This window comes from Rosa chinensis, chromosome 1 (assembly GCF_002994745.2).
Source record: "Rosa chinensis cultivar Old Blush chromosome 1, RchiOBHm-V2, whole genome shotgun sequence".
Taxonomy (NCBI): Eukaryota; Viridiplantae; Streptophyta; class Magnoliopsida; order Rosales; family Rosaceae; genus Rosa; species Rosa chinensis.
This window is the reverse complement of record NC_037088.1, coordinates 12431887-12503975: the sequence shown is the minus strand read 5'-3', so window position 1 is coordinate 12503975 and position 72089 is coordinate 12431887. Positions and strand designations below refer to the sequence as shown.

General features: G+C 40.7%; 3 protein-coding genes and 1 long non-coding RNA gene across 4 annotated transcripts in view; 3 read left to right on the top strand and 1 right to left on the bottom strand.

The window, feature by feature from the left end:
- Window positions 1-412, bottom strand: part of LOC121051386 — a 2966-nt gene extending 2554 nt beyond the window's left edge. Inside the window, exon 1 of the long non-coding RNA XR_005805559.1 lies at window positions 1-412. This exon is cut by the window's left edge and continues 219 nt beyond it. This is a non-coding gene — a long non-coding RNA (uncharacterized LOC121051386).
- Window positions 413-25618: 25206 nt separating this feature from the next.
- On the top strand, window positions 25619-27049 carry LOC112179936 ((R,S)-reticuline 7-O-methyltransferase). Its single transcript, XM_024318428.2, has 2 exons — window positions 25619-26404; window positions 26528-27049. Exons 1-2 carry the CDS (start codon window positions 25625-25627, stop codon window positions 26825-26827), a joined length of 1080 nt encoding a protein of 359 aa, XP_024174196.1. The 5' UTR covers window positions 25619-25624; the 3' UTR covers window positions 26828-27049.
- Window positions 27050-40976: 13927 nt separating this feature from the next.
- On the top strand, window positions 40977-41558 carry LOC112181941 (40S ribosomal protein S15a-1-like; the record flags this gene model as incomplete). Its single annotated transcript, XM_024320346.2, has 2 exons — window positions 40977-41109; window positions 41392-41558. Coding segments are annotated over exons 1-2 (300 nt in total), but the record flags the coding sequence as incomplete, so codon positions are not given.
- A 2-nt stretch (window positions 41559-41560) lies between these two features.
- LOC112201345 (calcium-dependent protein kinase 1-like) lies at window positions 41561-44002 on the top strand (the record flags this gene model as incomplete). Its single annotated transcript, XM_024342235.2, has 4 exons — window positions 41561-41594; window positions 43227-43370; window positions 43507-43659; window positions 43974-44002. Coding segments are annotated over 4 exons (360 nt in total), but the record flags the coding sequence as incomplete, so codon positions are not given.
- Between the last annotated feature and the right edge of the window lie 28087 nt (window positions 44003-72089).

Below are 72089 nucleotides of genomic sequence, written 5' to 3'. Positions count from 1 at the left end.
TCCATTTTGTTCTGACCAGTCGTCAAAAGGAGTACATATATATTACTTAAATCCACTAATAGATAAAATAGGGTCAGGACCCCAAACATCAGAATGGATGACCTGCAAAGGTGTAGTTGTAGTACAAGATGATTCACAAAGGGAAGTTTGGTACGCTTGCCTAATTGACAATCTAAACACAAAGGTGGAGGACTACTAGAACCTAAAACATTTAACAGATGATGAGAGACGAGACACGAGAGCTTGAGGCGAGGGATGACCGAGACGCTTGTGCCAAGTGGTGATATCCTTCCAAAGAAGATAATTGTCTTTGGTGAGTTTGAGAGGGATGAGGCTAGCAACATGATTGGGAACAATTTCTGGAGAATGAAGAGAAGGCCCAGTGGAAGAAGCACTACTAGCAAAATCTCTAGTGGCCACCCATTTTGGATACACTTTTCTAAGTGTATCATTTGAGTAAAGCAAATGACACCCTTTTATATTTTTAGTATTCTTTGTTTTATGGGTACTGATAACAGTGACAAAATAAAAAATATAATCAACAAAATAAGTTAATACATTTATTAAAGACAAAAATCCGTATTCATTGCTAAATAAAATACTAAATTAATATATTATATTAAATATTCGGATAAGTATCTGATATAGATACGGTTAAGAGTGTGAAGTAATAATATCTAATTATTTATTGTATTTAATTTATTCAAATTTACAAATTAATCATCTTTCCTTGCAATCCGTATTGCAAAAAGTATCTGTGTCATTATTTTCTTGTGTTTCTATATTTAAAATGTTATTAGAGTTTTTGTATAATTAGTTAATGGGCATAATTGCAAAATAAACTATGCATATCTGTATCCATTAAATTGTCATACGTTTAATAAAAATTGATGGTTGTTTAAATATAATTATTAACCAGATTTACTTTGCCAGCATAATTATGAGTTTTAGTTTGCCGTATATCTATTATTTCTAATATATTAGGTGTAGATTGAGAATAAGTTTTCAAAAAAAAAAAAGAAGTTTTAATTGAAGTGGGTAAAAGTCAAAATACAAATAAGATCCCAAATTCTTCTCTAACATACAGATAATCGTATTTAATTTTTATTAGCCACGTTCCTTGTTTTCGTATCCAATATGGTAACTAATAGCTACAATTTCAGTTTCCATATCCAATGCTAATTATGCACCTTTTCCGTATCCAATGTTAGTTACGCATTGACTTTCCAAATCCAATTCTAATTGTGCATTGGTGCACTTCCATATTCAATCGTATTGCAAAAAATATAAGGCATATGCTATTAGAGTTTTAGTATTATAAGTTAATGGGCATAATTGCAAAATAAATTATGCAATCTGTATCCATTAAATTGTCATACGTTTAGCAAAAATTGGTGGTATTTCAAGTATAATTATTAACCAGGTTTAATTCGCCGACATAATTATCCATTTTAATTTGCCGCATATCTATTATTCCTAATATATTAGGTGCAGATTGAGAATGAGTTTCAAAAAAAAAAAAAGAGTTTTAATTGAATTGACTTACAAATAAGATTCCAAATTTTTCTCTAACATACGGATAATCATATTTAGTTTTTATTAGCCACGTTCCTTGTTTTTGTATCCAATATGGTAACCAATAGCTACAATTTCAGTTTCCATATCCAATGCTAATTGTGCACCCTTTTCCATATCCAATGTAAATTATGCATTCACTTTCCAAATCCAATTCTAATTGTACATTGTGCACTTCCATATTCAACAACTGTGCACGTTGGGCACATCCAATGCAAACCACTCAATGATATTGATGTTGAGGTGCTATAAATTGCGGTTCAGGAAACAAAATTTAATCAAACAAACTTTCAGTTGAAAAAGAGATAGCATCGATCATCAAAAGTATTAATTTTTATTCCAATTATTATTAATATTTGTATATCGATCCTTTTTTAGTATCAGTTATGACTTTAGAAATCAATTTTTATTTTCACCAAAAACTAAATACTTGTTCCTTTTTTTTTTCTCTGCAGCTTGATAACAAATCTTTGATCAACGATATGGACAAGGAATGGATATTTTTAGATAAGCACACTGATGAATATAATGCTGGATTAGATGCATTCCTCAATTATGCCTTAGAGCATGCTTCTTTTGAAGGTACAATCAAGTGTCCGTGTAAAAGGTGTCATAATGGCTACAATAGACTGCCTGCTATTGTTGAGCAGCATCTTAGGGTGGATGGCATGGATCCTAAATATGTTAACATCCCATGGACCGAGCATGGTGAGCATTTACCAGCTGCAGTTGATGATAATATGGCAGGGCCTTCATCATATCAACCAGATTTTAATTTGCCGGGACCGTCGTCACATCAACCAGATTCTGATGTGCAAGATATGTTGCACGATGCATTTGGCATGTATGAAGGTGAAGATGATTTACAAGAACCATCAGATCCTACTGAAGGTCCATCCTTGCCTAACGGCCCTACCCCTGATGCACAAAGATTTTACCAGCTTTTAGAAAAAGCTGACACTGAATTATACCCTGGTGCAGGAAAAAAGATGTTCGATTTTTTGATAAAGCTATATCAAATAAAAGCATTGAACAGTTGGAGTGATGTACCGTCCTACAATGCCATTTGATTGCCCCAATAGGCAAATTGATTAATCAAGTAAGTATATATTTATCTTTGCATTTTGACTATATTTATTGGATCTGGAACTTTTTTACAGTTCATATTATGATTTTGTACATATGCTATTTCTGATCAGTAACTCGTCTTTAACTTGGTCCATATGTTTAGGAATCATGCCTCTATCAGCCATTATGCAACAAGAACGGGAGCTAATCTTGTGGAGATGGTGGTCATTGCTTCAAGACTATTAGGATTTCAATTCAATGTCATGTTAGGATTTCAATTCAGTACTAGATTAGGATTTGAATTCGGCATTTATTTCAAATTATGTAGACCTTATAAATAACAAAACTATTTATGTACTTCTGGTAAAATTTAAATGTTGGTGGATTTGATTTTAAATATGAATATTTCATTGAGGTTCTTCTTTGCAGGGGAGTTATAATGGTTGTAATCATGAAACAATTGATAACGAGATGTTAGATTATTGCAGCAATATGAATTTTCATAATAGCAGATTTAAAAAAAAAAAAAAATTGCTCTGAATATTAATGGTAGGTTTCAATAATTTTTTTTTAATATAAAAATTCAAATGATACCTTTGTCATAGGGTATCCAACGCATAATAGATACTGAAGAAGATTCGTAGCTTTGCTTAATTAACATTATATAAAAATTTATAATATTAAAGAAATCTCTCAAAAAAAAAAAATTAAATGAAATATTAAGGTATTTAGTATCTTATACGTATAAAACAAGTATTTTTATATTTCGATTAATATATAAATAGGAATTAAAAGAAAACGAAGAGAGAGAAAGAAAAACATTAATATAACATTTAAAATAAAATAAAAAATAGAGACACCAAAGTCAAAAGCGTGGCTTTTGGTTACTGGAGCCTGCAATAGAGGATACACTTTTTCATTCCGTGGCTGCACCATACCTAATGACTTTTTGATACGGTTATCCATATTCTCTAGAGCAAAAGATACAGAAAAATTAAAGTGTTCTATAAGGCATATGCTAGTAGTGAAGGAGGAGCAGAAGAGTTGGTTTCAAGAGGATTAACCGTGATGAGGATCTGGGGCTTTTAAGCTTGAAGCTCTAATACCAAGAAAGAAATTGACAAGAGAAAGACTTTAAAAGACCGAGAAGACAAAGGTTATAGCTCTTATATGATTGCTTGATATGTTCATGTACAGTAGGATGCTATTTATACATAAAGACCTAGCTACTACTAAACAATAGATCACATGTGCACGAGTTGTCTCCTTGCTGTCCTTTTGTGCGCGAGTTGTCTCCTATTGATACAGTGCACGAGTTGTCTCATTGCTGTGAGATTATAGTATTATTAGTTATAGACTAACAAATTGACCGGCGCGATGCTGTAAGTTTGTTTTTTTTTTTTTTTTTAAGTTTCATATGTAATAGATGAATAATCGCAATCTAAAAAATATAGGCACTACTTAGAATATAATTTTTTTTGTTAATAATAGATTAGCAACAAATGGGATACAACAACAAATATTTTTTTCATAATTTGTAGAAATTTACAAATACAAAACAAAAATTGTTCTCCCTTAAAAGAAAAAAAAAATTATTTCAAAAAAAAAAAAGAATATGGCAGAAATGAAAAAAGAAAACTGAAAGGTTATGATAGAATTGTAATTTGACTCAGAAGTTGGGGGTAAAACCGTCACTTCATTTTGTAAACAGTAATAAACAGTGCTAGGAGCTTTAGTATATTTAGAATGGGCAAGCATTCAAACCAGTGGCATTACGTACACAACCCTTTGTTATTCCCAAAAGCTCCAACTGGAGCCTCCTGTAATGCTTTATTGTTGGGAAGAAGACTCTCCAATTGATTGTAAGATATGTCAACAACTGTCAAGCTCAACATGTTATCAAAAAAGGATGGGATTGAACCCAAGAGCTCGTTGTGGGAGAGATTCAATGCTTCCAGCTTTTGCAACCCTCAAAGCTGTGCTGGTATTCTAGTCATTAGCAAATTATGACTCAGATCAAGAATTTGTAGAGCTCGTATGCTTCCCATCTCAAGAGGAATAATCTCACTAAATCTATTTCTGCTCAAATTCAAGCTCAACAACTTTCTGCACCCATCTAATTGCTCTGGAATCAATCCGGTCAAATTGTTTGCTCCTAAGTTAAGATATTGCAGATTGGACAACATTCCAATCTCTAATGGGACACTGCCCGAAAGGTTGTTGTCCACAAGGCTGAGGTTGAACAAGGATGACAACTTTCCTAGTTCCTTTAGGATTGACCCAATGAGACTGTTCAAAGAAAGGTCAAGTACATGTAGCTCAGATCCTTCAAGATGAGGAATTCTCCCTGAAATTCCATTGTTGCTGAGTCTTAAGCTTTACAAGTTTTGGCACTTCCCCCAGTTCTCAGAAAGCTCTCCGTACAGTGTTATAACTCAGATCAACGGAATTCAATTTCGGATAATTGCCAAACTCTTCACTTATGTTTCCTGATAGCTGGTTTCTTTCAAGCCTTAACCTAGTTAAGCTGGTGCATTTTCTCAAGCTTTTGGGTAAGGGATCTGTCAACTGATTATTATGTGCTGTAAATATTTCAAGCAATCCACCACTACATATATCTCCGGGAATAGAACCAGGTAGCTGTTGTTCCTCAACCAAAAATTCTTCAAATATACAAGGTTGTTTATCTCTAGAGGAATGGTACCATTTAGTTTTGTTATTTACTAGTCCTTGATCGGTAAGAAACTTGAGCTTTCCTACTTCATTTGGGATTTGATTTTCCATCAAGTACAACACTTTCAACCTAGTCAGGTTTCTAATATTGGAAGGAATCGATCCTGACAAACCGTTTTGATGAAGGTCTAGAACAATTAAGTTGGATAGGTTTCCTATAGATGCTGGGATTGATCCAATGATATTATTGACTGATGTCAATCACACTAAGTGAACTTAGCTTGTACAATTTCTTTAAGAATTTGACCAGAAATTTGATTTTTCTAAAATGAAAGAATGGATAAGTTGCCTAGCATTATAAATTCATCAGGAATGGACCATTAATGTTATTTTGGGAAAGATCAAGGATTTCAAGACTAGGACTTGTCTAAACTTGGGGGAATGGTTCTAAAAAAGGCGTTATGGCTCAAGTTAAGGCTTAGGAGATTTGGGAAAGTCGAAAAACTCAAAATATGAGTGTACCTCTCAAACCAGAAGCAGTGAGGTTTATATGGTTGATGCTTCCAGAGTTGTTGTAGGAAATCCCAACCCAATTGCAAGTGCTCTCCAACCTATGAGGACAAGAGAGACAGGCTTGTATTGTCAAGGCTTGACTTCCAATTCAAAAGAGCTTCTGCTTCTGCTTCTGTTGCTGCTGAAGATGAAGTTGCCAAGGAAAAAGAAACCACCATGAAAACTATAAGTAGGAACTGTAAATCAAGACTACAATTTAGTGGTTTTTGTTTCGGGTTGCCATGAAGTTATATTGAAAGAATGTCTTTGTTTCCAGAAATCCATCTGAAAAAAGGTAGCAGGTGGTTTGAAATATACATAAAACAAATTATACCTATACTAAAACTCATTCTTGTTTAAAAAAAAAAAACTCATTCTGAAAAAGGACAAACGAAATGAACAGTGTACTTTTGGTTTTGGCCCCTGTCTTTTTTGGGCGTTTTACACTCTTGCCCCTACCTGCTTTGCTGTCTGTATCAGACACCTGTTATTTCGTTTGTTTGCCACGGACCCTGCCACCGCTTTGATCAGTGTGTTTTGGTAGCTGACCCATAGGCAGAAGCCAGAAAGGGAGAGGCGTTGATCTGTCTCTCTTGGTAGTTGATCCATAGACTCTGAGAGAGAGAGAGAGAGAGAGGGAGAAGTTTGATCCACAGAGAAACAGAGAGATAAAGAAAGGGCGAAGAGTTTGCATGATCGAGCCCGGAGTTCAGCAGCCAGGAGATTTGACGATTTTTGTCTCACGGATTTAGGTCGTGGTTTGCTGATCAGTTTTGGTTCTGCTTCTTTAACATCCCTGTTTGATTTCTTCAAAATTTATTCACATGTCAAAGATTTACGGTCTGGGCTGTACCAGATTTTCTAGGAATAAGTAATTGATAGCTTCTAGGAAACTAGAGTCCAAGAAGGTACCTTTGATGTGACAAATTCAAAATATGGTGGAAAGCCCTACGTTGATATCAGCAAGCTAGGTATATATATTTGCAGTTATTCTGCAGATTAAAAACTAGATGCATGCCAAATTGAACCACTAATTCTCTGTGGTTGTAGCGAAAGAAGAAGGGAATGACTACAAAGAGAAGATGGTTACTGCACTGCGGCCGTGTTGGATCAATGGCTACTGGATAATATAAAGACACATTATCATGTTTTGCAACTGGTAAGTTATTGCCATTGGACTTAATGAATCGATTGCATTTCGTGCTAGGTGAATGATAAGTGATGTTTTTGGTGTAGGGTGATGATGTGTATGATGCCATGTTGAACTAGACGAATGTTGGCCATACGGCCATACCAATAACAAGTTCTATGTGCTTCAAGTTCGTGGTGAGCTTATTTTACGTTCAGCATTTTGGATTTATATAAACTTGAAATGTTTAGTCATTCATTCCAGGTTATTGAATTATTGTGATTTGAAGTCATGGCAATACAAATGGGGTTGGGGTGGTTGATCGAGCACTTTAGTGGTTCAAGCAATCATGTTCACGAAGTTATACATAAACTGATGATAAATTTATAATTTTTAAGTGCAAGCTGTGTAACAATTCAAATAACATAAATAAACTATCATCTGCTCTAATAAGTCTATGCCCTTATGGCATTGGCATATTACAGAAGTAAATATGTACTTATCTTTCTTTCTGAATGGACATGTAGAATCCAATGGTGGTAATTTTGTGGTTCACTATAGATGGGGGAGAGTAGGTGTCAAGGGTCAAATGGAGGAGATTGTAATAATAAGATGGTCTAAACTAAACCAACTTGGAACTGTCGCACTTTGGGGTATGCCTTTCTCAAGTAAGTTTAAATGTTGAAGAAGCCTAATGGTATGAAATTATATGCAGGCATAGATGGACAAGGAGATATGAAGTTCATTTATGGGACCAAGGGTCTTGGCATCCAACATAAAAGAATAAGGGAAAGTACTTAATTACTAACTAGACTGCTCAAAACCACTTAATTGTCAGATAAACATATCTTGAATCATCAAACACAGAATGTCTATGCAGGGGCTTATGGTGAAGAAGAACCGCAGTAAGAGCATATGATTGGGCAGCACTCAAGTACCGAGAAACAACAACTTTCAAAAAAAATTTGATGTCTTATTATGAGAATGGAATTGATCTAATGAAGACTCTTTAACATTAGAAGAATACTTGGCCTCTCTAAGAAGGTATTTATTCATCTTCAAATTAATAAACATTGAGCAGTCACCTTAACTGTTGTAAAAATTTCAAGTCAGTGATGCTTTTATTTTTGTCTATTTACAGAAGAAGCAGTGGCTTTTCAAGTGGTGTAACCAAGGACAAAGGAGTTGCAAGGTAAGCTTCACAATCAATGCTTTTGTTGGGTCTGTTTGTACTATTCCCTGGTTCCAATTAAACAATGCAAGCTTTCTCTATTCCTTCTTAATCTTAGTATTGCTTTGTTCATTGAGTTTATTTGTCTATTTACTAATTATTTGATAGCTTTTTGTCAAACCAGTTAATATTAAATTCATATTAAACTGTACTCTATAAATGAGTGGATGCAAAAGGACACATCTTTATAGACAATTTTGTCTCTCATTTTTGTTTTTCTGGATTCCAGTCAACTGATTTGGATATCTATTAATTTTCAATGAGGTAAAGTTTAGTGAAACTAACTAATGCTTTTTTTGGGTTTGTATGTTTTATTCCTAGCTCAAGTTCAACAATGCATGCTCTCTATATTCCTACTTCATCTTAGTATTGCCCTGTTCATACTCTCTTTTATTTTCTTTTTTGGGTGAACTAAGGCAAGATCTAGCCCTCTCCAAGCAACTTGGTCAGTACTGATTTGGATTTTAATAGATGATATGGTTTGTCTATCAGCCTATTGTTTTCTTATTATTGGCTTCGTTGTACACCCTTCTTAATTCTATAATGAAACCCCTAGCCTGCATTAGGAATCCACACCATTTTTTGCCACTTTTCTCCTTTTATCAGTGCTCTATATATATAGTTATATATATACAATTCACAATGGCATCTGTACCCATTCAGTCTCCATTCATTGCTTAAAAGGCATGCACAGATGAGTATTTGTCCCTATTTGATCTGGGCCTTTTTTGTAGTAGTGATAGCAAGCAATGTTTGTTCTACCCATTCAGTCTCCATTACCTGGCGGATGAATCCAATGCCCTGGAGTTTGGCGACCTCTTCTCCTATGGCGCGGTATTTCTCCTCGTCGAAGGCCCTTCGCCTCTGCTTGATGGGATGGAAGGATGGCTTGATGGTTAGTTTGTGTGTGATGATTTCGGGAGAGATACCTGGCATGTCCGCATATGACCATGCGAAAACGGCGGCGTTGTCCCGCAGGAATTGAGTGAGTTCTGCGGCCACCTCTGGGTCTAGCTGAGCTCCTATGCGGACTGTCCGCTCTGGGTGCTCGTCAGAGATGCTGATGACCTTCAACGATGTTTCCGGATTGACCGGTTCCTTCCTCACGTATTTCTCCTCCTCATCCCTAGGATCCTCGAAGATATCTGGTGGCGGTGCCTGATTTCCTACCGTTAGGATTTCGTGGCGGCGGGTTGACCGCGCAATGGTGGTAGAGTAGCACTCTCGTGCCAGTTGCTGACTTCCCCTGACACAGCCCGTGCCGTTGGGTGTGGGGAACTTCATGAGAAGCATGTATCCGGCGATGATGCATTTGAGCTTGTTGAGTGCCGGCCGTCCTATGATGGCGTTATACGAACTGAAACAGTCCACAATTATAAATTCGGTATGTACCTCCGCCATACATGGACTGGAGCCGATGGTTAACCGCATGTAGTCAGAACCCAGCGGCTGAGTGATATCGCCGGAGAAGCTAAGCAATGGCTCATGGTCTTGTAGTAGTTTCTTGTTCCGCTTAAGGTTGTTGTAACAACCGCTGAATATGACATTGACAGCAGATCCGCTATCCACCAAGATTCTTCCTACTGACCATCTGTCGAGAATGGCATCGATCAGGAATGGGTCGTCATGGGGTAGATGTACTCCGCGCTCCTCCTCCTCTGAGAAGGTGATGGGCTCCCAACCAGACTTTGGGAGTTTGGTGGATCTCTCGTAGCGGATGTTACAGACTTCCTTTGGGTGATTGGCGCGTGTGTAACGCTTTCTTGCCCTGTGAGACATGTTGGTGATTGGAGCCCCGCCGTCGATGGTGTTGATGCGGCCCAGTGGCTCAATGTTGGCAATCACAGGTGGCGGTTGGCGCACCTTGAACTGATCCATCTTGCCGTCACGGTATAGGGTCTCAATGGTTGTTTTGAGAGCGTTGCAACTGTTGGTATTGTGACCGCTGTCCTCGTGGTATTTGCACCACATGCCGGTGTTTCTTGGCTTACCCCTTTTGGGGAATTTCGGTGAGGGTAGCGGTGGTATCTGATCCTTACACTGATTGTAAATTTCCTCGTACGAGGCTGTGAGGACGGTGAATACTGCATACCGCTGAGAGGACTCCGTCTGCTTGTTGCGATTGTCCCCATGGGATGGGCGGTTGCCCTTGTAGTGGTTGTCTTTCTGCCTCTTGCTTTGATAACTGCCCTGCTGCCACTCCCTCTTCTTGTCGGCTGGCGGTGCAGTGGGGGCTTTGCTGGCGGTCTCCTGATAGCTGGAGGAGGGTTGAGATGACTTTGTTGGTGCTGCTGGTGGCGGTGGGGTTTCTCCATATGTGATAAACTCTGCCTGGGCATGAATGACCGCCTCACTCATAAGGTGATCGTACGCCGCATTTGGATGATTGTAGTTGAGGTGATAGAGGAATGGTCCCTTGAGGAGTCCCTGCTTGAAAGCCGCCGAAGCCATTGTTTTGTCGAGATCGCGGCACTGAGATGCTGCCGCTCGCCATCTTGTGACGAATGCCTTCAATGATTCGTCCCCTCCCTGCCTGACGCCAAACAACTGGCTCGTGTTGTGATGACCGGCGGACAACAAGATGAATCGAGAGAGGAAGGCATGAGATAATGCGTGGAATGAGTCGATGGACCCTGGCGGACACTCGAAAAACCAACTCATTGCCTCACTATCCAGCGTTTCGCTGAACAAGTGGCACAGGGTGGCGTCATCAAATCCCTTGTTGTTGGTGACCTTCTTGAACGTGTCCATGTGGACGAAGGGGTCGGTCTTACCGCTATAATGTGACATTTTTGGGGTCTTTGCAAACGCTGGCCTGACGGCTTGCAAAATTGTAGCGATGAATGGGCCTGGCCTGGATGCGAAGAGTGGGTTTGGGGCTGGCGCCGGGGTGCCTGCCTCCGCCAGGATTAGTCTCCGCTCTAACTGCTGCATCCTCTCCAAAATTTGGGTGGTTGCGTCGCCAGCGGGGCCCGCTTGGGCGTTCCGCGGAGCGAACCCCCGCCCGGGAATGGGTAGATTACCCTCAGTCCTTGTTCTTGTCCTCGAGTGGTGGGTGCGCAGCGATGACTCCGCCTCCTGCTCCAGCAGTTGTGGGATAGGGGGTGGTCCCATTCCTGCCAGCTCAGGTGGGTTTAGTGGTACTTGCATTTGCACGATGGGTCCTATACCAGCGGTAGGTCGGCTGTGCCTGGTGCTGTGTGACTGCTCACTTCGTGCGGGGTTGGCGTTTGCGTCCAGCGTTCGCCTTAGCTCGTCGAAACGTGTCATCAGCATGGCCACTTGGTTTTGGGCCTCCGCCTTCTCCTTGAATTCCTGCTCGCGCTCTCTGTTTGCTTTGTGGAGGTCCGCCAGCGCCAGCTCATACAAGGCGGTGAGGTCCTGACCTGGGGGACGGCTGCTGCTTGGATTTGTTTCGCCGCCTGGGTTGACCGGGGTGTTGAATAGTGCGCGGTTGATGCTTACCGCTGGGCGGGCGGGTTGGGGAACGGCGGACTGGTCTGCCTGTTCCCCGATATTTCCCCCGCTACCGTTAGTCATGGTAATTGTGATGGGATGACCTTCTGTTCAAGGGTTCCCACAGACGGCGCCAATGTTAATGTTTAAAAGTCTAGCGGTAGCTGGACCTTAGTTAACGCTGATCCGGCGGGCGGATCGATACCTTTGTTGTGAGTGGTTCCCGTTACCTGTCAAATAAAATACAATGGGCGTCAGAGGGAGACCGCGCCGGGCGGTCTTCAACTCTCCGATGCCTAAGTTAGTCAATGTATTTATGTTGACAAAGTAACAGTAGGTAAGTATTGAATGTGTAATAAATGAGGAGAGAGGAGAGGACCTTTTATAGGTGAGGAAGAGGATGATCTTCTCCTTGTTTTCGATGTGGGACTGATGTGCTTCAGTTCCCAGTTTCAGTAGCTTCTGATGCTACCTTGACACGGCGCGTGGCGGCGCGTCGGCGGTGCTTTGGGGTTGATCCGGGGCTCAGGCGGTAACCTGGCTAGCTGTCTTTACGCCAGTCACTCATGAGGTGGGCGTTGGTACCCCTGGCGGTACCCTGAGCGTGGCTCATTATAGCTAATTATGCTTGCAAATGCACATGTATGTACAAGTCCCCCAAATCCCCAGTCAAGGAGGGCAATCTTGGTTGGGGAGTTGATCGGCGGTTTGAAGCATTTCTCCCGCTAGACTTTGCAGAAGCATAATTAGCGTCAGTGCGTTGTCAACCATGGATTTACTGAGCAAACGCTTTGTGCCCTTTCGGGTGGGCCCCTGCTAGGCCCCCCAGGGAGTCCCCCACTCCCCGGCTAAGATGGACCTCCGGATGGTCGCTGTTATTGTTTGTTGAGGGGGAGCTGCACGGAGCAGCGCTGCACGGAGCAGAGGGTGTTGGGTTGCGAGCCCAATCTTAGCACCCAGGTGACGGGGGTCAACGTACCTGATCAGGGTTGTCGTAGACTGTTGACTAGTCCCCGTGTCCCGTAGGGACATTCTGACCGTAACTCCGCGTGGCGGCGTTGTCAGAGAGGCGTGGCCTCGGGATCCGCCGCTGGCGGAAGTACCCCCGCTAGATGTAGCAGGAAGCAGCGTCAAGTAGACGTGCTTGGTGGTATTTTATTGAGCGGTGTTGCGCTGAATAAAGTACGCAGCTTGTCAGATGAGAAAGGGGGTCAGCTAGCGGTGCGCTGTGTAGCGGAGGACGCCCCGTTTACCAAATGACGAGAGAAGCTCCGCTGGCGGGGTTTCACTCAGTGGACAGTCACCTGGGAGATGACAAGTGAGGATCCGCTGGCGGGGTTTCGCTCAGCGGAGGCTCCGTCACCTGGAAGATAAGTGAGGATTCGCTGGCGGGGTTTCGCTCAGCGGAGACTCCGTCACTTGGAAGATGACAAGTGAGGATCCGCTGGCGGGGTTTCGCTCAGCGGAGACTCCGTCACTTGGGAGATGCAAGTGAGGATCCGCTGGCGGGGTTTCGCTCAGCGGAGACTCCGTCACTTGGGAGATGCAAGTGAGGATGGATCCGCTGAGCGGGGTTTCGCTCAGCGGAGACTCCGTCACTTGGGAGATGCAAGTGAGGATCCGCTGGCGGGGTTTCGCTCAGCGGAGACTCCGTCACTTGGGAGATGCAAGTGAGGATGGATCCGCTGAGCGGGGTTTCGCTCAGCGGAGACTCCGTCACTTGGGAGATGCAAGTGAGGATCCGCTGGCGGGGTTTCGCTCAGCGGAGACTCCGTCACTTGGGAGATGCAAGTGAGGATCCGCTGGCGGGGTTTCGCTCAGCGGAGACTCCGTCACTTGGGAGATGCAAGTGAGGATCCGCTGGCGGGTTTTCGCTCAGCGGAGACTTGCCATGGTTGGGGGTTTACTTGTCAGGTGGTTACTTCCCTTGGAAGCTAAAGAATGATGACGGTTGACACGTGGCCAACTCCCAGAGGGTTAGCGTCTGGAGGCTTGTCTCCTAAGCCTAGCCGTCTTCTCGTCATTAATGCGAGTAATGATGGATTTCGTAACCGAGGCGACGCCTCGGCTAATCCAGGGAGTTAGTGAAGACGTGGGACACGTGTACGGTTGGTACGTGATGTAGTTTTGTAGCGGACGGCTCAGGATTACTTGATGTTGACATAAAAAGGGGGGAACTGAGCGAGTTTCGACATTTCTGGAAAATCTTCAAATCTGAGTTGCCTCCTTCGAGCCTTGTTCGTCTGCGAATTGCGAAGGAGATCCCCGGGTTTGCGTGGAGTAGTCGGACTGGAGAGGACGAAATCTGTCAGTGAAGACGAGCTGCACTCCAAAGTCTTCGACGTGAGGTTGGTATTTCGGATCCTTTTCCTGTTTCATTGAATCTGCAATGGTGGTTTCTGGGTTTTGGTATTTCTGTTAATGGTATGATATTGCTTCTGTGTTATTCTCGGAGGGTGTAGGGAGAGATTTGAAGGAGGTTATGGTGTTTGACAGAAAGTTGGGGTTTTGGGTTTTGCTAGACGGTCCAATCTGGGTTGAGTGTGCGGTTGTTTTTGTTTTGGTATTTTTGTGGGTAATTGTTCTTGACATCTTTGGCTATATCTGATGTGAGAGTAGGTTAGATCTGTATTTGTGCTAACTGATGTGGGTTTTAGGGTTTGGGATGGCCAACGTCATAGAGATTTCGAGCAGTGAGGATTCCGGGTCTGACGTGTCGTTCAGCGTGGCGGATATGACTTTTATTGACTCGTTGCGTCCGTCTGCCCATGCAGGAACCTCACTGCCAGAACCGCTTGAAGTTGAGCCACTTCAGACCATCCCCTGGGAAGTAGCTATGGGTCGTGGTTCGCGTCCAGAGAGCTCTAGGGCGGGTGAGGTTGCTAGGCGCGACGAGCGCTTGGCGAGCAATAGTGCTGCTAGCGGCTCCGCTGGCGAAGGGGAAGTGCCGGGCCAAAATGTCGAGTCGGCGTGGTACCTCTCAGATGGCACCGCCGTCGACGAGGCAGGTGGGCGGATGGATGCCGCTGCTGTTAACCGGATGAAGCGGACGTTCCGGTTGCCGGGCTCGGTGAAGCTGCGCCCGCCGACAGCGGATGAGAAGGCCTCGATGCTCCCAGCGGGATGTGCTGCCGTGCACGAGGCCATATTCCGCCAAGGAGTGACATTCCCGCTAGTGCCCAATCTCCAAATTCTTGTGTGCGAGTTTGGCCTTGCCTTTGGGCAGATCTGTCCCAACATGTGGCGGTTGATGTTGGCGATGAACTCCTTGTGGCGCTTGTCGGGGTGCGAGGGGCCTACCGTGGCGGAAGTGCTTCATTTCTACGAGCTAGTGTATGTGAAGCGCCGAGGTTGCAGAGGGTGTGTGAACCTGAGCCGCCGCCAGGGAGCGCCCAAGTTGATTGAGAATCTAAGGGACTCAATGTCCTACTGGCGGGGGACCTTCTGCGTCGCCACAGATGGCTGGGAGTACCACACCAGGTCGAATGTGTAGGGGCCGACGTTTAAGACTAAGTCGGAATTCCAGCCCATCCGAGGTTGGCAACTGGTTTCCGCTAAAAATAACTGGCGGGTTCAAACTTTTGCAAACCTGCGGTTTTTGCTAATGATTATTGTGTTTGTGCAGCGGGACTAAGGTACATTTTGACGCGCGAAGAGGAGTGTCGCGTGGCGAGGATCCGTGGCTGCTGGCGGAACCGCAATTTGCTTGACTTCCGTCTTCTGACCGGTTGGGAATTGCTGGTCGACCTGGGGCTAACTCGCTCTATTGGTGAGAACATTTCCGCCACACCTCTTTTTTTTGTAAGTGATCCGGACTGACGGGTGTTTGTGTTTTTCTTTTCAGAAACCCCGCCCGGTAACAAATCTAGTCGCGACGCTTTCGAAAAAGCAATGGATCGCGCCGAGATAGAGAATTTTCTGGAGGCTATGTATGCCGAGGGGCTGGCGGCCCAGCAGACGGTGGTGAACCCGGAGACGCTGGTGCTGAGCCAGTCCGAGGTTGCGGTGGAGCTGCCGATGCCGCACCACTCCCATCTGGGTGAGGATGGCCTGCCGGTAGTGCAGGCGGACACCCAAGCGGGCGGCGGGGAGAGGGGGATTGTTGGTACAAGGCCGCGGGAGCGGATGCCTACCACCCGGCGCGGTCCTCAAAAGAAGACGGTGCAGCCGACGGAGACTGCCACCGAGTCCCGGGGTGAGCCGCCGGTGCGGGTGACGAGGACCGCTGCTGGGACACAACGGGCGCTGGAGAGAAAACGCCGGCAGCCTGACTCCCCCGTCGAGGAAGAGGAAGAAGAGGTGGTGATCGGAGTCCGCCAACAAAAGAAGGCTCGACAAGCTGCGTCGAAGGTTGCAGTGGCGGAGGGAGAGGCGGCAGCCGTCAGTGATCTGGACTCCTTTGCCGAGTATGCGCCATTCATGACAGAAGGGGAGCGGGCATTCCTTTTCCATCTGTGCGAGCGGCTGGGGTTCGGGGGTCTGGCGGGCATATCGCGCCCGACGGCAATTGACCAATCGCCCTTCAGCTCGGCGTTTGGTCAAATATCTGCGGGGTTACATGATATGTTCGAGGCGGCGTCTAAGCAGCCCCGGATTGAGGAAGAGCTCAGGGGAGAGATCGGAGGTCTCCAGAGGGAGTTGGCGGAGGCCAAGGAGAGACTGGCGGAGGCCGAGCGGGGGCTGGTCAAGGCGGAGTGTGACTATGCGGACGCCCGCGGCAAGCTTAATGCGGCCATAAGGCGGGACCTGGAGAGGAATGAACGCGTCTCCCAGTTGGAGCAGGAGATCGCATTGCTGCAGGAGCGGATAGCTGCTAAAGATAAGAAGCTCATTATTGTGCAGCGGGAGTCTGCCGCCAGACTGGATGAGATGCAGCGGCTGGACGGGGAGGTTAACCGCCTGAAAAATGAACAGAGTTCTTCTGCGGCCGCCGCCGTTGAAGCGTTCAAGCTGTCGGCGGAGTATAAAAAGACATTGACTGAAGCGGCGAAGTCTGGGGCCCGGGCCAATATAGACATGTTGAAGCGGAAGGGCGCCATTGACTTTGCAAAGGCGTCACAGCCCGACGTGCCGGTGGTCGAGAGTGTCCCGCCGGAGACAGAAGTCGTGCCTGCCCTGCGGCGGGTACTCATTCGGGCAGCGGGGAAAGTGGCTCCCATCCGCCGGAAAGGTCCCAGCAGACTCCCCAGCAGACCCCGTCGGAGGTGTCACGTGCCGGATTTCTGGAGGCACACACCCGGGCGGATGGTACAATGGAGACTCCCAGTCCGACAGCTCGAGGGTCCGATCAGGCGAGCCGATCGGTCGTGCCGCCGCCAGTTGAAGCCGTAGAAGCCGAAGACAACCGCTGAAGCTAGCTGAGACTTCCATAGGTTTTTTTTTTTTTTTTTGACACTTTGTAATAATGAACTATTTTGGGTGGGGAGTCCCAGCCCTGAAATGAAATTTCAGAGTTTGACGTTTGTCATGATGTGTTTGTACCGCTAGAGTTTTGACGTAGAGATTTTTCTTTTGCCAAGCAATGAAACATTAAAGGAATTAAAATTGGTCCAAGTGCACCACGTAGCGGACGTGGTCCGCTGACGATTCCTGGCGTTGCCAGTTGCCCTCAGTGCTAGACTTGGTAACAATGGTTTGAATAATTCCTCGTTTCATTGATAGCTGACTGATCAGCGTTTACAAAAGAGGGGTAGTACCCGTTGGGTAGCTTCCCTTAGCTAAATATTGAACAAAAATTTAGCTAAGTCAAGATGCTCTTGGGTAGCGGCATGACTATTTGTAATAATACCGAAGGTGTTCGGTATTCCAAGGGTGGGTCGTTGTGACGCCATCCTTGTCCATTAAGTAGAAGGTGCCTGGGCTAACGACTTCCACAATTTTGTATGGACCTTCCCAAGTTGGGCGAAGCTTTGTTGGCGGTGGAATGACTTCCTTCATTACCCAGTCCCCCAGTTGGAGGTTCCGGGCCTTGACTCTGGCGTTGTAGAAACGCGATACCCGCTGCTTGTTTTGCAGGTTGCATAGGTGGGCCTTGTGTCGCTTTTCCTCCAGGAGGTCCTTGTCCAGGTTGATGCCGTCAGTGTTGGTCTCTGGGCGGTAGCCCTCGACTCTGGCGGTAGGTTGAGAGACCTCAATAGGCAGGACAGCCTCCGTTCCGAACATCATGCAAAAAGGAGTTTCACCAGTTGCGGAAGTTGGGGTTGTTCTGATGGCCCATAGAACTTCCGGGAGTTTCTCCGCCCATAGACCCTTTGCTTTGTCGAGTTTTTTCTTCAGCAGCTTTTTGATTATCTTGTTTGCTGCTTCGACCTGACCGTTGGTCTGGGGGTGGGCGACAGATGCAAAACTCATCTTAGTACCCAAGTTGGCGGTGAAAGAGATGAGCTCCTTGTTGTTGAATTGTGTGCCATTGTCGGTGATTATCGTGTGTGGGACACCGTAACGGCAGTAGATGTTCTTCCAGAGGAAGTGAATTACCTTGGCGGTAGTTATTGCTGTTAGTGGTTCCGCCTCTATCCACTTGCTGTCGTAGTCGATAGCCACTATGATGTACTTGAACTGGCCCTTGGCGGTTTGAAATTTTCCCATCAGATCCAGGCCCCAAGTTGAGTGGATCCATGGAGCGACGATGACCGATAGTGGTTCCGCCGGTGCATGCGGGATGTCAGCAAATTGTTGGCACTTGTGGCATGATCTTGATACCTGGCGGGCATCGTCGCCGAGAGTAGGCCAAAAATAGCCTTGTCGCATTGTGCGATTGGCTAAGGATCTGGCGCCTGAATGGTTTCCGCATTCTCCGCTATGAATTGCTGCCAGAACGACCTTTCCCTCCTCTGGGGTTAGGCAGCGGAGGTTGGGATGGGTGAATCCCTGGCGGTACAGCTTGCCGTTCTGGATGTTGTAGCGGGTTGCCCTCCGCTGGAGTTGTCGCGCCTTAACTTTGTCGTCCGGCAATGTGCCGTTGCGCTTGTACTCAATGACTTCGTCCATCCAGCTGGTATTGACCTCAATGTTGAAGATCTCCGCCAGGGTTTTTGTGATACTTGGCTTGTCAAGACACTCCACTCTTGTGTCCGCTGGACTCTGATGTGGCTGGGCGGTTGCCAGTCTTGCCAGTGAATCAGCCTTGGCGTTCTTTTCCCTGGGGATTTGTGTGATGTTATGAAATTTGAATTTCTTGAGGAGTGTCTTAACGTACCCCAAGTATGCCGCTAACTGTTGGTCCTTGGCCTGGAAGCTGTCATTGACCTGGTTAACGACCAACTGGGAATCACTGAAGATGTTGACGCTGTCAGCCCCTGAATCGATGGCGAGGAGTAAGCCGGCAATGAGTGCTTCGTATTCCGCCATATTGTTGGAGGCTTTGAAGTTGAATTTTAGTGCGTATTCCACATTCAGCCCCCCAGGTCCTGTGAGGATGACTCCGGCGCCGCTGGCCTTGGCGCTGGCGGAGCCGTCCACATGCAGGTTCCAATCTGATTGTAGGGGAGCTGGCTCCTTAGCGGTGACCATTTCCGTCCCGGGCTCATTCTCCGTGCTGGGATTGGGCTGACGCTCAGTGAGCTCGGCGATGAAGTCCGCTACCGCCTGGCCCTTCATGGCGGTTCTTGGCTTGTAGTCTATGTCAAATTCACTGAGCTCGATGGCCCACTTGCTGAGGCGCCCTGAATGTTCAGGGTTCTGCATCACCTGTCTCAGTGGTTGATTGGTCAGCACATGGATTGTGTGCGCTTGAAAATACTGGCGGAGGTGTCTGGCGGCAACGATGAGTGCAAGAGCTAGCTGTTCTAAGGGTGGATACCTTGTTTCTGCCCCGTTCATGCCTCTGCCGGCGTAGAAAACTGGGAGCTCGTCCTGTCCCTCCCGCCGGACAATGGCGCAACTCACCGCCGATACCGATACCGCTAGGTATATGAACAGTGTCTCTCCTTGCACAGGGATAGAGAGTAGTGGGACTGCCGCTAGGTAATCCTTCAAGCCCTGAAACGCCGTCTGACACTCTGGGTTCCAGTTGATAACTTTCTTGTGAGTCGTTTTGAGGAGTTTGAAAAATGGGGCACACCTGTCAGAGAGCCTGGAGATGAATCGAGAGAGGGCGGTTAACTTGCCCTGGAGGCACTGGACGTGTATCTTATACTCAGGGTCCGCCAGGTCGAGTATGGCCTGTACCTTGTCCGGGTTAGCCTCGATTCCTCATTCACTGACAATATAACCCAGAAATTTGCTGGCGGTGACGCCAAAGAAGCATTTTTCTGGGTTGAGGCGCATGCCATAGGCCAGGAGGATGGTAACTATGATCTTGAGATTTGCCACATGTCCGCTGGCTTTTATACTTTTGACTAACATGTCGTCCACGTAGACCTCGATTATCTTGCCCAAATGTTCAGCGAACATAGCATTCATCAGCCGCTGATAAGTTGCACCGGCGTTCTTCAGACCGAAAGGCATGACATTGTAGCAGTACAGCCCTTTGTCGGTGGTGAAGGTGGTACACTCCTGATCGCTGGGATGCATCTTGATCTGATTGTAGCCGGAGAAGGCGTCCATCATGCTGAGGAGTTCATGCCCGGCGGTCGCGTCGACCAGCTGGTCAATGCGTGGCAGAGGGAAACTGTCCTTTGGGCATGCCTTGTTGAGATTTTTGAAGTCGACACACATCCGCCACTTGCCGCTAGGCTTCTTGACCATGACCAGGTTGGAGATCCATTGGGGATAGATTACCTGGCGGATGAATCCAATGCCCTGGAGTTTGGCGACCTCTTCTCCTATGGCGCGGTATTTCTCCTCGTCGAAGGCCCTTCGCCTCTGCTTGATGGGATGGAAGGATGGCTTGATGGTTAGTTTGTGTGTGATGATTTCGGGAGAGATACCTGGCATGTCCGCATATGACCATGCGAAAACGGCGGCGTTGTCCCGCAGGAATTGAGTGAGTTCTGCGGCCACCTCTGGGTCTAGCTGAGCTCCTATGCGGACTGTCCGCTCTGGGTGCTCGTCAGAGATGCTGATGACCTTCAACGATGTTTCCGGATTGACCGGTTCCTTCCTCACGTATTTCTCCTCCTCATCCCTAGGATCCTCGAAGATATCTGGTGGCGGTGCCTGATTTCCTACCGTTAGGATTTCGTGGCGGCGGGTTGACCGCGCAATGGTGGTAGAGTAGCACTCTCGTGCCAGTTGCTGACTTCCCCTGACACAGCCCGTGCCGTTGGGTGTGGGGAACTTCATGAGAAGCATGTATCCGGCGATGATGCATTTGAGCTTGTTGAGTGCCGGCCGTCCTATGATGGCGTTATACGAACTGAAACAGTCCACAATTATAAATTCGGTATGTACCTCCGCCATACATGGACTGGAGCCGATGGTTAACCGCATGTAGTCAGAACCCAGCGGCTGAGTGATATCGCCGGAGAAGCTAAGCAATGGCTCATGGTCTTGTAGTAGTTTCTTGTTCCGCTTAAGGTTGTTGTAACAACCGCTGAATATGACATTGACAGCAGATCCGCTATCCACCAAGATTCTTCCTACTGACCATCTGTCGAGAATGGCATCGATCAGGAATGGGTCGTCATGGGGTAGATGTACTCCGCGCTCCTCCTCCTCTGAGAAGGTGATGGGCTCCCAACCAGACTTTGGGAGTTTGGTGGATCTCTCGTAGCGGATGTTACAGACTTCCTTTGGGTGATTGGCGCGTGTGTAACGCTTTCTTGCCCTGTGAGACATGTTGGTGATTGGAGCCCCGCCGTCGATGGTGTTGATGCGGCCCAGTGGCTCAATGTTGGCAATCACAGGTGGCGGTTGGCGCACCTTGAACTGATCCATCTTGCCGTCACGGTATAGGGTCTCAATGGTTGTTTTGAGAGCGTTGCAACTGTTGGTATTGTGACCGCTGTCCTCGTGGTATTTGCACCACATGCCGGTGTTTCTTGGCTTACCCCTTTTGGGGAATTTCGGTGAGGGTAGCGGTGGTATCTGATCCTTACACTGATTGTAAATTTCCTCGTACGAGGCTGTGAGGACGGTGAATACTGCATACCGCTGAGAGGACTCCGTCTGCTTGTTGCGATTGTCCCCATGGGATGGGCGGTTGCCCTTGTAGTGGTTGTCTTTCTGCCTCTTGCTTTGATAACTGCCCTGCTGCCACTCCCTCTTCTTGTCGGCTGGCGGTGCAGTGGGGGCTTTGCTGGCGGTCTCCTGATAGCTGGAGGAGGGTTGAGATGACTTTGTTGGTGCTGCTGGTGGCGGTGGGGTTTCTCCATATGTGATAAACTCTGCCTGGGCATGAATGACCGCCTCACTCATAAGGTGATCGTACGCCGCATTTGGATGATTGTAGTTGAGGTGATAGAGGAATGGTCCCTTGAGGAGTCCCTGCTTGAAAGCCGCCGAAGCCATTGTTTTGTCGAGATCGCGGCACTGAGATGCTGCCGCTCGCCATCTTGTGACGAATGCCTTCAATGATTCGTCCCCTCCCTGCCTGACGCCAAACAACTGGCTCGTGTTGTGATGACCGGCGGACAACAAGATGAATCGAGAGAGGAAGGCATGAGATAATGCGTGGAATGAGTCGATGGACCCTGGCGGACACTCGAAAAACCAACTCATTGCCTCACTATCCAGCGTTTCGCTGAACAAGTGGCACAGGGTGGCGTCATCAAATCCCTTGTTGTTGGTGACCTTCTTGAACGTGTCCATGTGGACGAAGGGGTCGGTCTTACCGCTATAATGTGACATTTTTGGGGTCTTTGCAAACGCTGGCCTGACGGCTTGCAAAATTGTAGCGATGAATGGGCCTGGCCTGGATGCGAAGAGTGGGTTTGGGGCTGGCGCCGGGGTGCCTGCCTCCGCCAGGATTAGTCTCCGCTCTAACTGCTGCATCCTCTCCAAAATTTGGGTGGTTGCGTCGCCAGCGGGGCCCGCTTGGGCGTTCCGCGGAGCGAACCCCCGCCCGGGAATGGGTAGATTACCCTCAGTCCTTGTTCTTGTCCTCGAGTGGTGGGTGCGCAGCGATGACTCCGCCTCCTGCTCCAGCAGTTGTGGGATAGGGGGTGGTCCCATTCCTGCCAGCTCAGGTGGGTTTAGTGGTACTTGCATTTGCACGATGGGTCCTATACCAGCGGTAGGTCGGCTGTGCCTGGTGCTGTGTGACTGCTCACTTCGTGCGGGGTTGGCGTTTGCGTCCAGCGTTCGCCTTAGCTCGTCGAAACGTGTCATCAGCATGGCCACTTGGTTTTGGGCCTCCGCCTTCTCCTTGAATTCCTGCTCGCGCTCTCTGTTTGCTTTGTGGAGGTCCGCCAGCGCCAGCTCATACAAGGCGGTGAGGTCCTGACCTGGGGGACGGCTGCTGCTTGGATTTGTTTCGCCGCCTGGGTTGACCGGGGTGTTGAATAGTGCGCGGTTGATGCTTACCGCTGGGCGGGCGGGTTGGGGAACGGCGGACTGGTCTGCCTGTTCCCCGATATTTCCCCCGCTACCGTTAGTCATGGTAATTGTGATGGGATGACCTTCTGTTCAAGGGTTCCCACAGACGGCGCCAATGTTAATGTTTAAAAGTCTAGCGGTAGCTGGACCTTAGTTAACGCTGATCCGGCGGGCGGATCGATACCTTTGTTGTGAGTGGTTCCCGTTACCTGTCAAATAAAATACAATGGGCGTCAGAGGGAGACCGCGCCGGGCGGTCTTCAACTCTCCGATGCCTAAGTTAGTCAATGTATTTATGTTGACAAAGTAACAGTAGGTAAGTATTGAATGTGTAATAAATGAGGAGAGAGGAGAGGACCTTTTATAGGTGAGGAAGAGGATGATCTTCTCCTTGTTTTCGATGTGGGACTGATGTGCTTCAGTTCCCAGTTTCAGTAGCTTCTGATGCTACCTTGACACGGCGCGTGGCGGCGCGTCGGCGGTGCTTTGGGGTTGATCCGGGGCTCAGGCGGTAACCTGGCTAGCTGTCTTTACGCCAGTCACTCATGAGGTGGGCGTTGGTACCCCTGGCGGTACCCTGAGCGTGGCTCATTATAGCTAATTATGCTTGCAAATGCACATGTATGTACACGTATCCCATTATAAAGTGGGAAATCTAGAATTCCACTCATGAGTTGTTGTACAATAACAGTTCTTATGTCGTAGTAAAAAAGAAATTCTGCCGAAATAAGTTGTATGACTTATCCCATGCATCTTTGCTTTCTTAGCCCACACACTGCAAATATTTCAGAAACTGATCAGACTCCAAGTTCAGCTTGCCTAATATTTTCATTGTGATCTTCTCCTCCCTTTGCTTCAAACTTGATATACTTGTACCACTTGGCACAAACTATATAGACCGTGAGATCAGCTGTAGTCAAAGCTGCTATAAGAGAAAGTAAAACCTATCCAAGCGACTGTTGTTAAGGTTTCCAAGGATCCATCCAAATATATTATCCCTACTAGAAAACTTTATCACTATCGTAACCAGCAAACTACTCACATAGTTTCTAAGTGATATTGAAGTCATGCAAAGTGCACTACTGAAGCTCTTTAACCCATCAGGTGCTTGACTGTTGAAGAATTCTAGCTGACCCACGTACATGAACACTTCAGAAGCTCCGATGAGCACATATTGAGGAACTTGCCAAAATATGCTCAATGAACTTCGACTCTCACAATCAGTAGTGACGCAATTTGTTCTTGCATATTTTAACCTAAAACACTCCACAACTCCTGCTGAGAGCATAGCCATGATGGCAATGACAAGACTAATCCCTTTTCTTTTAAGCTCGGTGAGACTTTTTTTCCTAACCTGATAACAAGCGGGTCCAGAACTCGCCCGTAAATGAAGATAAAAGTTGCCACATTGAGGATGTCGAAACTTGACATACCAGCTGGGGGAATGTGGAACTTGGAGATGGTGGTTTTCATACGGCACCTTGTTCTACAAAGAGGGAGGCCATTTGTGTGAAACTACTGAGTATAGTATTGTACATAGCCAAATTGGAAGTAATCTCAGTACGCATTTAACTTCTTCTACTTGTGTCACTGTGCAAAGCCGCCATGGATTTGGAGCACATTCGCCTATTTAGTTGGACTTCTCTGATGTGACGATTGCTGCCTTATCTAAGAACCTATTGTTCAACATGTATGAATCTTGTTTAAAAATAGATGGAGAATTAATTAATTAAGTCCAATAAGAGTTCGGGGAGATCTAAATGCTGGAGCTTTGGGCCTCATGACGTCGTTTCTGCCATCAAAATTTAATCTTTCAACATGGAACGGGAGACTCTATCTGCCTCAATCTCTCTCCAGAACAGAGCATATTTGGAAAGCTGAATGGGTGGTATTGGGAATTAAAGGACAATAATTGAGGAGCCAAAAAATAACTAATGTAAATATTTAAATAATTCAATAAAATTCAATAAATATAATTTTGTGTCTACACAGATTTTTCGATGTTTGGACATAAATACTATAGTTGAGATTGAAGTGGGACCCACCAGATACATTCACACCGACAAACAATTCCGTGTGTAAAGTAATATTAGCAACGCTAGTAATATGTACACATATATAATCCATCGTTGTTCCATGTGTATTAACATATTCAGAAGGATTTCCGTGTGGAATACTATGATTTCACAGTATTCCACACGGATTCTCATCCGCATGTGATTGATACTTTCTCTTGTAGTGTTAATATTCACTAACAATTTGATTAACACACGTTACCTACATGTCGCAGCCTCAATCAAATCACAAAATTCCCCGTACAATAATTTTACAATAATGCAGTTGATCCAACAACTTTTCCATGTTACACATGTGATAATTAATTTCTTTTAAGTGATTAATATATATATATATATATATATATATATATATATATATTGGCTTCTTAGCTCAGGGCACCATTTCTCTCTCTACAGGAAGTAAATGTTAGAACACTTTGTTCTAACAGAGATTGAAAACTTAAAATGGAAGCAGTTACAGAATTGGATGAAGCATCTCTAAGAGGCCAAGCAAATGTATGGAAGTACATGCTCGGCTTTGCAGATTCCATGGCTTTAAAATCTGCTGTGGAGCTCCGGATACCAGATATCATACACTCTGATGGTCATGCAATGACTTTGTCTGAAATAGCCCGCTCCTTCGACTCTGCATCACCCTGTCCAGACATCACATGCCTCTCTCGCATCATGCGGTTGCTAGTTCGCAGGAACATCTTCACTGCACAACCTGACGGTGGAGATTCAGGAGAAACCCTCTACGGGTTGACTCACTCATCTAGATGGCTTTTACATGACTCGGAGTTCACTCTAGCTCTGATGGTTCTCATGGAGACAAATCCTACTCTAATGGAGCCATGGCACTATTTCAGCCAATGCGTCAAGCAAGGCGCTCCATGCGCCTTTGAGAAAGCGCATGGCCGCGACATTTGGCAATTCTTCACCGAAAAACCCGAGTTCAACCGATTGTTCAACGATAGCATGACATGCACTGCTAAGATTACAATGAAAGCGATACTCACGGGATATAAGGGTGGGTTTGATAACGTGGCAACACTGGTGGATGTTGGTGGTGGGACTGGAAGCGTAGTGGCGGAGATTGTGAAGTTGTATCCCAGCATTAGGGGCATCAACTTTGATCTACCACATGTAGTTGCAACAGCGCCGGTGTACCATGGGGTGTCAAATGTTGGAGGTGACATGTTTGATGACGGCAGTATTCCAAACACTGATGCAATTTTCATGATGGTAATTCAAAAGCCAAAGTATGAATAATGGTTCTTGTAGTTTACATTGCAATAGAACTCATTACATGGAAATAGTATATGTTCATCAAATTAACATCATGTTACTTTTGGATTAAAATTACAGAGGATTATGCACGGCTGGAGCGACATTGATTGCGTCAAGATATTGAAAAACTGTCGAAAGGCGATACCAGAGAGAAGTGGCAAGGTGATTATTGTGGACATTGTTCTAGAGCCAAATGGTGATGGCATGTTCGACGACACAGGCTTGGTGTTTGATATGGTAATGATTGCACACAGCTCCGGTGGAAAGGAGAGGACTGAGAGTGAATGGAAGAAGATGTTGGAACAAGGAGGCTTCCCTCGTTACAAAATCATCAAAATTCCAGCTTTATCGTCCATTATTGAGGCCTACCCTGTGTGAAGATTAAATCTTATCATAGCGAGCAATATTATACTCTCACATATAAGGTCTTGGTGTTCTATTATATACTTGAGAATAATCCAAAGAAACAGGTTTCTTTGCTTGAAGCTACTCTTTATTTTGTGACTTACTTGGTAGCCCCTTGGTGTTCTATTATATACTTGAGAATAATCCGAAGAAACATGTTTCTTTGCTTGAAGCTACTCTTTGCCCATGTTTTTTGTGCCTTACTTGCTCGTGCTACCCGCTCCTTGACCTGAAATGAAGATTAACACCATGAATTTAACAATAGTTGGGATATTCTGAGTTCCATCTCTTCTACCATCTAAATTCTTAAGTATATATCAAATCAGGCACAAAATGAGAACAAAATCAATTTCATCACCTTAACATCATTATCAAATGAACCCATCCATTTAGAAGTTAGCAAAGACTCCATAACAGCTTACTACATGTTCACTACACCAATCCACAACCCCAAGCCAAATGTACACAAAAAAAAAAAAACCAATCACATCAGAGGTGTCAATGCAGGATAATATCCCAAGTATTTCATCGTTACAGGTTCATAGCACTGAAGCTTGGTCTCTGATTACAGTGTCCTTCCCCTTGGAGGTACCTGCAAGGTAAACACCAATTATACAACTCAAACATCATAGCAACCTTATGCAGCCACAAACATTTACACTTAACACTTGGCATGTATAAACTGTTCAAATCCTTTCCAAACTGTAAACAATCACACTGCAATTTCATTTGAAAGTGATTAGCTAAAGATCTCAAGAGCTAAACAACAGGAGACAAGCTACAGTACCCTCCTGTATCCCATATCTTTTATTTTTATTTTTTTAATATATAACAATTTAATACGATGGTAACTTGATGAATTGGTCATCAGGTTAGTCATTCAAATTTTGACACATGACAATTTTTTTTTTTTAAATATTACCAATTTAACAACACATTTGTCATCAATTTGTAATATTATCTATATACCTGTAAATATTGTCCTAAATGGAGTAAATACCAAAATGTTTACCCCAATTACACAATCGAGAACTAATATTACGTGAATGAGGACACATGCTCTATTTGATATAAATATGAAGATTTACCGCTTGTACAACACATTTGTCGTCAATTTTATAAAATGGTTCATAAATTGGTAGATCATGTCGTCTTAGACCTTGCAATTACCACGAACAGGACATTTATTACAATATTTTTAATCATTTGTCCTTATATTCGTAATAAGCGTTGTCAAAGATGTAATTATTTTCTCAATGAGAAAGATTACACAAGATACCACCCAATTATACATTCGAGAACTCTATTGCGTGAATGACGACACATGCTCCATTTGGTATGAAATATGAAGATTTACCACTTGTACAACACATCTGTCGTCAATTTTGTAAAATAGTTCATAAATTAGTATATGTTATCTTAGACCTTGTAATTACCACAAACAGGACATTTATTACAATATTTTTTATCATTTGTCCTTATATTCGTAATAAGTGTTGTCAAAGATGTAATTATCTTCTCAATGAGGAAGATTACACAAGGTACCACCCAATTACACATTTGAGAACTCTATTACGTGAATGAGGACACATGCTCTATTTGGTATGAAATACGAAGATTTATCACTTGTACAACACATTTGTTGTCAATTTTATAAAATAGTTCATAAACTTGTATATGTTGTCTTAGATCTTGTAGTTACTACAAACAGGACATTTATTACAATATTTTTGATCATTTGTTTTTAACTTTGTAATAAGCATTGTCAGAGATGTAATTATTTTTTCAATGAGGAAGATTACACAAGGTACCACCCAATTACACATTTGAGATCTCTATTACGTGAATGAGGACACATGCTCTATTTAGTATGAAATATGAAGATTTACCACTTGTACAAAACATTTGTTCTCAATTTTGTAAAATAGTTCATAAACTGGTATATGTTGTCTTAGACCTTGTAATTACCACAAACAGGACATTTATTATAATATTTTTGATCATTTATCCTTATATTCATAATAATCTCTGTCAATGATGTAATTATTTTCTCAATGAGGAACATTACATAAGGTACCACCCAATTACACAGTTGAGAGCTCTATTACGTGAATGAGGACACATGCTCTATTTAGTCTAAAATATGAACATTTACCACCCAAAACAACACATTCGTTTTTAATTTTATAAAATGATTCATAAACTTGTAAATGTGGTCCTAGACCTTTTAATTACAAAAAAGATGACCTTTTTTTTACAACATTTTTCGACATTTCTCCCATTTTTTTTATAAATATGATCGTATGTGGAATAAGTACCATAATAGAATTAAATTTCCACATCTATAAGGTAACATATTGTCATCATATAAGTAATTATTTGATTTAATGATAAATTACTCAAAGTAGACCTCAGTTATAATCAGTGCTCTAAAACTCGGACGCCCAGGCCACCTAGGCATGGCGGCAGCTCTCCGACTCGACTAATGCCAAATCGGAGTTGTTGGGCGGACTGCAGTTGGGCGGCCGCCTAGATGGTCTAGGCATGCGACTAATCGTCTGGGCAATGGTGGTTGGGCACTAGGCGGCCTTTCTTGGCGGATATATCAGTTGTTTCATGGAGTATGAAGGCTCTCCCTTGGCGGATATATCAGTTGTTTCATGGAGTATGAAGGCTCTAGGAGAGAGAGAGAGGGAGAGAGAGAGAGAGAGAGAGAGAGAGAGAGAGAGAGAGAGAGAGAGAGAGAGAGAGAGAGAGAGAGAGAGAGAGAGAGAGAGAGAGAGAGAGAGAGAGAGAGAGAGAGAGAGAGAGAGAGAGAGAGCGGAGGAATCGACTCTGATCAGAGTAGCTAAAAAAACAGAAGGCCAGAATATTGATCGTCGTTGTGGTCTTGGTTATTGTTTCCAATTCTTTTGTGTGATGATTGATTGAATAATGAAGAAAGTTGAGAAAAATCGATGAAAAGAGAGATGAGAGAATGTGGAGGCGGTGGCTACTGGTTTCCCAGAAGATGGTTTCGCACAAGAGAGAAAGAGAAGGGAATGAAAATGAATGCAGTAGTTAATTGTTTCAGAGAGAGAGAGAGAAGATAGGATGGGCACATGTGCTGGGCAACAAGAAGCATAATTGAATGCTCCTTCTTTTTTGTTGGATAATTGAATACTATACTTTTTTTCCATCGTCAATTCTTGCCTTTAGTTAATTAAATAAGTATTTAATTAAAAAAATAGTTAATTAATTAAGTATTTAGTTAAATGCTATAACAATTAAAATAAAAAATTTAAAAATACAAAACCACCTAGGCGCTGCCTAGTCCCCGCCTAGGCGTCTGAGCGCTAGTCCCCTATCCACCGCCCAACTAGTGCCTAGTGTTTTTTAGAACCTTGGTTATAATTGATTAAGAAAAGTACTAATGATGTACTTAATTAGTAATAAAAGACTCATTAGTTTTTTATTTTTTAGAGAAAAAGATTATATAATTAATTACTAATGATTTGGTTAAGGGGTAAATATGTTACCAACCTTTTAAATATTCAAGGCCATTAGATATATTATTAATCCAACGGACTAAAATATTCAAAAAAATGGTTGTATAGCAAACAGCCCAGCACCTTAGAATTTTCCACTTCTTCTTTCCTCATTATAAGCTGGTTAGAGAAATGACGTGTTGTGCAATCTCTACAGAGTTATTGGAGTTTGCAGCTCTCAGAGCCCTTCTAGAACATATCTTCCATTTTACTCTCATCCCCTGTAAAAGAGAAGAGATCGTTATTAAAGGATATCTAACATCTAAGAGTCAATTTGGATAATATATATATATATATATATATATATATATATATTAATCACTTAAAAGAAATTAATTATCACATGTGTAACATGGAAAAGTTGTTGGATCAACTGCATTATTGTAAAATTATTGTACGGGGAATTTTATGATTTGATTGAGGCTGCGACATGTAGGTAACGTGTGTTAATCAAATTGTTAGTGAATATTAACACTACAAGAGAAAGTATCAGTCACATACGGATGAGAATCCGTGTGGAATACTGTGAAATCATAGTATTCCACACGGAAATCCGTCTGAATACGTTAATACACATGGAACAGCGATGGATTATATATGTGTACATATTACTGGCGTTGCTAATACTACTTTATACACGGAATTGTTTGTCGGTGTGAATGTATCTTGTGGGTCCCACTTCAATCTCAACTATAGTATTTATGTCCAATCACCGAAAAATCTGTGTAGACACAAAATTATATTTATTGAATTATTTAAATATTTACATTAGTTATTTTTTGGTTCCTCAATTATTGTCCTTTAATTCCCAATACCACCCATTCAGCTTTCTAAATATGCTCTGTTCTGGAGAGAGATTGAGGCAGATAGAGACTAGAGTCTCCCGTTCCATGTTGAAAGATTAAATTTTGATGGCAGAAACGACGTCATGAGGCCCAAATCTCCAGCATGTAGATCTCCCCGAACTCTTATTGGACTTGATTAATTAATTCTCCATCTATTTTTAAACAAGATACTGCACTGGCACAAAAGGCTTACTTCTAAGGTACTGCACTGTCAAATGCCTTGATGTTTTGTTGTATTTCTATATCCATCTTAGAGTGCATACAAATTCATTAGAAAAAGCTTAACAGCTCCTGAACCCATTACTGTACATGCAAAAAGAAAAAGAAGTGGTTGTAAATAGTATTAGATTCAAATCCTCACATCAAAACTACTTACAGAATTGGTTCACTCAATCAAGTGTAGGTCCTTTCAAAATAAAAAAATCGGGTATGTAGTACGTCAAATTTTATTGAACATGATTTTGGATATAATAGGATTTCTGTGAAGCTTCAATTTTTATGCACAACAACTTTGTCTTTGGAAAGGAAAACTGAGAGCTAATAGCTTTATATGAGTTTTTTTTTTTTTTTGCCAGCTTTATGGATCGTTAAGCATTTCTTAACAAGTATAGGGTAGAGAGACTTAAGAAAATTCTAGAGAATTTGTGGTGAAATAAAAGAGAGAATGAAAGAACTTATGCCATTTTTTGACATGAGGAGTGAGTCTATAACTCTATATATGCATACAAAGCATTCCTCCACTTCATTCAAAGTAAACCGAGCTTTTGAACCAGCTGCGTTTTCCCACCAATGCCAAACAAAAATCTGAAATGGTAACTTTCTCATTTACCCTGCATATTCTTACTAAAGCTGTTTCTGGAAAAGTGTTCCACAGCTCACTAGACAAGTTGGGAATGCGAGACATCTATTCCCCAACTTGAGGGGGAGTGTTAAGTGAGCTAATATCAACGTGAAGAACAAAGTCTGCAGCAAATCCTGACATGAAGAACAAAGCAGTAGCAACAAATCTTGTGTAATTAATGTAGCTGTAGTTCATGACTCATTGTATTTACATTCACACTTAGCTATAGGCAATTTGTAGTTCTATATATATCCTCCAGTTTGGAGAAGAATTATAACTGGCAAATTATACCATAAACCCCTACATTTGACATGGTATCAGAGCAGTTTTGCTCTTGAGACCGATACCCATTTTCCGCTGCCAATACCAAGAGAAGAAATTAGTTTCTTCATCTTACTCAGTACCCAGAAAATATAACCATACCAATACCAGTACTCTTCATCTTACCCAGAAGCCACAGCCAGAAAATACCAGTTAAGAACTTTATGTTCTTCCCGTACCCATATTCTCAGAAAATATCAACTGATCTTGATTAATTTCTGACCAAACCAAGATTATACCCAACTCTAGCTTGAATATCAAACACGAGTTCATAACCCATTACCCATATCCAAGTGTTTTGCTCAAAAGATTGAGCTCAACCCCTTACCCAGTCAATACCAAATTCTGTTCTTCAATACCCATACTCAGAAAAGCAATCAAACCTTGATTCCTTTCTGACTAAGCACAGACCAGACCGCAGTCTCCACCTGCACACCACCATACCAGAATCTGCAGTCCAGATTCCAGCAACCCGACTTGCATCGGCAGTCCTCTAACGTGCACCGGTCGTCCCCTATCGCTGTGAACACGCTGAACAGCTCCACCACCAGACGACTCCTTTCCCGGACTGCGACGACTGACCTCGACTCTCTCCGTCGCTCGGATCCTCCGCCTGCAACTGGTTCCATTGCCGCCTGCACTCTCTCTCTCTTCTTTACTTCTTTAAGTGACTCCTACCTTGAACTTTAATTTGTGAGTAACCTTGTGCGCGTGAAGAAAGCAAAAGTAGAGTCCAGAAAGAAGAAGGCAAAAGAAGAAAGCAGCCGGAGAAGAGAGAGAGAGAAAAAGAAAAAAAGGACTTTTTTTTTTGGCTGTATACCACCGTACCAACCCCACCTTTGCCATATATATATCCATTTTTCCTTGAAAGCTTCGATTACCGGAGGAGGAGAATCTCACACTTCTGAGGGGAGTTTGTCCCCGCCAAGAAGAAAACCACCTCTCTTGCCTTTCCTCTTCGTCTTCAAGAAAAAAAAAAAAAAAAAAAGAAAAAAAGAAAGAAAAGGAAATTAGATTAGAAATTTTATCCTTGTAACGTCGAGCTTACTCGCGCAACCATATAGGTCAATCCAATTAATGTGGTGTCTAGGCTGATTGGATAGGACAAGTGCTAGCAAAGGGTCTCGTTCCCTGCTAAACAAGTGAGCTGAGCTCCGCCAAAATCGTTCATCTACTACCTGGCTACATTAAAAGGAGTTACCGAAAGGTTGAGAGATAGGCAACACCCAAGGATCCGATTTCTCTTCTCTTTACTTAGTAAGTACTGAACCATGGTTCTCGATAAAGTACCTGCAGATTCTGCCAAGCATACTCAATACCAGCCACCACATGTTCGTAATTCCCAGTCTTCGCCATCTGCCTACTCTTGGAAAGCACCCACTCTAGCACCAATGCAATGCACTCATTGTAAGTCTTTGAAACATACTGTGGATAATTGTTTTCAATTGAAAGGTTATCTAGAATGGTGGGATGCGCATGTTGCCCGTCGTAACGAAATCCAAGTGAAAGGCGAAAAAGGATATCAGCCCAAAGACAAACGTAAGGCGGCCCTTCAGATTGCCTCACCAACTCCGAAAGAACCAACTGAAGGTGATTACACAGGTGGCATTGCCTTTGCATTCATGACTAACTCAGGTACACTGAGTTCCTCCCTGCCTAGCATTTCTGACTTTAATTGGAAAGATATGTGGATAATCGATTCTGGTGCAATGGACCATATGACTAAGAACTCTAGTAACCTTCAAAATTTGACCCCAGTTCACCGATCTGGTGTGACCAATGCAAATGGTGTTTCGTATCCTATTACTAGTGCTGGATCTGTCATTTTGACATATTCTATTACACTTGATACAGTTTTACATGTGCCATCATTATCACATAACCTTTTATCTGTCAAACAGATAACTAAACAGTTGTATTGTTGTGTGATTCTTTACCCATGGTGTTGTATATTTCAGGACATCCTAATAGGGGAAATCATTGATCGTGGTATTGAGAAGGGGGGGATTGTACTACATGGAAATGACATCTGCTGGTAATCGTCGTGTAAGTGAGGTGAATCAAGTTCAAAAGCATTCGTCTACCGAAGCAGAGATCTGGTTATGGCATAAAAGATTGGGACATCCATCTTTTGGTTATCTTCAAAATCTACTACCTTCATTGTTTCAGCATCATAAGGCATCAGACTTTAAATGTGATACTTGTAGTTTGGGCAAGAGTCACTGTGTGAACTATCCTTTGAGTTCTACTAGAAGTATTGCACCTTTTGATTTAGTTCACTCTGATGTTTGGGGGCCATGTCCAGCAACACCCTCTGGTATGAAATAGTTTATTCTCTTCGTTGATGATTGCACCCGAATGAGCTGGATCTATTTGATGCGACATAAGAGTGATGTGTTCTCTATGTTTCAGACCTTTCATGCTATGATCCATACCCAGTTTCAAACTCCCATTAAAGTTTTCCGCTCAGATAATGGTGGAGAATATGTCACACATACCTTTCGCCAATATCTCCATACTCACGGAATCATACACCAGACCACATGTCCTCATACACCTCAGCAGAATGGTGTGGCGGAACGCAAGAACCGCCACATTCTTGAAGTTGCTCGATCCATGTTGCTTGAAGCTCATATGCCAGAGTATTTCTAGGGTGATGCCATCCTTATACTGCCTACCTCATAAATCGACTTCCCACACAAGCTCTCCAAACCTCTTTTGGGGAAGATAGTCCACCACCAAAAACACCTATCCAAGCCTTGTCCAAACACTTACCTTTACCACCTACCCATGCCCTTGATCCAAAGATTTTTGGTTGTGTAGCTTATGTCCATATCCATCGAAACCAGAGGACTAAGCTGGAGGCTTGTGCTGAAAAGTGTGTCTTCATTGGTTATGCTTCTACTCAAAAGGGATATCAATGCTTTAATCCCATCACTAAACGAACATATGTTACTATGGATGTCACATTCTGTGAACATGATCTCTATTTTACCCCGAAGATTCCTCTTCAGGGGGAGAATAGTGATGTAGAAGAGCAGCCTTCGGATATATCTTGTCCTTTCGAGATAATCGACAATCAAGTACATAGTGACAAATTACCAACTGCAGGCACAAATTCACTAGATTCTGCATTACCAACTGCAGGCGCAGATTCACCAGCTTCTGCATTACCAACTACTGGCCCAGATTCACCAGATTCTGCAATAATTGAGAGTAGCCACCACTCACCAGTATTAGAAGCTACAGACACAGACGACACCCTCCCCCCTTCTAGTACTACATCAAATCCAATGCCCCTTCAAGATGATCCAGAGGTAATTACCGACCCTGCCTTTCAATCCCATGATAATACAAATGTTGAACATTCCCCTGAAATAGGACCAAGTAACACCACCAGCATGTACCAATTGCCATTTCGAAAAAATAGAGGTCAACCAAAAGCTCAATATGAACCAGATCCTAAAGTCAAGGCCAAATATCCCATAAGCAATTACATGTCATCCCATAGGTTATCCAAGTCATATGCGTCTTTTGTATTTCATTTATCTGCTATTGTCATTCCAAATAAAGTGCAGGATGCTCTAGCAGATCCTAAGTGAACTAAAACTATGGAAGATGAAATGGAAGCCTTGCAAAAGAGTCACACATGGGAACTAGTGCCAAAACCCGCAGGGAAAAGAATAGTAAGGTGCATATGGATCTATACATTGAAGTATGCAGCTAATGGTACAGTGGATAGATATAAAGCCAGGTTGGTTGCTAAAGGGTATACTCAGACATGACTATCAGGAGACTTTTGCACCAGTGGCCAACATGAATACAGTTCGAGTATTACTGTCATTAGCAGCTAACCTAGACTGGCCTCTGAAGCAATTTAATGTAAAGAATGCATTCCTACATCGAGACTTGAAGGAAGAAGTCTACATGGATCTACCTCCTGGCTATTCTCTACCTTCACAGGCAAGAATGGTGTGCAAGTTGAAAAAGTCCCTTTATGGACTAAAACAATCCCCCAGGGCATGGTCTGGAAGATTCAGCCAATCTATGAAACAGTTTGGTTACAAACAAAGCAACTCTAACCATACACTGTTTCTAAAGCGCATGAAAGATAAACTTACTGCAATTATCATTTATGTTGATGATATGATTGTAATAGGAAATGACCCGGAAGAAGTCAAGAAACTGGAAGCACATCTATCATCTGCTTTTGAGATGAAAGATCTTGGAGGACTGAAATACTTCTTGGGAATTGAAGTGGCTAGATCAAAAGAAGGCATTACCCTATCTCAAAGGAAGTATGTGGTTGACTTACTCATAGAGACCAGTTTACTAGCATGTAGACTAGCAGATACACCGATGGAGCAAAATCACAAATTAGCAGAATATCCAGACCAAGTGCCTACTAACAAAGAGAGATTTCAAAGGTTAGTAGGCAAGATCATATATCTCTCACACACTGATATTGCATATGCTGTAAGTGTTGTAAGCCAATTCATGCATGCACCAAGTGAAGATCACATGGAAGCAATATATAGAATTCTGAGGTATTTGAAGACAAATCCCGGTAAAGGGATCATGTTCTCCAAGAACAACCATACAGACATAGTTGGATACACAGATGCAGATTGGGCTGGTTCTATCACTGATAGAAGATCTACTTCAGGTTATTTTACTTTTGTGGGAGGTAACCTGGTCACATGGAGAAGCAAGAAGCAAAAAGTGGTTGCTAGATCCAGTGCAGAAGCAGAGTATACAGGAATGGCTCATGGAGTATGCGAAATGTTATGGCTTCGTAATTTAATGAAAGACTTGGGATTCAAACCCAAGTATGCTATGAATTTGTACTGTCACAATAAAGCAGCCATTGATATAGCACACAATTCAATTCAACATGATAGAACGAAACATGTTGAAGTTGATCGACATTTCATCAAGGAGAAGTTGGAGTCAGGAATCATCAACATGCCACATGTACCTACTGAAGATCAACTTGCAGATATTCTTACTAAAGCTGTTTCTGGAAAAGTGTTCCACAGCTCACTAGACAAGTTGGGAATGCGAGACATCTATTCCCCAACTTGAGGGGGAGTGTTAAGTGAGCTAATATCAACACGAAGAACAAAGTCTGCAGCAAATCCTGACATGAAGAACAAAGCAGCAGCAACAAATCTTGTGTAATTAATGTAGCTGTAGTTCATGACTTATTGTATTTACATTCACTCTTAGCTATAGGCAATTTGTAGTTCTATATATATCCTCCAGTTTGGAGAAGAATTATAACTGGCAAATTATACCATAAACCCCTACATTTGACATCCTCTTTAGTTTTGACATTAGCAGCATATCTTGGAATATTCTTTGCCCTTCAGCGACCAGCGGCTTATTTTGAGTTGGAAGAAAAATGTCAGAGGTACTAGGAATTGGTTATAGGGTCGCCCAAAAAAAAGGAAGGCTTAATTTTGTGCTCCTCTTATGAAGGTTCTCTATCTTTAAAGTCAAGTGTCAGATTTCTGTTGTAAAGAAATAGTGTGATTGTATTTATTTCATCTTTGATTGCAGCCTTGCAGGTGCTTTTTGACGAGAGGGTCATCTTGGCTCATCAATCAGGATTAGAAGCTTCCCAACCTGCTCTAACTGAAATTGCAAAAACAGAATTACCCAGCCTAATGGGATGTTGTCAATAGGCCAACAGTCAACACAAAGCAAGTATAAGATAAGATCAACAACACACGATATGTTGACGCAGTAAAACCCTCCTAAGAGGTAAACAACTGGGGGCACTATGCCGGTAAAAAATCCACTAATAAAAGATTAGTACATAAAGAATTCACACAAACTCTACTTACGGAAAGGCAGCTTGATCTTGTCTTTGCTACTGAATCTGGAAAGTGGATCTGATTACCTTCGTCAATCTTGAAATGGCACAACACTAGACTCGGTTGTCAATCACCTCAAGGCACGAACCATGCATAAATGCAGCACACACGGAAGCATAAAACCAAGGCTTTGAAAGAAGGTATTTGAGATGATGATAATCCTTCAAGAGTGAAACATGAAACAACTCATGAAGAATTATCGAAAAACTTTTTAAGCTCAAGGTTCTCTCAAAAGAAGTCGTAACACTATCATGCTCAACAAACATGTATTTATACTTATGAGTCACTGGAGCTACGCTAGGGTTTCTATTGTGCATGGGCTTTTAAAAACGTTTTTAATATGCATGGATAATAAACACTGTCTCATAGCAAGCCCATTTTATATACTAAGAAGCACGTCTGACTCAGCAATTTAGTAAACAGAAAACTATGCTATCCTAATCTAGGATAGAAAAGCTTGTTCACTCCTAAAAGTAACATAACACACATGAATGCAGACTTACCATTTGAAGTTGCTGAGATGAGTTGAGTAGCGAGTCTTGTATGTGATCCAAGCTACTGAGTTCCACAATTAAGGACTATTATAATACATATGACTCTTGATTGTTTAGCTAGGAAATGCCAATTACACAAATATGACACTAACCATCTCCCCCTTTGGCATTTCCTAGGCAAAAATAATATGGTACACCAATTACAACTCGATAACAGTCCCTATACTATCCTAACCACATCAACGTTGAACTTCAATCCTGTGAACTGTTGTGGATAGAGAAACATACAGACGATCAATAATTTTCACACACATGATAAACATAGATAGTAAATAATCCCATAAGATAGGCGATTAACTCATAAGCAAAATATATGTCTCCCCCTTTTTGCCTAGAAAAGACAAAGGATGCATGGAACAAATATGGGCTCCCCCTAAATAGATGCACAAGTGACAGATCACAAGAGGAAACAAACAAAAAAGACATGAGAGAGACAGAGGGACTAGCGACCAACACGAGAAGGACGATCAGCATTCATCTTGGAGCGAAGTTCGCGCTCAAAACCATCTTCAGAAGCAGCAGCGGAAGAGTAACTGGTATCATGGGACAATCTGTTTCCACAATAACAGCAGCAAGACCAGTGGAGGCACGGAGCACAGAACGAGTGTGGGTCACAACAGATTTGGCAAAAGGTGCAACAACATTCTCCAACTTAGTAATACGATCATCGACAGCATGAACAAACTGAGTCAACATTCGCTCAAGACCTGCAATACGCTTATCAACCATTTTGAAGATAAGTTCGTCAGTGATAGAGGGGCCAGGATGTGAACTTTGCCCATCACTTCGAGAATACTATGAAGATCCACCACTTTGGCAGGAGTGATAACGTCATCATCAAAAACTGGAACTCCATGACCATGACAAATCTTGGTGATCATTCGAGGAAAGACTAAGCGGGCAGTGGTGCTGGCGTGATTAAGCAGAGCAGCTTTGTGGATCTTATCGAACACATAGTGCTGAATAGGAATGTGAGACAGAGAACCATCATAAAGACCATGGGCCAAGGCACCAGCCTGAACAGAGAGCTGACTGGTTTGAGTAGAAGGCCAGACAAAGTTCAGAACAAAGTGATAGTATATTTTTCCCATTTGAGACAGGTTACCCAAGGTAGCATAAGTATCAGAGAAATTGACAGATTCCGGATCCCAATAGAGCTTCTCCACCAAGGAATTTTTATTATATGTAGCAACATGGGCCTTGCAAGTTGTCACTACTAAAAACAATTGCATTCGCTTCGGAAATTTGCGACGGAATTGATTTCCATAGCAATTGAAACTCTATTGCTACGGAAAATGTTCCGTCGCAATTAAGTCTTATCATTTGCGACGGAAAATCTTTGCCGTAGTAACTTTGTAATCAATTGCTATGCCTTTTCCTCTTGCAGTCGCATAACTTATTTCTATTTCCCCGCTAACATCTCGATCTGTAGCCCTAATTAACCCAAGCTCTCTCTGTCTCTATCTCGCCCAAGCGCTCTCTCTCTCCCTCTCTGTTCTCGCCCAAGCTCACCCAAGCTCTCTCTCTCTCTCTCTCTCTCTCTCTCTCTCTCTCTCTCTCTCTCTCTCTCTCTTCAGAACTTGGGTTTCTGTCTTCGTCCAAACTCAGGTTCCAAGGGCCTGAGGATCCACGACAACCCTGCTCTCGAGCACGCCTCGAAGGCCTCCAATTTCCTCTACCCAGTCCTCTTCATCGATCAGCACTGCATGAATCCCGACCCAAACGCACCCTCGGCTGGGTCCTCCAAGGCTGGCCTGAACCGAATCTGGCGCTCATTAGGTTTGCTCTAATTTATCCTTTTTTTTTTTCACTCTGTCTTTCTCCATCTTTCTGTTGTCTCTCTTTCTCCTTTCGGCTAAATCTCATCTTTCAGATTTGATTAAAATTTGGTTTTCAAATCTCATCTCCCAGATTTGATTAAAATTTGAGATTTTGATTCTTTGATTTGACGTCAGATTTGCAATTTTGATCATAAAGTTTACATTATGATTGATGGTTTGTAGATTAATCTGATGGATACTTTTCTGAGTGTTTGGATTTTGTTTTCCACCCATCTCCACAAAATGCACGAATCGATTAATAACAGCTGACCCATCACGATTTCTGACTCTGAATTTGATTCTCTTGTGCTTTCAGATCTAAAAGAAGCGAAAAAATGGTGAGAGTCAGCGTTTTGAATGATGCTCTAAAGAGCATGTACAACGCAGAGAAGAGGGGCAAGAGACAGGTCATGATCAGGCCTTCGTCCAAGGTCATCATCAAGTTCCTTATCGTTATGCAGAAGCACGGTCTGTAATTTCTTCACTCCTTTTTGTATTTTGAAAAATAAAGCTTGAATCTTTATATCATGTGTACTTTTGGAGTTGTGTGTTGTGCTAATCGAACTATGTGATTATTGGGTCTGGAATTGCTTAGTTATCTGATTACTGGGTCTGAAATTGTTTGGTTAGATGATTTACTGGGTCTGAGATTAGCTACTTATCTGATTATGGGTTCTGAAGCTGGCTATTATGTGATTAATGGGTCTGGAATTGTTTGGTTGTATGATTATTGGGTCTGAAATTCTGCAGGTTATATTGGAGAGTTTGAGTATGTTGATGACCACAAATCTGGAAAGATTGTGGTTGAACTCAATGGGAGGCTGAACAAGTGTGGGGTTATCAGTCCTCGCTTTGATGTTGGTGTCAAGGAGATTGAAGGCTGGACGGCTAGACTTCTTCCATCAAGACAGATGGAACTATTGATTTTGGATTATCTATTTTCTTGAAGCCAGGTAATTCTAAATCTTTCATAGTGTGGTTTTGGTATCATTAGTCTTTAACTCTTACCATTTATGCCCTTTCAGTTTTGATGCTCAAGGTTATATGTCTGTCACTCACCAGTCTTACAACATCGGTTGTGTTTAATATTCAATCACATTCTAATAATTAACAATATATGGCTGGAACTTTTCATTTTTTCTATACCATTATGCTTTTGTAGCATGTCTCTGATGGAATCATGTCTAACATCCAGGCTTTGACCATAACCTCATATGTAACTGGACCACCAAAGGCCATATTATATCTTGTATCGCTTTTGTTAAGGTGAATTAGAATTTTGAAGTGTCATTTTCAGCTTCAAAGTTTTGACTGAAAGACTTAATTCTGGATTCAAAAGTCTGGTTCACCCTTTTCTTTTCTTTTATTTTGGACAATAGTCCGGTTTCACTTTTAACTGGCCTCAAATAGGTAGCTTATATGACAGGGCAAAAGATCAATTATTGGAATTTTCTGTTTCACAAAATCTTGTGCACAGTTGACATTCACAAAATATTACAAAAGAAAAAGAGATTAATCACTAGAACGTAATATTTAACTTACATTTCTGTCATTTCATGAATGCAATTAATTTAATGAGAAAATAAGATTTTAGATCACATGTTTAAATTTGATGGAGCAATATTTTTGTGAATTTATCACTAGATGCAAGATGATAGGTCGTAATCATCAATCATAATACTAAAAGCTCCTTGGGACTCAGATTTTGAAATGGAAATAAAATCATATCATAATACCAAAAAAGTGAAACTTTCTAAGGTTCCTATTTACCTGAGCTAATTTCTCTCCATGATGTGTCACTTCTTAAATAAAATTTTACTTAAAAGTCCAAGAGTTGAGACCATTCAATAGCATGCGTACCTTGAGCTGAGACCAGGATGACAAACTTGTGATGCCAAGAATTAAGATTCAACATTTCATCCTTACTAATTAAAAGTTTCAACCTTGAACTTTCTTAACTTTCTATTCATCGGTTCATCCTGTTTTGTAGTGCATGGTATTTAAGGGTTACTTGTTAACTGTTTTGAGTGTTCTATATGTAATGACTAAACAAAAGCAGCAGTCGCATGTTAGATGTTTGCTACAAATAGTCATATTAATGGATTTGGCTGAAAGTTTTTCTTTTCTTTCCTTGAAACTTAATCTTATACACTATGGTCAAGATGTGGGACCTATAACATATTTCATATGTAAACTTTCTCTTGGGGTTAAAATCTGGTGATTGCTGAAAATGAAGGTATGAAATTTCATGATGGAGACTTTCTTTGCCATATGTGGTGGTCTTAGAATATATGCTATCAAATGGAAATTCAAAATAAGGACCAAAGCAATGTTAACTTCTAGAATGGATTATATATGATTAGTATAGGACATTTAACAATATATTACAGAACTGCTGCTCCTAATTCACATATATTCATGTTTTGGATGTGCTTGTTTCCAGATTATGGTTAGTTATGGTAAAGCATGCTGCTCTGTGCGTTTTGACCCGATATTATGCTTTATTTTTCTTTTCATCAAATAATATGACTAGACTCGAAGATTAAACAGATTTCAATAAAAAACTCATGATTGTCTATTTGCAGGAGAAAAGTTTACTGATGTGGTAGGGAGCCCATATTATGTCGCTCTAGAAGTCTTACGAAAGCGTTATGGTCCAGAAGCAGATGTTTGGAGCGCTGGAGTGATTCTTTATATTTTATTAAGTGGGGTACCTCCATTTTGGGCTGGTGGGTACTGTCGACTTGCTACTATATCTTTGATGTGTGATCTTGTTTTTGTGCTTTCTTTCTGCATCTTATGGATCTGATGGTTATTATAATAACTTTCCAAATTTTTCTCTTTTCTTCATTATGATTCCACAAGAAACGGAGCAAGGAATATTTGATCAGGTCTTGCATGGTGAGCTAGACTTTTCATCAGATCCCTGGCCTAGTATCTCTGACGGTGCCAAAGATTTAGTAAGGAGAATGCTTGTCCGAGACCCCAGAAAGCGGCTGACTGCACACGAAGTTTTGTGTGAGTCTTTTTAATTTCTTGTTATGTTATGTTTGTTTGTTTATTTATTCATTCATTCTTTTAGGATTGTTAATTATGAAATCTGATAATTTTTATGTTGGTCTAGCATATTAGATTAGTGAGGAATTTAGAACCTCTTTACTACAAAAACACAGTAGTTGAAGTTAGAGTTCTTTGAACTTCTAAGGAAAGCCTGAGTAGATTGCTTCTATAATTGACAGCTTTTTCAAGATGCATAAACTTATCCTGATCAGAATTCGGTTTTAGTTATGGCATCATCTTTTCATTAATTAGGTGAGTTTCATTCCTTGCAGGCCACCCCTGGGTGCAAGTTGATCATTAGGAGAGATCACATTTGGGTTTTGCAAATTGTGATGAAACTTGAATTGGGTTTGCTAGTCTTGGTGCTGTTTTTAATAAAGAATTGGATGGTCTAGTTTTGTAACTTACTGCTTTTGTAGTCTGGTTTTGGATTCAGGAATGTGAGGTCTTAAGTCTTAATAGAATATCCTGCATTGACAGTTAAGGTTTATCCCAAGCATGCTTAAATCACATTTCTTTTCTTTCTGCTGTTTCTGGCGACTGGATTGATGGGGTTTTGTTCTTTATTGATGATACCATAGTAATGCAAACCGATGATAATTCTAATACAGATCGATGTGGTATGTGGGAACAGCTTGATTGAGTAATGTCCTCTGAGATTGGCTAAGTGTACAAAGATGACTTTGCTTTTTGTCTTATTGTATGTCTGTTCAGAAATTAACTTAATAGAGGTTTATCTTTTCTTAATGATAATTCCTGTTTAAAGTTTATGTTAACAGGTTGATTGGTGTAGGTTGTCAGATAAGGACGTTTTGTATATGCAAACATTTACTTCCATTTTCTTGTATTTGAAAGTTGATATATACATATTATGTAGGAGGATTAGAATGGGGCTGCTCCAGCTAGAAGTGTTCTGGTGTGGATCCTAATATAAATTTGAAAGTATGCTTAGGCAGCAGCTGTGGTTGATAGTCTGGCCATCTTTTAGAAGTGAAGGTGCTGCAGTGCTGTTGTTTTGGCTTACTCTTGATTGCTGCTTGGTTATAGATGATGGGTTTCATATTGTAATTTGATATTTGTCGGTTCATAATAATTGCTATAGATGGTACTAGCTTTGGTGTGCAATTCACACCATTTTTTTTTTTTTAAATGAAATATTCTTTTGCGACGGCAAAGTATCCGTCGCAACCAATTCACTCCATTTTTTTTAAAAAATGAAATATCTTTTTGCGACGGCAAAGTACCCGTCTCAAATAGTTTAGCCATTGCGACGGCAACAGTTTTCCGTTGCAAATACTTTTTGAAACGGCATTTTACCGTCGCAAATGGATTTTGTGACGCCACCTATTGCAACGCCAACATTTCGGTCGCAAAAGGCTTAATTTTCCGTCGCGAGAAGTTTTTTCCGTCGCAAAAGCCCAATTTGTCGTCGCAAAATAGGCGTCGCAAAAACAATTATTTTTAGTAGTGTGTATGAGTAACAACAGAGTCAGGAAGCTGAAGATCCTGACGAATGGTTTCAGCACAGAAAGGAATGCGCTGCTGTCGGACACACACTTCATTGCTAGAGGCAATATCGGACGGAAAATTAGCATAAAATTCCTTGACCATGCTTTCATTCGCCTCAGGCAAGCATTCCACAAAAACATCCCACTGCATGTTAGCCAAGAACTTCTGAAAGAAACTACCCAGACTTTCAAGATCAAATGTTTTCTCACAAAATAGTTTCCGCTGAGAAGTATAGGGAGAAAAGATATTCTGAGCGCGCAGCCTTGGAGACGAACCGAGACGAATCCCATTCTGAAAGACAACCAGACAGACCTTTGGATTTCTTGGCGGTGGAGGCGAGTGGATGAGAGGCGGACCGTTTCATGGGAGGTGCAGAAGATGACGGCGCCGATGAATGGGAGGGAGGAGCAGCTGTGGCCGCAATGGTGGAGGAAGGATGGCAAACGGCGGCGGAAGAAGAAGCAGGCTTTTGCAGTGGACGAACAGTAGATGGGATGATAGCTTGACCAGGAGTGCGACCTCCTCGCGTACGAGCCATAAGAAGAAGATGTAGAACCCTGGTAGACAAAGAAGAATGGTTCCAAGAAAACAAAGAAGGAGAAGAAGACGAGGAGACTAACAAGAGACCTAAAGCAACGAAACAGACAGAAGGCAAGAAGACTAACAAGGACAAGGAAAGACAAAAACAACTTTTTTATTTATTTATTTATTTTTTATGTTAATAATATGAAGAAAAAACACAAGCAAAAAAATAAAAAAATAAAATAAAAAACATAAAAAAAACAAAAGGAAGAACAAAAGAACAAATAAATAGGAGTCAAAGTGCAAATGAATCCTAAAGCTAGGATGCGACATACACATCACCCTTGAACACACAGACCAGAGATGAAAACTAAAAGACCACAGGAGCATTGAGAAAACAGGAACCAGGTAACTTGCAACTTGTAGCTAATACAGATTAGAAGAATCAAGCAGAGATGATGCATGAGACAGACTATTACCACACACAGAGCAGTCAAGCAGAGCTTTTCACAGATAACACCGACATGAGCACTTCTCAAGAGCATCAACTCACAGTTTTGAAAGAGAACAGATCACAGTAATTGAACACTATTGATTTCAAAAACCAAATTGAGTTAGGGTACTAAAAGTGCGATGCTGAAAAGTGAACCCAGATCATCAGAGGCTTTAGAGAGAGTATCACAAAGAGGCACAATATATAGATATATAAATTTTTGTGTAAATATAAATGGAGACAAGATCTTGGAGGGTACTTGGAGCTTTGAGCAACTGATATACCATTTGTGTGGTTGCTACCCCTTTTTTTTTTTTTTTTTTTCACAAAGATCATAAGTCAAACCATCCCCGTTTCGACTTGAAACACACTAGCTTTACAAGGCAGGTGTCCCATCTACATTTGGAGATAGCCTGACTTGCCTAGACCACCACCGTTTCGACCTGAAACACTCTAGCTTTACAAGGCAGGTGTCCCATCTACATTTGGTGGTAGACTGGATGTCTCCTTAAAGAGCAAATGGTGCCATTACAATAGTGGTAACTCGGTCTGCATATCTCACTCAACATCTTAGGTGTGCAAGTGCAAGAGACAAAGCAAGGATAGTTGCCGTAAACACAAGAAGGAAGTGAAAGAAATAGGGTTTAATTCTGAACGTTTAAACACTCAAAAAGCAAGAACAGATCACTGCAAGAGAAGGTCAAGATATGTAACTAAATCTCAGTTCAGGAGTTGCTCTTGAGGTGATAATATACGACAATGCACATGTTAGGAATGCAACAGAACATGTATCCTAAACTAGGATTGAAATAAACCTGGAATCCTAATGGCAGAAATAACAAATATGCAGATAGAAAAGTAATTCTAAGCTAAATGAGGACAAGAAGAAAAAAATACACTACATGCATACACACAGTTGCTACAAGTGCAAGGTGAGACCAGGAACTAACTCATGTCACACATTCCAATGGATCTTCTAAGACTCTCAAAACGTATTTGATCCAAAAGCTTTGTAAATAAGTCGGCAAGCTGATAATCAGTGGAAACAAATTCAAGTGCAAGCAGTTTATCTTCAACCAAATCACGAATAAAATGGTGCTGAATATCAATGTGTTTTGTACGAGAATGTTGAACTGGATTTTTTGAGATACTAATAGCACTCATATTATCACAGAAAACAGTTAACATCCCTTGTTTTAATCCATAGTCACACATCATTTGTTTCATCCAAAGTAATTGTGTGCAACAACTACCTGCAGCTATGTACTCTGCTTCAGCAGTAGACAAGGAAACACTGTTCTGTTTCTTGCTATGCCAAGCAACCATGTTGTTACCAACATAAAAGCACCCACCAGAGGTACTTTTTCTGTCATCAACATTACCTGCCCATTTAGCATCTGAGTATCCTGCAATTTCGGCATTAGATTCAAAAGAGTAGTGCAAGCCAAAATTCACAGTTCCAATAACATACCTAATAACTCTCTTAACTGCTTTGAGATGGGACTCTTTAGGATCTGCTTGGAAGCGAGCACAGATTCCCACACTAAATGCTATGTCAGGTCTGCTTGCTTTGAGATATAATAAACTGCCGATCATACTTCGGTACAGAGTTTGATCAACACTCTTTCCAACGACATCTCTGTGGAGTTTTTCATGTGTAGCCATAGGAGTTTTTGCTGCATTCAAGGTTTCAAGACCAAATTTCTTGACAAGATCCCGAGCATACTTCGTTTGAGAGATGAACATACCTTCTGCCATTTGTTTCACTTGCAGACCCAAGAAATAAGTTAGTTCTCCACACATGCTCATTTCAAACTCATGCTTCATCACATCAGTGAACTCCCTGACCAACTTGTCTGATGTTGACCCAAATACTATGTCATCCACGTATACTTGGGCAATCATGACATCCTTGTTGATCTTTTTGACAAACATGGTTTTGTCAACTACACCCCTTGTGTAACCTTTTCGCAGCAGATGTGTCGAAAGACGTTCATACCAAGCACGAGGTGCTTGTTTCAGGCCATACAGAGCCTTTTTGAGACGATACACATGTTCAGGATTGTGGGGATCTTTGAATCCCAGTGGCTGTTCCACATAAACTTCTTCTTGAAGTACTCCATTTAAGAATGCACTATTCACATCTATTTGATAGAGTTTAAATCTTAGATGACATGCCATAGCAAGAAGGAGTCTCACTGATTCTAATCTAGCTACAGGAGAAAATGTCTCTCCAAAATCTAACCCTTCAACTTATGAGTATCCTTGAGCAACAAGCCGTGCTTTATGTCTTGTGATTAGACCAGTTTCATCAGTCTTGTTCCGGAATACCCACTTTGTTCCGATCACATTGGCTGTCTTTGGTCTAGGAACAAGATACCATACCTCATTTCTTTCAAATTGATTCAGCTCTTCTTGCATGGCCACAATCCAATCGTCATCCACAAGGGCCTCCTTTGTGTTCTTTGGTTCTAGCTGAGAAACATAGCACAAATATGATACTTCTGAGATAATCTGACTTTTGGTTTTTCTTGGCTCATTCACATCTCCAATCACATCTGAAAGAGTATGGTCTTTTCGAACTTGTCTTGCACCAGCTCTCAAGGTCGGTGGTGGAGTAGAGTCATCAATTTCTTCACCAAAAAAATCTGCAGCAGATTCAGTTTGCAACTTATATGAGCTTGTGAGGTCCTCATCATCTTCAACAACAATGCTTCTTGTGGGAATAGATCATCAACAATAACATTTATTGATTCCATAACACAGTCTGTTCTCTTGTTAAAGACCCTGTAAGCTTTGCTGGAGTGTGCATATCCGAGAAAAATGCCAACATCACTTCTAGAATCAAACTTAGCATGTTTCTCATGGTCTCGAAAAATGTAGCAAGAGCTGCCAAAAACTTTTAGATGCTTGACATTTGGTTTTCTTCCTTTCCACAGTTCATAAGAAGTGTTCTTCGTCCCTGGCCTAAAATATGTTCTGTTAATCGTGTAGCATGCTGTACTCACTGCTTCTGCCCAAAAATGTCTAGCTATTTTTGCACTCACAAACATAACTCTGGCCATATCCAGCACAACTCTATTCTTCCGCTCAACCACTCCATTTTGCTTGGATGTAATAGGAGCCGAAAACTCATGCAATATCCCCCTTTCACTGCAAAATTCGGCAAAATTTGCATTCTCAAATTCAGTGCCATGATCAATTCTCAATCTTCCAATACTGAAGCTATAGGAGTGATCATCATCTTCACTCCTATTATACGGCTGAACTTCAGTTCGCATCCTATTAAATAGAATCAAGAAGTTCTGGAACGTTTCAGTCTTGTCATGCAGAAAAGCTACCCAAGTGAACCTTGAGAAGTCACCAACAACAACCAAAAAATACTTCTTCCCACCGATACACTCAGTTTGGACTGGTCCGACTATGTCCATATGCAGAAGCTCAAGTGGTTGTGACGTTGAAATACTGAGCTTTGGCTTGTGAGGACTCTTTGTTTGCTTCCCAAGCTGACACCCTTCGCCCACACCTTCAGCCACTCCACTTAACTTTGGTAGACCCCTTACAGCTTCATTCTTTGAGACTTTGAGAAGATCACAAAAATTTACATGACCAAGTCGTCTATGCCATAAGATTAAAGTATCATCAGTGGCAGAGTTACAACTCATAGATTCAGAATTATTTGCATAGATGCAGTAACAGTTGTCCTTTGACCTTTGCCCAGTCAAGACACCTTTTCCTTGTAAATCCTTCACATTACACTACTTTCTGTCGAACCATACATTACCAATGTCATCACACAATTGAGTAATGCTTATGAGATTTGCTTTTAAGTCCTCAACAAGCATCACATTGTCCAGACTTGGCATTCCAGGAGCTGACACTGTACCTCTGCCTAAGATTTTGGCCTTTTTCCCATCTCCAAACGTCACAGTCCCACTGTTTGTTTCAGTAAAAGAGGAAAACCAAGTTTTATCTCCCGTCATGTGTCTTGAGCAACCACTGTCAAGGTACCATACTTCAGAATTTCTAGCAGACAGAGCCGTCAATGCAACCAAACACTTCACATCTTCAGTTTTGCAATTCTCGTCTTCAAATTCACATCTTGACAAAAAAAACACAAGAGCATCTTTTCTCTTCCAAACTTGTTTCATTTTTCCCTTGACACTGATAAAGAAATGAGCTTGGAAAGTTTATTTGCTTCTCTAAGATGCTCATCAAGTTTCTGTTGAAGAGATTTGTTACCTGAGTATGTGTTGCTTCTTCCATAAGTGGGTAAGCTCTCATCAAAATTCTGTTGTGGAGATCTTCTATTCGAGAAGTTGTTTCTTCCATGAAAAAGTACCATTCCTCGAAGTTTATTACATCTTGGCTTAATATGTCCTCGAACACCGCAGAAATGACATATCAGCACAAAGTTTCTTGGCTTATCATTTTGCTTAGGTGGAACTCGAAGAGTAGCTTGAGAACTGGATTGCATAGTGGCCTTCACAAACTTCACAGGTTCAACTTTTAATATGGATTCACTAGTGTATCCCAACCCACTCTTGTCACCAGCTTTCTTTCCACTTGTTAGAAGATTATCCAACTTTTCACCGCTCGAGAGAATACAGCCAGCCTTAATCTTCACCTGCTCTAGTTCACATATTAAGCATGTCTTCTCATTTTGCAGAACTTCCACCTTATCACACATTTCTTGATATTTTTGCTGAAGAGATTGAAAATCATTCACCAGAGACATTCTCACTTCATTACCTACCTCTAACTGGGATTGAAATACATCTTCAATCCTACTGATCTCTTTCTTTAAACTCACCACTTGAGCAGTCAAGTCTTGATTCTTTTGTTTCAAAATCTCAGAATCATCTGACAATGCAATGTATTGCTGCAAAACTTCCTCAAGATCTGGTTCATCACCTTCAGCTCCTTCGACAGTTGTCGTCAAGCCAACTAAAGCCACTACACTACAATCATCTTCTAATGTTGAATCATCATCAGAATCACTGTCACTCCAGGTTACATTCAAAACCTTGTTTTGACCACCTTAGCTTTCCTCAGGGTATTTGCACATTCAGAAGCTATGTGTCCAAACCCTTCATAAGCAAAGCACTTAGGACCAATATTTGTCCTTTTCTCAACTGCTCTTTGAAACTTCGCAGTCTTGTCACCTGGCTGTTCTCTTGCTCGACTGTTTGAAATATTTGAATTTGTTCTGTACTGATCACTCCCTTTTGCCCTCTTGCTTTTTAGAAACTTCCGAAATTGTTTTGCAAGAAGCACAGTTTCACTCTGAATTGAACTCTCATCAGTAGTCTCAGACTCAACTTTGAGAGAAATACTTTTACTCTTCATTTCTTCAGGAAGCTCCATCTCATATGTTGTCAGATTACCAATCAACTCCTGAAGATTATAGGTATTCAAATTCTTTGATTCTTGGATAGCTATCTTCTTGGAGTGATATTTCAAGGGAAGAGACCTGAGTATCTTCTTCACAATTTGATGCTCAGGAATAGGATCTTCCAAGTTAAAACAACCATTCACTATAGTATTAAGCCTAGCATTAAAATCACTGAACTTCTCATCATCACCCATCTTCATATTCTCAAACTGCGTGATAAGTTGCTGCAATTTGGATTCTAAAACTGATGCGGTGCCTTCATGAGTGACTTGAAGGATATCCCATGCCTGCTTTGCCGAGGTACAATGTGAAACAAGTTGAAACTTGTCAGATGATATTGCTGTGAAAATAGAGTTCAAAGCCTTTTGATTGTTTGTACTCTTTGTATTTTCATCTGCAGTCCATTCAGCCATTGGCTTCTCAACTATGACTCCAGCAGTTAAAGAGGTTTCTTCGCTAGATTTTGACGTGATCTTTTCAGTCTTTTGTGGATACTCCCAACCACTTTCAATAATAGCCCAGGCAGTCACATCTTTAGCTCACAAAAAAGCTTTCATCTTAGCCTTCCATGCCGCATAATTTGCTTTGTCATCAAGAAATGGAGGATGGCTTGTCGACCCAGCAGCACGATCACTTGTGCCTTCCATTCTATTCCTAACCAGGATCACGCTATGTTTATCTAGCGACCTACTCTGATGCCAATAGAAATTGCAAAAACAGAATTACCCAGCCTAATGGGATGTTGTCAATAGGCCAACAGTCAACACAAAGCAAGTATAAGATAAGATCAACAACACACGAAATGTTGATGCAGTAAAACCCTCCTAAGAGGTAAACAACTGCAGGCACTATGCCGGTAAAAAATCCACTAATAAAAGATTAGTATATAAAGAATTCACACAAACTCTACTTACTAGAACCCTACTAGAAAGGCAGCTTGATCTTGTCTTTGCTACTGAATCTGGAAAGTGGATCTGATTACCTTCGTCAATCTTGAAATGGCACAACACTTGACTCGGTTGTCAATCACCTCAAAGCACGAACCATGCATGAATGCAGCACACACAGAAGCATAAAACCAAGGCTTTGAAAGAAGGTATTTGAGATGCTGATAATCCTTCAAGAGTTAAACATGGAACAACTCATGAAGAATTATCGAAAAACTTTTTAAGCTCAAGGTTCTCTCAAAAGAAGCCGTAACACTATTATGCTCAACAAACATGTATTTATACTTATGAGACACTGGAGCTACGCTAGGGTTTCTATTGTGCATGGGCTTTTAAAAACGTTTTTAATATGCATGGATAATAAACACTGTCTCATAGCAAGCCCATTTTATATACTAAGAAGCACATCTGACTCAGCAATTTAGTAAACAGAAAACTATGCTATCCTAATCTAGGATAGAAGAGCTTGTTCACTCCTAAAAGTAACATAACACACATGAATGCAGACTTACCATTTGAAGTTGCTGAGATGAGTTGAGTAGCGAGTCTTGTATGTGATCCAAGCTGCTGAGTTCCACAATTAGGGACTATTATAATACATATGACTCCTGATTGTTTAGCTAGGAAATGCCAATTACACAAATATGGCACTAACAGTACTAACTCAATATCGGGTGCTTGGTCCTACAATGAATGAATGCTCATGGATTGAATTACAACCACTCACTAGCCGAAAGCATCAGGTATAGATTCCTAAATTTATATGCGGTAAATACCCCAAATCCAATGCATTGCCGTGAAACTGTGTAACACCCTGGCCCCGAAGCCTCGTCTCTCTTTTTCTACATCTATCCTCTATAGATGGTTGGTACGGAGTTGGGTAGCCATCAAGAACAAGATGGATGGGTTTTCCTTCTCCCCCCTTGTGGACAAAGATCCCTTCCTTTATACCTTCGATCACCCCCATAATATGTGTGAGAGAGAGAGTCGGTAACTCCCCATCCTTCCTGCCCTCCCCCCCGTTTTTCTATCTTTCTTTTTCCTTCTCTGTTTGCCTCCTCGAAGTCTCTTGACCCTTCCCCTTTCCTCCCGATTTGCTATGTGGCAGCAAGAAATATGCTACCACGTGTAGGCTCAGAGACCTACACATAGTTATAAAGATATAATTCCTTTCACTTTCTTTGAATACACACTGAGTGCTCAATTTCCTGATTTACTACCAGTAACTAATGTATATCTCATTTACATTTGATTTGTTTTAGTTATCTCATTTACATTTGATTTGTTTTAGTTAACTTCTCAATACCGGGTATTACAAATTCCCCCCGTGTCCTCGAAATTAAAAAAAACTCATTGCAAACAATTAATTTGTCAAGTTCAGGACTTAGCCTTGCTAAAAAAAAAAATTATCCTAAATTTTCAGCATTGTGCACTTGCACATCAACCATCAATTGCATATTCAATACTCAGTTTCTCCCCCATTTCCCCAATACAAATTTTAAACACACTGGCACGTGTGAACCCGATGTGAAATTTTGCGTATCACTCTGTGAGCTTTGGCAAGGTGGGGAAGAAAAGGGAATAGGTCATTAAAATGTGACATTCTCTTTTCGAATAGCTCATAGATTAATTCGGAACTCATACCAGGCAAGTATCTTCTTGTTGGTATCAGCAATAGTGTACCCAGGGAACTCCAGTATGCTATTATCAAGAACAGGTAACCTCATATTCATGAAATCGTCAGCTCATGCAAACTAGTGTAGATTCAGTTCTACTTTATTTTGTTTTGCTTATGCCCTTCCAACCATCGTCCCAAACTAAGTGGCCACAAAAATATGCAATGAGTTTGCATTTACGATTATCTTCTCGTATCAAAATTTCACTCTTTCTTAGACAATTTCATTGTCCTAAATCACAAACAATTCGTTCATCCACATTCTAAAAATGCTTAAACCAGATAAGCAACATTCCACATGCAACTTGGCATTTGTAACATTCACTTCACCAAGTTACGCACAAATTTATTAGATAATGTTCTCTTTTCTATTACTCTTTTCCCAGTTAGAGCCCATTGCTCGCATTAAGGCCACCGAGCACACCCCGTACTAAGCGGATTTCTGATTGGGTTTTGGGTCTTTCACCCTAGGCAGGCACAATCCCTACTTAATTATCCGCTTGAATCCACAAGCCCCAATCAGGTTTAGGGTCTTTCACCCAAGGGAACTCGATCCCTCCTTAATTATGTCTCGGGCCTAACCAGATTAAATTCATTAAAGCTCCAATCATTCTTTACATTCATTTAAATTCTGCCATTGTTTTCAACTCATTCAATAGCAAGGTATAAATGAATAAAAGAACATACCTACAACTGTACAAGTGGTATAGGAGCAAAGAAGAGGAATTTACCTGAATATGTCTGCTTCCCAGAGACTGCTGCATCCTTCTCAGGCTTCCACTTCCACATACTCACTCATTACATATAATTTACATATACAAATTCTTAAACAGACGTTACATTGGTAGGCTACATGTACAAGAGGCAGCGTCGTAAACTTCCAGAAACTAACACATGAAGACTACCCTATATACATCAGTGAGGAGAACAAGCACTTTACAAGAACAGTCCACCCCAACTAATTGATAAACTTTCCTAAATGATTAACATAGTTACTTCAACCTATCCTTTGCATTACCTGCAATCATTAACTACCATGTAGTTCCACAAAAACTAAATGATTCAGTTCATGTCAGAACAATACTTAAATAAGAAACACACACCTTTCACTCTAATCCTGTATTGATTCTTCAATTATAACATGCTAGAAGATTAATCTTCCAAAAGAGGATACCTTTGAGTAATTAACCAAAATAGTTGGACAGAAACAGACCAGAACAAAAAAGTATGATGATTGCAAAATATTCTGTTAAGTCTGACATGAACAAGAAGTTTCATCTCCATAACCATGTTAGCCAAATTGCAAAGAAAATAAGAACTCCAGTAACCATTCAACTAGTATAATCAAATTATGAGCTTACAACATGTGAACTCACCTTCCGCTGACCAGAAAAAAGCAATTTACCCGAAATAACAAGCAAGGCATAACACCCAAGTGGTTTTTATTATGTATTCATCCAACTTGTGAAAGTATAAGACACTGAAGAGATTCCAATCTGGAAAGATCAAGTTCAAAATAAGTTAGTAAATCCTAACAGTTCTGAACTTAGTTTTCCAAATGCACAATCCATGGGTAAGTAATCCCTCTCAACTTAAGCAACTTAAGAACCAATTACCTGAGTTTCTCCAACTATGAATGTATGATCAGTCTAAAATGGTATCAACTAATTCCAATACATAATTCAACAGAAATGTTCAAATGCAAGTTATAAGTAAATTTCAGGTATAGCTTATCAAGTTTGTTTCTGTTTTTTCTTGGTTGGCCCAGTTTGGGTCTTTGTATTTTGTTTCTGTTTAATATAAGCTACTCTTTTCTGCCAAAAAAAAAAAAAAAAAAAAAACTCCCAAACTTGATAGCAATTAATAACTGAACCCATTTAAGGTTCTCAACATCTATACACGACCCAGACAAATAGCAGATAAGTTTGACCATGGATAACAAATAGCAAAACTAGCAAATAAAGACAATTTACAAATCAAAGTATCTAACAAAATACCTGTTGGAACTTGTGGGACTCTAGTCCCACATGGAAGAAAGTTTGAAAGATCATGACCTTTTTAAGGACACACCCATGTATAGAATTAAATGGGCAACAAGTCAAAGAGTGGGATTCGGTGGGCTTTCCTATTGGGCTTCCATAGGAATATGGAGATATATATATATATATATATATATATATATACTAAGTCAAAGATGGGCCTTGGGCCTTGGGGCTCGGTTTGACTAAATATGATATTCTTTTTTGCTTTACTGTTTTGAATTTCGGATATAATCGAACAGTTGCAGCGGATTGAATTGAACAACGTCAAACAACTGCCGACGCAACCGACGTAACTCCTCGTCTTGGGTTCTATATGAGGACGACCTTCGGTCGTCATTGATCAATCAATCTTCTTCTTCCTCCTCCAAAAAGTTATTCTGAGAAACATAAAGTAGAATTCGTCAGGGTCAAGTTCTTGTGCAAGAACTTGCACCAGATAGTTGTATCCTCTAGATAGACGTCCGAATCTACAGCACAAGTAGGGGCGAATTTCTGTCTTAGGTCACTGCACTGCAGGCCTCTATCTGATCAAGTTAGTAAATTCAATTTCGAATTAAAGTTATTTGATTTCTATTAATTATTTGCTATTATATATTCAATTTGTGTTCTATATTAGATTATATACACTGCTACTATTCGTAGATACTGATTGGTTATAACAATACCTTCTTCACAAACCAAGGTCAGAAGACCATTAACAACTAGTAATATTACTAAAGTTTGCTAACCCCAAATTGAAATTGAAGTAGTATTTTCAAGAAAGATATACCATACAAAAGACTTTTTCTAAAGCTGTATATTCGGTATATTCGTCAAGTTTATCAGCATATACTGTTGGAGATATTGTTATAGTCCAGAGGATTGCTTGAAAAGTAATTAAGCCAACCTTCTGATCCTTTAGTGGCAATCAAGAAAATGAACACGTGCAATATGACAATATCTCATTATCTCATGATGACTCCAGAACCACTCGAAAGAACTTAGCAAGCATACCTCAGAACCCACACTCAATTGCATAGGTTCATAAAACCACACACGAAAGCTTGCCATCCATTAGTATACGTCAATAAAATTACAGGTACGGAGGGCTTTCCATTACATGCAACATCAGTAGGCGCTAGGCACAAAACTGAGCAGAATCTTTAATGGAAACAGGAACAGATCAATGCAAGACTAAATAGGCAATGAATCAATCAACGAGAGATGTGAGAATTTGAGACTAAAAACCCTTTTCTTTCTTATTTTTCAGCTACAACAAGTTATTCATCCCCCATAACTCACTCAATCCCACAAAGCAAAGCATGGTCCTCAACACCCATAAACACGCAGAGCACCTAGATCACAAAAAAATCATAAACAAATAATAGCTACACAATTTTACCAAAACCAAAAGAAATCATCTTTATCATCTAAAACTCCATACGCAATCAAAACATCAAACAGATTCAAACCCACATGAAGTCTAGACCTTGACCAAAACTGTTGTTACATTTTAATATTTTATTTATTATTGAAATTAAATTTGGGTGAATTTATTTTGTGTTTAAAATCTGAATTTATTTGTGTGTTTAAATTCATAATTTATTTTGAATTTTATTTTGTAACTCATGGTGTTTTATTTTGATTTATTTTGGGTTTTAATTCTTGTAACCTATGGCTTTTGGTTACTACCCTATTAATGGTGGGGAGTGTCCTAAGAGCCTTTAAATAGCACCATTTGTTGCATGCTCAAACACATCATTGCTTTTACGTAATATTGTTACGAAACACTACTATTCGCCCATCAACTTTCTTTCCAAAATCCCCCAAAGTGTCTTGTGTGTTTTTTGGCCAAAGAAATGTGTTCTTTTGGTGGAGCTTTGGGTTCCTCCAATTTGTGCAGATTGGTGTGAGCCACACAACTTGTTGTTGGGCTGTTGTATCCTGGAGGGGACAAGTCAAGAGATTTCTGGTGCACCAGCATTGTTCCGCAGAGGGCTTGAATCTCCTGAAATAGAGCGAGATACCCGCGCCTCAGCCTTTTGTCAACGAGTTTCTCATATAGAAATTATAATTTTATTGTAATTTCACCAACAATTTTAAGGAGATTCACAACATGGAGCATGCACAAGAGAAACCGTTCGACAATATGGGAAATCTCAACTTGAGAAAGATGAGTATAACTATTCTTTTTTATCTCTTGACTTATTTCTCATGTAATGTTTATGATTATAATGAACTACTCATTGTTATTCAAAGAAATATTGAGAAGTTTTGTAGATTAACTTGGAGAGAGTTCCAAAAATCCATGCGTCACAAACAAAATGAGATGTCCTTGGAGACCTTGACGACTCGCATCCGAGTTGAGAAGGAAGCAAGAGGTCAAGATGTTCTTATGCAAGATACAAACAATGACACCTCCAAGGTAAATTTAATATCTTCCAATAATAATATGCCCAATGGTCATTTTCATAAAAATTCTCTTATGCAGCCAAAAAAGAAAAATATGAAAAAAAGTTGGTAAACCTCACCAACAGAATAAAGGCAAACCAATCTATGTGAATAAGAATCAATATCCTCCTTCAAAAAAATAAGCAACAATATACTTGTTGTTTGTTGTTATGTTTGTGGCAAAAGTGGGCATATTGCTCGAAATTACAATTATCGAAAACGTGAGGCTGTTCCTCAAGCTCACGTCACTGAAGAACCATATGTGGCAATGATAACTGATGTAAATATGATTCAAAGTGTTGAAGGATGGTGGGCAGATTGTGGTGCTAATAGGCATATCTGCTATAATAAAGATTGGTTCAAGAAATACACTCCTTTTAAGGAGCCCAAAACAGTTATGCTTGGAGATTCACATACTACTTATGTGCTTGGAATTGGTGAGGTGGAACTCAAATTTACTTCTGGTAGGGTGCTAACTTTGAAAGATGTGTTGCATACACCCTCCATGAGAAAAAATTTGATGTCTAGTTATCTTCTTAATAAGGCTGGTTTTAAACAAACTATGGAATCTGACCAATATGTGATCACTAAAAAAGGTGTATTTGTGGGCAAAGGTTATGCTTGTGATGGCATGTTCAAATTGAATGTTGAGAATAATAATAAAGCATCTACTTCAGTTTTATATGCTCTCTTCTTTGAATTTTTGGCATGCACGTTTATGTCATATAAATAGTAGATATGTGGGAATCATGAGTAGCTTGGGTTTAATTCCTTCAGTGTAAAAAGATTTTGAAAAATGTGAGACTTGTAGTAAAGCAAAAATTACTAGAAGGCCTCACAAAAATGTTGAAAGGAATACCGAGCTATTGGAATTAATTCATACAGACTTGTGTGAATTTGAGGGAATTTTAACTCGTGGAGGTAACAGGTATTTTATCACTTTTATTTATGATTGTTCTAAATATGCTTATGTCTATTTGTTGAAAAATAAAAGTGATGCTTTTGCCAAATTTAAAGAGTTCCTCCTTGAGGTTGAAAATCAATTCGGTAGAAAAATTAAAAGACTCCGAAGTGATAGAGGGAGAGAATATAATTCTTCTGAATTCAATTCTTTTGTTCAATCTTTAGGAGTGATTCATTAAGTTACTCCACCTTATTCACCTGCATCTAATGGTGTGGCAGAAAGAAAAAAATAGAACTTTGATTGAGTTAACAAATGCCATGTTGATTGATTCAGGTGCTCCCTCTAATCTTTGGGGTGAAGCAGTTTTAACTGCTTGTTATGTGTTGAATAGAGTGCCACATAAAAATACAAGAATTACACCTTTTGAGGTGTGGAAGGGGCATAAACCAAATTTGGGTTATCTTAGAGTTTGGGGTTGTCTAGCCTTTGTGAGGTTTACTGACCCTAAAAGACCAAAATTGGGTGCTAGAGCTACTACTTGTGTTTTCGTTGGATATGCTTTAAATAGTACAGCCTATAGATTTCTTGATGTTGAAAATCATGTTGTGATTGAATCTGGTGATGCAATTTTTCATGAAGAAAAATTTCCTTTTAAATCAAAAAATAGTGGGGGTCAAGAATCTAGAGAAAATATTTTTTCACAACCTAGTTCTTCTTCTTCTAATTTTCATATACAAGAAACTAATGAAAATGAACCTAGAAGAAGTAAGAGAGCTAGAGTTGAAAAAAAGATTTTGGCCCTGACTATTATGTTTATAATATTGAGGAAAATCCTATTTCTTTACATTAAGCTTTATCATCACCAGATGCAATTTTTTGGAAAGAGGCTGTGAATGATGAAATAGAGTCTCTAATTTCTAATAATACTTGGAAATTAGTAGATTTACCAACAGGTTTTAAAACCATTGGGTGTAAATGGGTCCTTAGAAAAAAGCTCAAACCGGATGGAAGTGTAGACAAATATAAAGCTAGACTTGTTGCTAAAGGCTTTAAGCAAAAACATGATCTAGACTTTTTTGATACTTTTTCTCCGGTTACAAGGATTACATCCATTAGATTATTGATTGCTATTGCTGCAATTCATGATTTGATTATTCATCAAATGGATGTGAAAACAGCTTTTCTAAATGGTGATTTAGATGAAGAGATCTATATGGACCAGAAGGTTTTATAGAACCTGGTCAAGAGCACAAGGTATGTAAGTTATCTAAATCCTTTTATGGTTTAAAGCAGGCTCCTAAACAGTGCCATGAAAAATTGATTCCTGCATGATTGAAAATGGTTATAAATCAAATGAATGTGACAAGTGCATATATTATAAATCTTGGAAAAATTCACATGTTATTATTAGTCTCTATGTGGATGATCTGTTAATTTTTGGCTCAAATTTGCATGTAATTGATGAGACAAAACCTATGCTTAAGAGCAATTTTGATATGAAAGATCTTGGTGAGGCTAATATTATTTTGGGCATGAAAATAACAAAAACATGTGATGGTATTTTTCTTGATCAGTCACATTATATTGAGAAAATTTTGAAGAAATATGATTATGTTGGCCACAAGCATGTGTCTACTCCTTTTGATTCTAGTGTTCACTTATTTCCTGTTGAAAGTGAAAATGATGTGATTAATCAAAAGGAATATGCTAGCATAATTGGCAGTTTGCGCTATGCAACTGACTGCACTAGACCTGACATTGCGTATGCAGTTGGAGTACTTAGCAGGTTCACAAGTAACCAGGTAAAGAACATTGGCATGCAATTGAGCGTGTTGTGAAATATTTGCTTGGTACTAAAAATTATGGATTATTTTATAAAAAATATCCTGCTGTACTTAAAGGCTTTTGTGATGCCGATTGGAATACTCAGTCAGGTGATTCTCTCTCTACCACTGGTTATATTTTTCATTAGGTAGATGTGCTATTTGTTGGAAATCAAAGAAGCAAACAATAATCTCTAATTCAACCATGGAAGCTGAACTTATTGCTCTAGCTTCAGCAAGTGAAGAAGCAAATTGGTTGAGAGATTTATTGCATGAAATTCCTTTGTGGGAAAAACCTATACCACCTATATTGATTCATTGTGATAGCACTGCAGCTATTGGTAGAGTAAATAACCGTTATTATAACGGTAAATCTAGACCTATAAGAAGAAAGCACAGTACTGTGAGATCATATTTGAGTGATGGAATTATTAATGTGAATTATGTTAAATCATGTGATAATCTTGTAGATCCGTTAACTAAGGGCTTGGCAAGAGAAAAGGTCTAGAATACATCGAGGGGGATGGGATTGAAGCCCATATCGTCATGAGCCATATATGAGGACACCCAGCCCGGTGATTAGAGATCCTAAAAACTGGGTTCAATGGGAAAAACGAATCATAAGGTGGCCATAAGAAAAATGCACTATATTTTCTTACTCATCCATATGATGTAAGTGCATTAATCTTGTAACGTATATGAAGGTTGAGTTCACTTAAAACTCTTAATAAAATCTGTAGCTCATATGAGTGGGATGTCATAGTTACAAGAGCATCCTTGACGGATTTTACCTATATGAGTGTGAGAGTGGGGCCTCTCTCTATAAGAATTGGGCTTATTCTTGAAATATACTCATGAAAACCGGGATAAGCACAAGGCCGTAACGTGCTGGCTAATAAAGCTCATATTCACACCTGAATTATTATGTGTGAGCAGTAGTTCTTATTTTTCCTTAAGCAGTTGTAGTTCAAGTCTGAGACCACTATCAACTCTGAAGTAGGGATTGCTGTTTCACTAAGTGAAGGTTCAATGCAGAGCACACCTTCATGACGCATAATGGTTTGTCTTTGGCCGGTAACTTTGGTTGATATTTGTTTTTAAAATATTAAAATGAGTGGGGGAATGTTGTTACATTTTAATATTTTATTTATTATTGAAATTAAATTTGGGTGAATTTATTTTGTGTTTAAAATCTGAATTTATTTGTGTGTTTAAATTCATAATTTATTTTGAATTTTATTTTGTAACTCATGGTGTTTTATTTTGATTTATTTTGGGTTTTAATTCTTGTAACCTATGGCTTTTGGTTACTACCCTATTAATGGTGGGGAGTGTCCTAAGAGCCTATAAATAGCACCATTTGTTGCATGCTCAAACACATCATTGCTTTTACGTAATATTGTTACGAAACACTACTATTCGCCCATCAACTTTCTTTCCAAAATCCCCCAAAGTGTCTTGTGTGTTTTTTGGCTAAAGAAAGGTGTTCTTTTGGTGGAGCTTTGGGTTCCTCCAATTTGTGCAGATTGGTGTGAGCCACACAACTTGTTGTTGGGCTGTTGTATCCTGGAGGGGACAAGTCAAGAGATTTCTGGTGCACCGGCATTGTTCCGCAGAGGGCTTGAATCTCCTTAAAGAGAGCGAGATACCCGCGCCTCAACCTTTTGTCAACGAGTTTCTCATATAGAAATTATAATTTTATTGTAATTTCACAGCAATCAGTATCAAGCTCTTAAAATTATAAAAAATCCAAACCACAATTCCGTTTCTCCCCCACAGTTTATACCCTAGCAATCATATCCCTACTCTGATACCATTTTGTAACACCCTGACCACGAAGCCTCGTCTCTCTTTTTCTACATCTATCCTCTATAGATGGTTGGTACGGAGTTGGGTAGCCATCAGGAACAAGATGGATGGGTTTTCCTTCACCACACCCCCCCCCCCCCCCCCCCCCCCCCCCCCGTGGACAAAGATCCCTTCCTTTATACCTTCGATCACCCCCGTAATATGTGTGAGAGAGAGAGTCGGTAACTCCCCATCCTTCCTGCGCTCCCCCCCTTTTTCTATCTTTCTTTTTCCTTCTCTTTTTGCCTCCTTGAAGTCTCTCGACCCTTCCCCTTTCCTCCCGATTTGCTATGTGGCAGCAAGAAATATACTACCACGTGTAGGCTTAGAGACCTACACATAATTATAAAGATAATATTCCTTTCACTTTCTTTGAATACAGTGCTCAATTTCCTGATTTACTACCGGTAACTAATGTATATCTCATTTACATTTGATTTGTTTTAGTTAACTTCTCAATACCGGGTATTACAAACTGAGGTTTAGAATTTTCAGACCCCTGAGTTTTTACATGATTGAGTCAAAGATGTCTACTTTTTTACATTTGGTTGGATAGCATGATATTGCAATTACAATTTTGTTGCTACATGTTTCGTTGATTCAATATACCCAGTTGACAATGAGATGGAATTTGAATATGGTTGTGGCATCTTTTTATTGTTTATATGAAGAACTAGAAACTGAAGGATCGGGATGATTTTATGAGCTTGGTTGTAAGTTTTTGTTTTATTTGAAAAGGTAGATACTGTTAATCTTATTCCAGTGATCGAGTTGTTGATTGGTGGAATTTAGTTAGCTCAGGCTCAATTGATGCTTGGATTGGTAGATAATTTAAAATCTTTGATATATTACAATGGTCACAGTGATCAAGCCCCTCATTGATGTGGGATGATAGATTTTCTTTTTGTGGGTTTTTGGGTTTGTAATAGTCATCTTCACTTTTCAGGGAAGGTGATAGTTCGCTCTTGAAGAAAATGCTAGAGCTTCCTACAATTTGGACACTTTTTGAACTACAGAGCCTTCTGAGAGAGAACCGATTGAAGTTGACAATTTTTTATTTATTTATTATTATTTTTTTCAGGTAAAGTTGAAGTTGACAATATGCATCACATACTCATACTTTATACCCTCATTTATCATGTTTTGGGAGATCAGATCACCCAATTAGTTTTGCATTGGATATGATGCTCACTTGAAAAGTCATGCTATGAATTAGCTACACATGTTACTGTCATCAATTTGTTATTTAATGGTAAGTCCTTAGAAGGCATGCTCATATTCAGTTCTGCATGCCATAATAAGCACACTTGATCTTCTTAATATCTTAAAATTTAAATAGTCCTGTAGTACAATTGCTTTCTGATGTTTCAGATTGTATGGTGCATATTGTTTCTGTTTCGTAATTGTTAGTTTATTATATGGAATAAGAACCTGTAGGTTGTTTAGCATTATTACTAAAAGGCTTTGCCAAATCAAAACGTACACTACTGATGACAAACTTATGGTGAAAGTATATTAAGCCTATATATATGTCAACAGGTGAATTGAAAGTATAAATCAAACTACATTTGTTACTTTTATTTAGGTTGAGTTAAATGGAGCACTTGAAACCCTGTGTGAGCAAGGATTTGGTGTATGGTCATATAGAATGATGGGATTTTATCTGCAAGCTTTTTCCATCATATCTGCTTTCTAATTCTGTAGTCATTCTAAAAGTAATAAGTAGTTTTCCATAAGTTCATGGTAAAACCGCTTCGAGCTTATGAAGATGGATTTCATGATGGCTTTGACTTGTTCTAACTTCATGTAGATTAATTTAAGCTTGATTTCATATTGAAGCAGTATGTTATATATGTATGAAGCATTCTGCACTGGTGCAATGTTGATGTATCAAAAACAGTGAGCTATATATTATTGTTTAAGACCTTATGAGCTGGGGCCAATTGCCAGTTTATGAAGCAGTATTTAATTGGTTGGGGAAATTAAGTCAATATGGCCGATTAGTATTGCTAGCAGTGTGTTGAATCCGGTATTGAAGCATGAACATGAACCTGGGAAAGAAAAAGTAACAACCATAAGCATCTTAAATAACTAAACCAAAATAGCACAAATATATATATATATATATATATATATATATGGAGAATTAAGAGAGAACCAAGAGATGCACCTAGAGTGCGTCTGTAGTGCTTACTCTGTGTATAGAAGGATATATCAATCTTTTGTGTATAAGGGAAATTAAAAACAAACCGTGGTCTTTGTTTCACAACGAACATCCAATTGCTGCACTTGTAGTAAGAGATGACCAGCTATTGCGCTACCCAAACACCAAGGCAAACATGTAGTAATGACAGACTCATCTAAAGTTTCAAATATTCATGGTGTGAATATTTGCCTTTTTGAGACATTTCTTAGATTACACTTCATATTCTTTATAAGCATGATTCATGGTTTCAATTTTAATACATTATGAATCCAACTCAAACAAAAGATGCAAACTTTATCAAAATCTAACAATCAATTGAAATAACAAAGGTTTCTTTAATTATTGGTCCAATACCAATTAAATAAAACAGGAAGTTCTTCAATTGGATTTGGTTCGGCATAGGAACATACCACAAGAAGTTATTCCCTCTAAAGTTGCTTACTTCTGAATCTCTTCTTCTTCTTCTTCTTCTTCTCCCTTCTTTCTCTACTCTCTTCCCTTCGCTCTCTCCCTCTCTGCAATACCCAATTCCCAATCAACCACTCCAACAAAAAATGAATGCTTTGTAGTGAAATTAAGGAACCCAATTCCCCATCAATCAATCAATCAATCCAACAATAAAAAAAGAACAAAAAAAGAAAAGAAAAAAAATAGTGCTTTGCAGTGCAATTAAGTTTTGGAGATTGAGGGTTTCACTTACATTAGCTCTTCTTCCACACTCGCTAATTCTTAATTCATGTTCATTTTGATAACATAGTTTGCGAATTGGATGAGTCCCTTAACCCACAATTGGCCTAGATGCGGAAGCAGAACCCATTCCATTCCAGAAAAGGACAAACGAAATGAACAGTGTACTTTCGGTTTTGCCCCCTGTCTTTTCTGGGCGTTTTACACTCTTGCCCCTACCTGCTTTGTTGTCTGTATCAGACACTTGTTATTTTGTTTGTTTGCCACGGACCCTGCCACCGCTTTGACCAGTGTGTTTTGGTAGCTGTCCCATAAGCAGAAGCCAGAAAGAGAGAGGTGTTGATTTGTCTCTCTTGGTAGTTGATCCATAGACTGAGAGAGAGAGAGAGAGAGAGGGAGAAGTTTGATCCATAGAGAAATAGAGAGATAGAGAGAGGGTGAAGAGTTTGCATGATCGAGCCCAGAGTTCAGCAGCCTGGAGATTTGACGATTTTTGTCTCTCGGATTTAGGTCGTGGTTTGCTGATCAGTTTTGGTTCTGCTTCTTTAACATTCCTGTTTGATTTCTTCAAAATTTATTCACATGTCAAAGATTTACGGTCTGGGCTGTACCAGATTTTCTAGGAAGAAGTAATTGATAGCTTCTAGGAAACTAGAGTCCAAGATGGTACCTTTGATGTAACAAATTCAAAATATGGTGGAAAGCCCTACGTTGATATCAGTGAGGTATATATATTTACAGTTATTCTGCAGATTAAAAACTAGATGCATGCCAAATTGAATCACTAATTCTCTGTGGTTGTATGAAAGAAGAAGGGAATGACTATAAAGAGAAGATGGTTACTGCACTTAGGGCTGGGCATTTTAGCCCGAAAGCCCAAAAACCCGGACCGGATTGACGGTCCGGGCCTGGCTTCGAAGGAAAAATAGACAAAAAAGAAGAAGCCTGGACCATGACATTTTAAACGGGCCGGTCCCGGGCCCTGGTGTCCATTATCCCCAAAGCCCGAAGTTAAGCCCGATTAAATATAACCCTAATTTCAGCCTGTCTTTGTGGTGACTTCAGTCAACATTTACACACAAACTTTCGCAGCCATCCCCGAGACCTCGACCCTTTCCCAAACACGAGTCTTGTAGACTTGACCTCAGTTCTTCGAAACCAGTCCAATCCAGTCGAAGACTCGAACCCAGTCGCAATCAGTCGAACCCAGTCGATCCTAGTCGAAGCCTCGAAGTCTCGAACCCAGTCGAAGCCTCGAATCCAGTCGCAATCAGTCGAAGCCTCGAAGTCTCGAACCCTGTCGAAGCCTCCAACCTAGTCGCAATCAGTTGATCCCAGTCAAAGCCTCAAAGTCTCGAACCCAGTCGAAGCCACAAATCCAGTCGCAATCAGTTGAACCCAGTCAAAGCCTCGAACCCAGTCGAATCCCTGAAAGTCTTAGTAAGTCTCTCTCTCTCTCTCTCAAACTGGGTAGCTTCTGATCTGGGTCGTAATTGATTGTGCAGGAGATCGAGCTGCAAATCTGTTATTGAAATTGAACTTTGTGCTAATCTTATCCACCATGTCAAAAGCATATATTTGTACATGATATTTGTGCTGCTAAACCACATAAAAGATCTGAGTTTTCCATGCACGCATCTTTTTCAAACTAGAGTATGGAAGCTGCCTTCATTTTACATACCTTTCTATTTTACCATGGAACAGGTTCCAGTATCAATAGCTGATCTTGGTGGTTCAGAGATCGACCTGAGATTATCGTGATCTGTTGTATTAAAATGGAACTTTTAATGTGATCAACTTGCTAGTTTTTCTGCCAAAAACTTCTTCTGTTGTAAGCTTTTAATGCGATGTGTGTTGTAAACTAATAATGTGATCTGCATAATGTGAAATGGTTTTAGAATGACTTGGTTTGCTGGACACCATTTAATGGCAGCAGCTGGAGGCTTGGAAGCAAATTAATGTGGTTTGAAACTGCTAGTTTACTTGGTCCGTAATATTATTTGCCTATTTGGTTTGGAATTTTATTTAGTCTGTAACTTTGATATGTTTGAAACTTCAATTCTTCATTTGTTTGTACTTTGTAACTTCATTTGTTTGTACTATGTTTACCTTCATTTTTCTTCAAATTGAAATTTCATTTGTTCGTACTTTGTAACTTTGAACAAGCTATGAATGGATGTTATTCTCTTCGTTTGGGCCCGAAAACCCGGCAGGACCGGCCTGGGCCTATTTGGTTCGGTCCTTCACGGTCCCTATAACTGAAAATCTTTATTTGAGCCAGGCCCGAAATAAATGGGCTTGGTCCCGGGCCTATCTAATTGACACGCGGTCCCGGCCCGTGCCCAGGCCTAACTGCACTGCGGCCGTGTTGGATCAATAGCTACTGGATAATATAAAGACACATTATCATGTTTTGCAACTGGTAAGTTATTGCCATTGGACTTAATGAATCGATTGCATTTCATGCTTGGTGAATGATAAGTGATGTTTTTGGTGCAGGGTGATGATGTGTATGATGCCATGTTGAACCAAACGAATGTTGTCCATACGGCTATACCAATAACAAGTTCTATGTGCTTCAAGTTCTTGGTGAGCTTATTTTACGTTCAGCATTTGGGATTTATATAAACTTGAAATTTTTAGTCATTCCAGGTTATTAAATTATTGTGATTTGAAGTCATGGAAATACAAATGGGGTTGGGATGGTTGATCGAGCACTTTAGTAGTTCAAGCAATCATGTTCACGAAGTTATACATAAACTGATGATAAATTTACAATTTTTAAGTGCAAGTTTTATAACAATTCAAATAACATAAATAAACTATCATCTGCTCCAATAAGTCTATGCCCTTATGGCTCCAATAAGTCTATGCCCTTATGGCATTGACATATTACAGAAGTAAATATGTACGTATCTTTCTTTCTGAATGGACATGCAGAATCCGATAGGGGTAATTTTGTGGTTCACTATAGATGGGGGAGAGTAGGTGTCAAGGGTTAAATGGAGGAGATTGTAATAATAAGATGGTCGAAACTGAACCAACTTGGAACTGTTGCACTTTGGGGCATGCCTTTCTCAAGTAAGTTTAAATGTTGAAGAAGCATAATGGTAAGAAATTATATGCAGGCATAGATGGACAAGGAGATATGAAGTTCATTTATGGGACCAAGGGTCTTGGCATCCAACATAAAGGTTTTGTTGGGTTTGTATGTACTATTCCCTGGTTCCAATTAAACAATGCAAGCTTTCTGATCTATTTCTACTTAATCTTAGTATTGCTCTGTTCATTGAGTTTATTTGTCTATTTACTAATTATTTGATAGCTTTTTGTCAAACCAGTTAAATATTAAATTCATACTAAACTGTACTCTATAAATGAGTAGATGCAAAAGGACACATCTTTATAGACAATTTTGTCTCTCATTTATGTTTTTCTGTATTCCAGTCAACTGATGTGGATATCTATTAATTTTCAATGAGGTAAAGTTCAGTGAAACTAACTAATGCTTTTGTTGGGTTTGTATGTTTTATTCCTAGCTCAAGTTCAACAATGCAAGCTCTCTATATTCCTACTTAATCTTAGTATTGCCTGTTCATACTCTCTTTTATTTTCTTTTTTGGGTGAACTAAGGCAAGATCTAGCTCTCACCAAGCAACTTGGTCTGTACTGTTTTGGATTTTTAATAGATGATATGGTTTGTCTATCAGCCTACTGTTTTCTTATTATTGGCTTCGTTGTACACCCTTCTTAATTCTATAATGAAACCCCTAGCCTGCATTAGGAATCCACACCATTTTTTGCCACTTTTGTCCTTTTATCAGTGCTCTTTAGATGATATACACATTTCAATACATATTTGGAAATGAACCAAGCATAGAGCACCTGTAATACTCTTAAGTTCAGGCTAATTAGATTTTTTAGTTGTCTAAAGAACTCTGGTTATGATCTTTCCATTGCTTTGTTTCTATTAGTTGGTAGTTGAAGTTTCAGTTTTTTCTCTTTTGCAGGATGATGGCGATTACAACCCCTTCATCAAATGTTACTGTTCTAATAATGTCACTTGGCACATTACCCAGTTGTAATTTAGTCTCTTACTGTCTTTGTTTTTATTTCAACGCCACTCTGAACAACCATACTTTACCTTCAAAATCACACCCATCCGACAGGGGCGGATCCACATAGAGCCTAGCTTGGGCACTTGCCTAGACTGGATTTTTGATTTTACATTGATTTGGTGTAGGCAAGGGATGTGAAAATGACAAAAATAGGGAAAAACAAGGTGAATTGGGGAAGAAAATGGCAGAAATTAGGCAAAAACAGGGCAAAACTAAGGCAAAATCTTCACATAAATATATCTTAACCTAAAATAGTTTGGGTGTTGATCAAGCGGCCATATATATGCATGAACCAGATAGTATTGTTAAAGGACTGGATTCTCTCCGTGAGCTTGGTCCTCTTCCTCGTCAATATCTTCGCCGTACAAACACCATACATGTGAGCTTGATAGATCAGACTTATTACCAGAACAAGTCCATCACGTGAATCCCCTAGCTTGTTTCTGCATTCTGCATCAGATTTCGACGGGTACGTTTTCTGTTGATATCATCATCTTTGGTCCTCTGTGGTTTCTTCTAATTGCCTCAAAAATCTATAGCTTCTCTCTAATTTTCCTCTCTTCCCCTCCTGCCATTGACTTGCCTTACTTGAAAAAAATTTCTGGATCCTCCCCTACCATCCAATGATCATGATTTGCATTTGCATGGAAGTCTATACCTTGGATGTTGTTGGGCTACTTCCACAGGAACTACGGACATGGAGCTACCTATTCAATCTGTACGTAGTTCTAAATTATTGTGCTCGAGTTTCACATTTAGCTAGCCAAGTTTGGTGCCAAATTTGTATATTTTGAAATATGTAAATACACAAGTCTGGTTAGAATACCAACTTTTGTAGTTTGTAAATAAATAACAGCTTCAATTATAGTACATATTCGGCATGAAAGCAAGCCAATATTTCTTGAATTGCAATTGCCACTCTATTATGCAAAAAATTGAGGTGGAAAATAAACCCGCAGCATCGCGCGGGATTCGTGACTAGTATAGTTGAAAAAAACATCAACTGTCTAAACATAATATTCAAAAAACAAACATGTCAATTGTTGCTATAAAACTACTTCCCATATTCCTCTCTATGTTGATGATTCCAAAGATGACCTACTTCCCATTCTTGTAGCTAGAAACATGTCAATTGTTGATATAAAACTACTTCCCACATTCCTCTCTATGCTGATGATTCCAAAGATGTCCTACTTCCCATTCTTGTAGCTATCTCGCAGTGTGACCGTACGATTAAACACAAGCTTCTCAGGAGTCGAATCCTTGTCGACCACAAAATAGCCTAGTCTTTCAAACTGTTTAATTTTTGTTTCCTTGTCTCAGTGCCTCTTTTGTGCAGCTCCCCTTAGTGTCTATAGGTCATCGTCTTCTTTCATGATAAGAAATATAATATGTTGGTTCACTGTAAAAAATTGATTCATGTTTGTTTTGTGGAAACAAGAATGGTAAAAACATATGTATAATTCAGGATCCGTCAAACATTCCTGAGATCAAGAAGATATAGCTTCGTTTTCATGTTTTATTCTTAATTTTTAACTCATACTGTAAGATGTATTTGTAATCTAGGAGATGTAAATAAATACTGGTAATGTTCCCACCTCTTTTTCTTCTTTTTTTGCTGCATGAAGTGCAAATGTGCTCTCCTTATCTGATTTCTCTTAAATAAACTAGTTAATTCAGTTCTATATGGTTTGTCTTCAAAGTGATAATTTTTATTGTTGCCATTGATTAACTTCATATATTTCCTCAAGGTTTTATTTTAAACTTATACTCCATGTAAAATTTTTGT

Coding starts and splice junctions, on each gene's coding strand:
- LOC112179936 (XM_024318428.2), top strand. CDS start 25,625: ATGGAAGCAGTTACAGAATTGGATGAAGCATCTCTAAGAGGCCAAGCA. Junction 26,405..26,527: donor CTGATGCAATTTTCATGATG/GTAATTCAAAAG, acceptor TTAAAATTACAG/AGGATTATGCACGGCTGGAG.